At 51.8% G+C, this 70,200-nt stretch overlaps 7 protein-coding genes across 7 annotated transcripts; 2 read left to right on the top strand and 5 right to left on the bottom strand.

Annotated features, from left to right (window-relative positions):
* Positions 1–2,041: 2,041 nt before the first annotated feature.
* On the bottom strand, positions 2,042–3,369 carry MIND_00178300 (uncharacterized protein; the record flags this gene model as incomplete). Its single annotated transcript, XM_037358698.1, has 2 exons — positions 2,042–2,968; positions 3,049–3,369. 2 exons carry the CDS (start codon positions 3,367–3,369, stop codon positions 2,042–2,044), a joined length of 1,248 nt encoding a protein of 415 aa, XP_037226608.1.
* Positions 3,370–15,076: 11,707 nt separating this feature from the next.
* MIND_00178200 (DLH domain-containing protein) lies at positions 15,077–16,069 on the top strand (the record flags this gene model as incomplete). Its single annotated transcript, XM_037358697.1, has 7 exons — positions 15,077–15,121; positions 15,179–15,412; positions 15,459–15,511; positions 15,557–15,702; positions 15,753–15,857; positions 15,907–15,912; positions 15,960–16,069. The coding sequence occupies 7 exons, from the start codon at positions 15,077–15,079 to the stop codon at positions 16,067–16,069; spliced, it is 699 nt and encodes a 232-aa protein (XP_037226607.1).
* A 2,111-nt stretch (positions 16,070–18,180) lies between these two features.
* Positions 18,181–20,710, top strand: MIND_00178100 (MFS domain-containing protein; the record flags this gene model as incomplete). The annotated part of the gene is made up of 16 exons (XM_037358696.1): positions 18,181–18,299; positions 18,355–18,360; positions 18,436–18,442; positions 18,488–18,748; positions 18,802–18,874; positions 18,921–19,016; positions 19,064–19,294; positions 19,343–19,524; positions 19,568–19,730; positions 19,777–19,932; positions 19,983–20,003; positions 20,049–20,095; positions 20,144–20,202; positions 20,259–20,395; positions 20,441–20,486; positions 20,536–20,710. The coding sequence occupies 16 exons, from the start codon at positions 18,181–18,183 to the stop codon at positions 20,708–20,710; spliced, it is 1,779 nt and encodes a 592-aa protein (XP_037226606.1).
* Positions 20,711–21,038: 328 nt separating this feature from the next.
* On the bottom strand, positions 21,039–22,143 carry MIND_00178000 (uncharacterized protein). The gene is made up of 5 exons (XM_037358695.1): positions 21,917–22,143; positions 21,744–21,866; positions 21,611–21,680; positions 21,350–21,555; positions 21,039–21,303 (listed from the first exon to the last, which is right to left on the bottom strand). The coding sequence occupies exons 1-5, from the start codon at positions 21,966–21,968 to the stop codon at positions 21,164–21,166; spliced, it is 591 nt and encodes a 196-aa protein (XP_037226605.1). The 5' UTR covers positions 21,969–22,143; the 3' UTR covers positions 21,039–21,163.
* Positions 22,144–31,548: 9,405 nt separating this feature from the next.
* Positions 31,549–32,492, bottom strand: MIND_00177900 (uncharacterized protein; the record flags this gene model as incomplete). The annotated part of the gene is made up of 5 exons (XM_037358694.1): positions 31,549–31,573; positions 31,636–31,953; positions 32,007–32,068; positions 32,249–32,423; positions 32,482–32,492. The coding sequence occupies 5 exons, from the start codon at positions 32,490–32,492 to the stop codon at positions 31,549–31,551; spliced, it is 591 nt and encodes a 196-aa protein (XP_037226604.1).
* Positions 32,493–47,641: 15,149 nt separating this feature from the next.
* On the bottom strand, positions 47,642–51,501 carry MIND_00177800 (uncharacterized protein; the record flags this gene model as incomplete). Its single annotated transcript, XM_037358693.1, has 6 exons — positions 47,642–48,312; positions 48,370–48,766; positions 48,826–49,486; positions 49,535–49,652; positions 49,704–51,252; positions 51,301–51,501. 6 exons carry the CDS (start codon positions 51,499–51,501, stop codon positions 47,642–47,644), a joined length of 3,597 nt encoding a protein of 1,198 aa, XP_037226603.1.
* A 220-nt stretch (positions 51,502–51,721) lies between these two features.
* MIND_00177700 (uncharacterized protein) lies at positions 51,722–53,347 on the bottom strand (the record flags this gene model as incomplete). Its single annotated transcript, XM_037358692.1, has 1 exon — positions 51,722–53,347. One exon carries the CDS (start codon positions 53,345–53,347, stop codon positions 51,722–51,724), a length of 1,626 nt encoding a protein of 541 aa, XP_037226602.1.
* Between the last annotated feature and the right edge of the window lie 16,853 nt (positions 53,348–70,200).

Genomic DNA, 70,200 nt, shown 5'->3' with positions numbered 1-70,200 from the left:
CCAATCGTCCCGCCACCTGTTCCAAACTTCGCGACCACGCACACGACAAAGTCCATTTGCGAGCAAAAGCGCGTTATCCAAAGGCGTTCTCCCCGCCATGCCCAAGAGACACAACATATATCGCATCCGTAGACGGTCGTACAGCACGAGATATGGTCGATGGAGCCATAAGAGAGGAAGTAGCAGAGTTTTATCGTCGTCTTCAAAGGAGTGATGAGCACGTGACCGTCAGCGCGGGGGAAAAGACCGGAGAGGGAGTCGACGACGCGCCAGGCTTGTTCGCGCGAATGCATCGTAAATGGCCGCGGAACGTAAGTCCACACAGGGAAAGCGGAGTTGAGAAAGGCGAGCATTTGGTGGCGAAGAGCATGTGCTGCATGCGGACGCGAGCGAGAGAACGAAGCCCATTCATTGGCTGTCGGAGCGTGTCTGTGCACAGAGTTGTTGCGCGAGGTAAGTAGGCCGGGATGGGCAGTGCCGTTTGCAGTGAGCGGGAAGCTTCAATGGAGCTGGCGACGGAAGGAGGGGTGGGGAAGGTTGAGATGGAGATTTTGGAGTGAGTAAAAAAAAAAAAGCCGTTCCAGTTGGAATCCCTCTCGTTGGGTTTTGAGAACAGACTGTATGATGCCAACAACAAGTCTCTTGTTGCCGCAGTCAAGCTGGCTCCTTTGCGCTTTGTCCGCCTCGCCAGCCCTCGTCCTAGTAGCTTCCGCCGCCTCCAGAAGAACGTGGACTGGAGTCGTGTGCGCATCTTAGCATGCGACAACAGTCAGAATCTATTGCGCACCATCGCCACTTTCGACTTCAGCAGCCTCAATGCCATCGAGGTCTTTGCCTTTTCTGAACCGTTGGGATCAGTCCAGCTGGACGCAGGCACTGCAATCGCCAGTCTTCCGCGACTGCACGCACTTACTTACCTTACCGTTGACTGCAAGTCGCCAAATTCAAGTTGGGAAGTCCTTTTTAGGACTCGGCACCGACTCGTCGTGCCGCCCGTCCTCGAGCGTCTTTCTTTCCACGGCCCCCTTGCTCTCAATTTGGATCGCATTCCTACCGTGCAGCACGCCATTGGCCCATTGCCTCGGGGCACTTTGCTAGCGTCACCGTGCTTTGCTTGGATCACATCATCTCTGACGACTCCACGCTCCTCGGCATCATCCTGGGCGGCCTACCGGGCCTGCATGAGCTGCGGATCCGAGACGAACTCTCCACTGGTTTCCCGTTGGCCGCAGAGCTATGTCGCCGGGCCCGCCAATGGACGAAGGAACGACGTGCCTCGTTCGAAGACCAAGACCATGACCCGCCCTGTGTCCAGACCAACATTCCTCTTGCGCGGCTCCGGACCGTCGTCTTTGAAGCTGTTGAGCCAACCGGGAATATTCCTCCCGCAGGCGCTGCTGAAGAAAATGTGAATCTGAACCGCAGCCTGCAGCTCCGCCTTGCCTTGTCGACGATCAACGAATTCATTCATTCCTTGAACATGCTAGTGCTCCTTGTTTCGGCGACACCCAAGGAGACTCCGAGAAAATTCATAGTGCAGGGAATCAGTTCGCGCATTGCATTGCGCTCTTGGTTTGTGACATGCAATAACCGGAAGGGAGCAGAGGAGTATTTCGCACTGGTTTACACAGGCATGGAGGCATCAAGTGATAACGACTCCTCCTTCTTTCGCAACAACTTCAACTGGCTGCTGGCCCGTTGAAAGCCAGTGCCGATGCTAACTTGAACGTGGCGCGGAAATCAACGCAAGAATGCCGGCGGCAGCGGCAACGATTCACAGAGGGAGGGAAAGAGCGAGGAATCCAACAGGCAACAAATCTACCAACGTAGTAGGTATGAATCAGGATTGTATGCCAGTACAACTTGAAGGACTTGCTCAGATATCTGTTGCGTGTGTTGAATCAGAAAGTGTGGACAGATATGGGCTTGGGAAAGACTACGAATGAGGTAGCAGAACGATATGTTCAGACACGTCGGAAGAGACTTGAATAAACAATGAATTTTTGGAGTATTTTTCCAGTAAAGTTATCATGACCATCAACTACAAGTGGGGAATATAGACACTCCAATCTACATCTCTGAATGCCTCCAGTGGGAGCAGTCGCAGCGCGGACAACGGCAACACCAGGAGGATGCCCCGTGCAACCGAATACACACCGACAAAGCCCAGCATGCCCTCCGGAGAAATGGTATACAGTAGCGAGGCCGCGAGGAAGACCGGGGGTGCCACAGTTAGTACCAGCGCGGAGCTACGCCAGAGCCACATTTCGGCAGGGGAAGGGAACGCGGCGCGCCACGCGAGGCAGTGGATGCCGCCAAACAGCGTCCCGGACAAGAACGGGATCGCGTCCGTGAGCGTCCACGACAGCCAATGCGCCCGCGTGGAGCTGCGGATGTCGATGTAATTGGAAACGGTGGTGCACCAGAACGTGGGAACCGCCGTGTTGGACAGGGGATCGTAGTCGGCCTCGTGGTAGGCGTTTCCGAATACACTGAGGAAGCGGTCGAGCCACGAGGCGCTGGCGGGGTACGGAGGGCTGGCGGTGTGGTTTGGGGGGCTGGTGCGGACCGGAAGCTTGATTTGATTGCGCACATCGAGCGGCTTACCGAGCCAGAATAGCCAGGTCAGCGCGTTGAGCACCGCGAATGACAATGTGGCCACTTCGAGCGACGTTAGAGGGAGCCGCTGCAGCCTTCGTGCGATGCACTGAGCGATAAACCAAAGCCCTTGACAAAGGGCAATGCCTTTCGAGAACAGGTCCCCTTTGCTCTTGTCATCGATGTCGGACTCTTTGACGGCGTGGATTTCTTGCACCACATTTGGTGTCGACAGTTGCTCCTTCGTCACAATAGGATGTTCATCAACATCGACAAAGCCGCCCATAACGATGAAGAAGCCATGGGTCAGCGAGACCCCGTAGTCTAAAGGAGGGGTCAACACTTGAAGGAGAGCAAATTCGAGCCACACCTTGTGAGAAAGACCGCGCCATCAAGCATTGTCTGGCCGCAAAGCCAAGAATGAGCTCAGGCGCAATGAGTGCCACCGACATGAGCTTCAGCCGACGCAGCAGCGGCCCATTCTTGCCGACAACCTGCCATTTCAGCCAGCTTCAAAAACCCAGCTGCATTCTGTGGTCGCGCGAGACGGGGAGGCGGGACATTTGGGTGGACGGAGACCCATATACAGAGAAAGATCGTCACCAGACAGCCCCAGACGATGTCGAAGAGCCGCCTGCAGTCGTTTATGTCGGTGCATTCGAGATCATCTTGCAAAGCGGAGCGGCGAAAGGCCCCAAGCTGAGCGCGGGTCGACGAGAGGACGGCGAGAAGAAACAGCATGATGCTGCCACGACAGCATGAAGACAGCATTTGAGGCTTGTCAGCGCCGCCAACATTGTGCGCTTCAGTCGGATGTCAGAGCGGTAACTTGAAGTGGTCGTTCCGAATCAAGCAAGAGATGCTGTGACACTTTCTCTTCAGCACCACCACCGTCAAGACATCTCCTCCGTCGACCACGTTATCCGCCCCAATGCACGCGGCCGTGGAGAATCCGCAGCCTCGCGCGATCATCGTGCGTGGCCGTCTTTGCCCAGGCGGATCTGGGATTCTGGGGAGCCGTGCTGACGGAGTTACAGAGGCGAAAGCCTTGTGGTCGTTCTGTCGGCAGCCAGCACTGAAGTGAGCATTGGAGGAAACGTACTGGGCGCAGGGAAGGGCGCGAGGGCGCACGTCAAGTGCGTTGTTGAGCTCTGCATTCACATTCCATGCTGACATTTTGGAAAGACCACGACAAATGGGAAACTACCTACCCAGACATCCCTCGCCCGCCGGCCGAGCTCTATGTCGCCAACGGCGAGCCCCAGGTCTATACGCAGAACTGCAGCCCTTGTGGGCAACCTGTCCCCCACCAAATTGACGATGAAGATGGGTGACCGACCACGATGACAGTCACCGGCGTTTCGCCTGCACTTATGGCTGCCGCAGCTCACTCACCACTGCGAGCCCTCCTTGGCAGCGACGGCTGGATCCACTCAAAGGCGAGCTGCAATGGCCGCTCATCATTGCGACACCCCAACCATCGTTAACGCCGCTCACGACGACGAGCTCTATATCCACGACGTCGCCCGCTTTGCTGCCTTCGCCATAACACAGCGCAGCGACCATCATGGTAGCAGCTCGGGGCGACGCCGGGAAGGGTGAAATCGAAGAGCAAATTCTCCAGTCCAGCATTGAGCGGCGACACCACACCACATCCTTACCGCCCGCAAACGCCAATATCCCTATCCCAGACCTTGCCTCCTTCCTGTCCACTTCTCCTTCGCTTCTTCTGCAATCTCGGCTTGCTTGCGCCCAAGACCCGTGCTCCGCAAACGACGCCCAGCGTGGACTCCGAGGAACGATGCTATCCCTGCGGACACCGCTGGTCGCTTCTGGCGGCCACGGTGCGCACTGGGCACCGCGTTATCCTGTCAGCTCACGGAGGCGAAAAGTTGCAAAGTCTCCTGACATGCCATTTTGTATCTGACGATGACCTCGGCTACTCGCACTACTTCCTTTCGATACTCCTCTTCTCATCCATCCCCAAGTTTTTCTTCCTCATTAGTCGTTCCACTTGTTTTCATCGTTGTTTGCTATGCTACACATGCCTACATCATGATAGCTTGTAATAGAAAGCGCATTTAGAAGGGAGCGATGGTGTACTTGCACGAACCATGTCGAACACGACCGTAGAGGGATGACGCGGGGGATGGACGAGGGTATATGCAAAGGGCTATCGAGAGAAAAATTCTGGGGTAGTCGTTGCTTGCAAGATGGAAGCAAAGTCGATACTAGTGCAAACGTCATCGTTATCGAAAACGGCGTCAACGAGACCCTTCTCGCCGATTGCGGTACCTGAAAGTGATTGAGCAGCGCAAATGATGTCGAATGAGCCATGGGATGCAGTCGTTAGAGGCGTAGGCCATGCGACTTCAAAGTCGACAAAAAGGTGTCGTCAAAGCAGGGATAGGCTCTGCAAATGACCCGAAAAGCAGGAGTTGGGCTTGCGCAGATTTGGAGAAACGAGTGGGTGTTGTATATGGGCGAAGTATGGTATTGGACTGGGTTGTCGCGACGGTCATCATTTGGGGGCAATGGGCGAAAATAGTCCTCTTTTCAAGGAAAACAGCGCCTCTTCCAGACCGTATTGCAGGAAAGACGGACGCAAAGGTGTCGACAGGACAGAGGAGGGAATATGACGAGGCACCAGACACGGTAATGTTGCTCGTGCCTGGTGGATGTGCTACCAGGAGGCTATAGCGCTGGCGCTTTCCAGTCTGCCTAAAAGCATAGTAAGACTACTGGCAGTTGCGATAAGGATGCTAGACGCACCAACGCTGGCCGTTTCAGAGAGAGTTTCTCTCCTCTCTGCCATACCCAGTCGTAGCTGGAGCTTGTTTCCCGGTCGTTGTCGTGGGACCCGCGAGTATTTCCTGGCAGCGCAGGACTCGTAAGTTGGCGATATTGAATGTGCTGTCCCCGTTGTAGTCATCGGACGGGGATTTGAAGGGAATCTGTGCAGAAAGAGTGTCAGCAAAAAAAAAGGAAGACAAGATCGTGCTTTGACGCACCATTAACACCAGCAATCCACAATCCAGCCATGTCACACTAAGTTCTCGTCGCCCAACAGCTTGCGCCCGCCGCTGGTCGGGGCAGTAGTGCCGCTCAGCATAAGCGAGAAAGAGAGTCTGCTGAGGCGGAGCAAAGTCAGCTAAACCTCGCGTGGCGAACCGTGAAACGCACCTAGCTGCTCGCGTAGCTGGTGTACGATGAGTATATGAGTCAAGGAGAAGGGATGGACGGGTTCTCGGGGCCGGAAGGGCTGTGGTGGAGGTGCGGAAGAAGAATGTGTCACGGATCACACTTTTACCATTAACCGCCATGACAAACTGCTTTGTCTGTTCGTTCCGCCCGGGAGGCGCTCGGCCTGCCTTCTGCCTCCCAAATCGAAAACCTCCGTTCCATAACCCGCTTGAATCTGCCAACTCCTCCGGATATTCCTGCCAAACTCGAGGCTGTGGCTGCGACTATTGCCGGGTATGACGCTCACCTTGCTCTGCTCGAAGGACTCGTTCAGACGGCCAAAGAGGAACGCGCCCAAGCTGTGTTATACCAAACTCAGTGCAAAAACCTCCTGACGTCGCCTATCCGCTTCCTTCCAATCGAGATTCTAGCCTACATCTTTGAGCTATGTGTACTCGTGTCGCCTGCGGAGATGTGCGACACTATGGAGGCAATCATAGACCCTCGAGAGGCATTGAGGAAGGTGGTTAATCCAAACCTTCACTCTCTCGTGCAAGTGAGTTCAATCTTCATCTCATGAGTGACATCGGCAAGCGCTGATTCCCCCCAGGTTTCCTTGCGCTGGCGGGAAGTAGCACTAGCAACGCCAAGTCTTTGGAGCCAGCTTGTTGTCAATGGCCGTCTTTTGACCACGTCAATGGCTGTATTGCAAACATCGTTGAACTTGGTTGAAACGGCTTCGTCTCGAGGCGGTCAATATCCGCTGATTTTACAAGTCAAAGCAACGTGGGCCTCCATCTGGACGGATGGTGCTAGATACACACATCTTCGTCGCTTGCTAGAGTCACTCATAAAGCAATCACCCCGGTGGAAGGACATTACTCTGGATTTCAATGCCAAGACAGTGACGCTGCTCGCTCCTATCCAAAACCGTTTGGACTGCCTAGAATTTTTGGAGATTACCACCCCTGACTATTGGCCGTCGCCACCATCCCCTGCATTCGACTATTTCTCGAATGCCCCGCGGCTACAAACGGTGGTGTATACCGGACTGGCAAATTGCATCGTTGCACTCCCATGGAGCCAATTGCAACACTTCTCGTTCTACACGCATAAGACGGCCTTCGATCCGGCCCATCTCCGCTTTTTGCGCCTGGACAGCCTTCCATCTGGCAGCACATTACTGCTGGACTTATATCTTGGGCTGAATAACAACCCGCCGACGGCGCTGATACAGCCGCAAAGGGTGGCGAGTAAGCTGCTGACGCTGCGGGTTCGGACAGCGGACATCCCAGATACCACCCACAGTCTGGGACGCGTGCTCGCTTCGCTCTGCTTTCCCGAGCTGACGCGATTGATACTGAAGGAACATTCACCGGTGACAACGATCCACCCATGTTGGAACCAAGCGGAATTCTGCAGCTTCGTCCAGCGTTCGGAGCTCGGACAATCTCTATCATCCCTCAGTATCGACCTACCTTTAGCGACAAGCGACCTCTGCAATATTCTCGCACAACTTGAAGTTCTGGAGGACTTGTACCTTGTAGACTCGTACGAGACTCAGGCTGACCTTCCGCCACTCGTAACGGATGAGCTGTTGGCACGCCTCACACTGTACGCGTCCGGGCAATGACCGTGTCGCTCACGGTCCGGCACTGGTGCCCCGCCTTGGTTTATTTTCACTCGCTGGTCGTTTCGCCTTCACGGAGGGAGTCTTGAAGAAGTTTGCACAGTGTAGGAAGCTGCATCTAGATGCAATCCACTCAGCATATCTCTTCCATCTCAGTTTGAAACTCACAACAGGCGTCCAGTGTCCTCTGGGCGAAGACCTGCAAGCCGAATTCAGGGAGTGGGAGAAGAACAATCAGTTTGTGCTTCTAATAGAGACCCAATACTAGTAGTTATTATTCCAACATAGACGTCAACTTTTGGAGGAGATGCGGGAAACACAATGATGGTATTAGACATGTAGAGACATAGTGCTCTGCCTAGAAACGAAGTAAGTAGGGTATACGGCGGCGCCAGTCAATTGGCGTCGCATGAAATTTCTGCGGGAGAGGTAAACTTGAAGGTGACGAGCAAGTGTGAGGCCTCCATCTGTTTCGTCGTGGTCACGGTCTGGACTTCCGACTAGTACTGATCTGCAGCAAGCCCATGACGCAAAAGAGCTTCAAAACCACATCGACCTCATTCCTCTCTATCCACAACTCCAAATCTACTCCGCGGACCCCCCCTCGTCCACAATGAGTCTCGCCAACATGTTTGCCTGAAGTGGCGTAATCACGACATTGACGACACAGAGAGTCGAGAGCCGACTTGAAAATGGGCCTGGGTGGCGGCTGGTATGGCAGAGGCCAAACATATCTGGAGCAATGATTTGGGCCGGTTTTAGTCAATTTATAGAGAGCACTGATGTTTGCGGCAACTATCTGTCTTATTCATGTTCGAGGGTTGACCGTAGGGGCCTGAGCAGCTTAGCTGTATAGATGGTATGTTGCGGCGAGACTTGCACACAAGTGAAAAGGGCTCGACTTGAAGACGCTTGTTACTAGTAGCGGGACACAAGCTCGTAAAACCACACCCACTATCCACCCATCCGCGCGTCATTGGCTGTCTACAGCAGCAACAACCGCCAACGTGTCTGCCCATACGCGCCCGTTTGTCAGCAAGTTGACAAGAGTGCTTACTAGTAAAAGGACTTTTCAGTTACTTCGGAGAGCCTATATGGACAAAAACACGCACCTGTCCCGCAACAACCACAGGGTACACACCCACCAGCGACTTCAAATCGAAATCTCGTTAGCCAAACACATCCAATCGTCCCGCCACCTGTTCCAAACTTCGCGACCACGCACACGACAAAGTCCATTTGCGAGCAAAAGCGCGTTATCCAAAGGCGTTCTCCCCGCCATGCCCAAGAGACACAACATATATCGCATCCGTAGACGGTCGTACAGCACGAGATATGGTCGATGGAGCCATAAGAGAGGAAGTAGCAGAGTTTTATCGTCGTCTTCAAAGGAGTGATGAGCACGTGACCGTCAGCGCGGGGGAAAAGACCGGAGAGGGAGTCGACGACGCGCCAGGCTTGTTCGCGCGAATGCATCGTAAATGGCCGCGGAACGTAAGTCCACACAGGGAAAGCGGAGTTGAGAAAGGCGAGCATTTGGTGGCGAAGAGCATGTGCTGCATGCGGACGCGAGCGAGAGAACGAAGCCCATTCATTGGCTGTCGGAGCGTGTCTGTGCACAGAGTTGTTGCGCGAGGTAAGTAGGCCGGGATGGGCAGTGCCGTTTGCAGTGAGCGGGAAGCTTCAATGGAGCTGGCGACGGAAGGAGGGGTGGGGAAGGTTGAGATGGAGATTTTGGAGTGAGTAAAAAAAAAAAAGCCGTTGTCGGCTTTGAGAGAGAGGAATATGAGTTGTTTGGCACACGAGAGCGGATCTTTGACTCACCAGCATTCCTCCCTCTCAAGTTGCAGTGGGCTCGACTTCGGACAGTGGCGCGACTCTGCTTCAAAAGCCATGGGTACTGAATATGTGATTGAGGTCGGAAAACGAGTCGGGGGAAAGATAGAGATAGCAGACATACCATTCCTCTAGGGACAAGCTACACTCATACCCGTTGCCGACTGCAGACCTGCCTGCGCGGGTAAAGTCGCCACTTGGTCGCCACAGTAGTTGGGCTTGCAGATACAGTCGGGGTCGTTGTTGTGGTAGCGGGGAAGAAAATCGGCAAGAGCAAAGAGTTTCTGCGAGCTGGCCTCTGTGGCGGAAGCCTCAGCAACGTCAAGCGAAGAGAGGGCTGCTATTTATGCACCTGAATCGGGACCTCCCCGTTGACCGCAGGCTCCAAAGCCACTCCTCGTCAAGCTTCTCCCATTACAGTCCCGCCCCCACGATGGTCGCTGCAAACCTCCTTCGTCCTCTCGTGGTAGCCCATCCTGTGGCGAAATTGCCCCGTCGGTGGGTGTGCAGGTCCTTTTGATGACAGGGTAGCCCGAGCATAGAGCTGCGGGTACAGGATGCTACGCCAGAAGTCAGCCGCGAATACGAGCCAAAATGAGCGAAAGCGCACGTTGCTTCGTCTATCTCCCCGTCCAGCTACCGCGCCACGACCTTTGATTCCGAGTCGTGATACGACGTGCATGGCGCGGGCTGTGAGTGTGGCGCACCGCAAGCGGCGGAGGGAGGGAGGCGGATGACAATGGCGGTGATGGTGAAGGGAAGAGGGGAAAACGACCAATCTGATCCGCATCGTTACCAGGACCCGACGATACGACGCTCGCCCGGGCCGTTGTTGGCTCGTTGTTCCTCGAAAGGTTTCTTTCCACCAGCACTGATTGCGTGTGGGGAATATGGAAAGACAATTGAAGAGGTGGCGTTATGTCACAGGCGCGTCTTGTAACTGTTCTTCCACTCGCTCCTTGTAACTTCACAAAACGCGTGCTACTGGTACGGGCGGCTCAACAAGATACACGGACTACGACGAGATGCTAGCTCGCGTCCGCAGTCAATCTTCACATCTTCACAAACGCCGAAAACTTCTACGAGTTTCTAGTGTCTTTCTCAAGATCTCACGAGCGACGAGTCAAGCCGTCCATTCCTCATATTTGTCCACCACCCACAATCAAGATTCCACGCCGAAATGACTTGTACCTAGTCACCCTGCCCCCACTTGTGGGTCCAACGGAAGTGCCACACGCGGCCCGAAGGACTATAAAAGCAGACAGCATATTCCGTCTTTCCTCACCCACCGCTGAGTCGGAGTCATGTCGACGAGTTCTCCCCAGAGCAATACACGGAGTCAGAGGTCCTTAGCTGGGAGAAGGCCTGCTGCCGCGAGCCATGTTAGGCCTGTTCCGAGTCCCCAGGCAAGCATTGAGGAGGCTCCTGGTGGCGTTACTCGTGGAGCTCAGGCTGCTCAGCAGCTTTTATCACCCTTGGGTGCGACGGGTCCTCAACAATCTGGGACCCTGGCCGATCTCTCTCGGTTTACAAGCCCTCCGCTCAACGGTCAGCCGGCCACTGTGACCCCTAGCGGGCTCAATCAATACTACACATATCCACTCCCCAACGACTTCAACAACCCCGGACAATCGGGGGTGTTGTCGCCGTTATATTCACAGCTAGAGGGCGCTATCCGCAATTACACGTTTCCGATGGGGTCTGCTGCAACGCATGAGCCTGAGCACTCGGTTGACGCTGATGTCTCTACTACTGCAATTCATGATCAGACTACCAGCGACGGCGACAACATCCATCGATATCCTCCGTGGACAACGCCGCCATACCGATCCGAGTCGCCGCATTCGCTGTCTGCCGAGTCCCTACTAGAACTTGAACGCAACCAATCAAGTTTGGGTCTCGTCTTAGGCTCGCCGTCCGCTCACCGCCAACAGCAAATCGAACACGCGATGGCGACGTCGACCACCGATAGGACCACTACTACTAGTAGCCGTGACTCGCCAAGTTCCGACGCTGACTCGGACTCGGACTCGGATTCTCAGTCACTGGAAACTTGGCCACACCGCAGACGTCATCGTCGGCTCTCAACTTCAGCGGTACATGATACGTCGCAGCTTGAAATATGGGGAATAAACTCCAGGCATGTATCTTCATCTGTTGTGCATGGCATCTTTCGTCTGCTTACAGCATTCTCTGGACAGTACTAGCACGCTTGTGCAGGGAAGGCCTCCGCGGGACTTCAACCAGTGGCCCGGACCATATTTCCGTCCAATCGCCGACAGGATACAAACGTAGGCAGGCATCTTCAATTCATGTATCGTGTTAGCTGACTATTGCCCCTTGGGGTAGTCCTTATCCGGTCCAAGCTACCCTGACGCCGGCGCGTCGCTTGGTAGAGGCACCACCATCGGCATATACTACTGGTAGTAATTACTACCCAGTGCCATACAACGGAGTTTTTGGACCTGGAATTGCAACGGGTGCTACCAGCCATGTCAGACATATTCCGCCACATGATACATCGGCGTACTTGGCTACTGGTGGCGGGCAAGGATGGTCCATCCAAACGGTCCCGCGGTCGCTGCCCCTGGAGCCGGGCCATCTTGTGGACAACCGCATGCCTGCAGGTTCAACTGTTTATGACCCAACCGCAATGGGTGTCGCCAGCCATATTCCGCCACCGTATACATCGGCGTACTACGTATACGTTGCTGGTGATAGCGGGCAACGATGGCACATGGGAACGGTGCCGGGCTCGCTGCCCCCCGGGTCGAGCCACTGGCATCTTGTGCATCAATGGCACATTGGTGTGCCTTCAGGTTCAACTGCTTATGCCCCAAGGCAGGGTGCCATCCCGGGCCCAAACCCAGCGTATATGGGCTCAAATTTCCCATCGACTTATTCGACTCCATGGAGTCATAGCAATCCATACGGAAATCCACATTTACTCGGCACCATAAACTACGATGATTGGGTCCCGCAAAAGCAAGAAGGATGGTTGAGCCGGTCCCGGAGGAGGCTGGCACGTTGGTTCAAGTTCACGCGGAACCAAGAGCATCTCGAGCCGGGTGAACCTCTCTTCCGCTCGTACACAACTTGAAGGTCCGCATGATCCAATAGTCACTACCTGGTACTTGTATCTAGAGGAGAATATACAAAAGCTGTGCAACCGAATGCGTGTGTGTACCATGACTAGTATATTTGGCGGGTATCGAAACAGAGAGTGAGGAATCATAAGACCCTTGGTAAGTAACGACACTTGATAAGTAGCGGACGCCCTTCAAAATTCTCTCTTGACGACGTTGAAGCACCATAGCGCATCACGGCCGCACGGGTATCATCATGGGACTCGTGAGCAGTGAGCCGACAACACCTGCGCGTACTAGTAACTTGTGTCCAAACGACAGCAGCCGGAGAAGAATGGTGTATCTCCGCGTCACTCAAGACACTCGTCTTGGACGATTTGAATCCAACGTCTGAGCAACAAAGGCAACCAAGCGCCGGCGCCGAAGAAGGGCAAGCACAACCGTGCCCCAGACGGTCAGAGAATGTTGGATTACATATCTGAAAGTGATGATATGGCGATTATCGAGCACGTCTCGCTCGCATGAAGGAAGCAAGTCCGTTCCAGCTTTGAATGGGGTCGTTGTCGACATTAGCGCCAATGAGCGCTTCTCGCCCGTAATCGTGTCTGGAAAGAATTGGGTAGCTGGGGATACTCTTGCTGCGCCGCGGGATAGAGCCTATATAGGAGTAGGCGCTGCAAGGGCGACACCACAAACTCCACTCCTGCGGCTATGGTGGACGTGACGGTAGAGAAAGCACGAGACAAAAGAAGTGTTGTCGAGGGAGCAAACTTTGACTCTGAAAATACTAGAGTAGTCGCAGCTCGCGCTACTAGTAGCGCTCGTCCAATAAGCGACAAGTCCACATACGCTTCTCCTCTCTCAATCAGCTCAAAACTTTCCCTTGAGCTCATACACCACTTGTCCGTTGCCCCGAATCACCTCCCCCGACGCGTATGTCGCCTTTCGACAAAGAATCGCCACCCCTGCCTCCCATACGGCTGCCAGACAACACGCGCTCGACAATGACCTTGCCCCTCGAATGGCGACATAGAAAGAAATGAGTAGGAGGGGACAGGCATGGGGCACAACGAGATACACTCGATAGAGCTCCAGCTGCCGCGTTCTGCGAGATATGTTGTGGTCTTTGGGTCGGCGAGCGAGCACGTGACTTGCCGTTTTGGGGAGTCGGCGCCGATTGTGTGTGGAGGGTGCAAGCGGGGACGAGGAGGACGGGGGAGGGGAGCAGGGAATTATAGTCAAGGTGTGTGGGCGCATTTGAAGAAATTGGGATGGTCCACAAGCTTGACCCAGTGCTGTTCTCTGTCGAGGTCGGCCAACAGACAAGCTCGGAAATTCAGCCTATGAGCACAAGCGTAGTCGTTTGTACGCCGATGCGGGGATGATATCGCAGCAATAGATGAGGATTTGAGCAGCCGTATATGCTATTGGCTCCCCGACGATGAAACGCTTTCCGCGCAGAAACTTGAAAGCTGGTGCAGCGGCGGCCTTCCTCCTCGATTTGACAGAAGGAAAAGATGGTGTAGGAGCGTGGAGGTGTACCACGCAACTAGATAGGCTCGCTGGAGCGGTATCTGCTGCGTTGGGCGATATATGTGGTTTTCGAAGGGGTGACGCCGCCACAAGCAGAAGGAAAGCACGGAATCCGACCGCGGGCTGGTCAAGCAGAGGTGTTGGGAAGGTTGCCAGCCTTGACGGCGAGCATTACTTGCGTGTCGGGGAGGTTGTGCTGCCTGCAGGCAGGACAGCGCGAACGTCGAAAGTCGATGTAGTGTTTGTCAGGTCGTGCCTCTTTGCGGAGTTGTTGCGTGAGCCAGAATGGGAGCGTATGGCGGATCTGTTTGCGTTTAGACTGCGCGAGAAGCTTGGCGGTGGCGATAGATATGACGAGGAACAAGAAAATTGGCAGGTGAGAAGCGGGACTTTGGAGGAGAAGGTCAAAACCAGGGTGTCGACAAGAAAATAGATCCACGACTCACACAAGTTCTGCCCACACGAGACCGAGCCCGTAACCCGTCCGAAACTGTCCGCCCTGGCAGCAGCGGACTCGCCACGCCATCGTCTCCACGCCGATATGACTCCACACAGGCCACGCCGACATCGATTATGGCGCTACTTGGTAATGGGGATGCGGGCAGCCAGGCGCAGTCGAATACGCTCCCAAAAGCCAGTGTGGAGGTGCTGGGCATGTTTGTCAGCTTGGGGACCTCGTTGACGAGGAAAATAAAGACACACGCACTTTCACGCCCACCAGCGCTCCCAAACTCCCACCCACCCGCCTCCTCCAACGATGTAGTACGTTTGGCGCCGCCTGTTGCGGGTAGACCCCTAGCTGCGGCTACAGTCATCGCAGGCGATAGAGTCAGCCATGGTTGTCGTGGTGGAAGTGGAGAAGAAGACCGGTGTGGTCACATGTTCGGGCCGATCTCTGTCTTCTGCGACGATGACGGCTGAGAAATACTGCTTCCCTCCGGTTTCGCCAACCAATCTTTCTCAAGCGGGCCGGGGGCCCACGATGCACTAATGCTGTGGCCGCTACCTACTTGCACGCGCGCGCGTCACGAATGCTCTGGTTGGCTCACCCACTCTGGATCCTGTTGGCACCAAAACGCGCCGGAAGAAGTTTGCCTTTATAGCCTTCTCGAGAAGGTCCTTATCATGCTGCGCTGTCTCCATTTGTAACGCCAATCATTCTCCAAGCATCCAAGCCTGCTCCTTCGTTCGACCTCTAAGTAATTGGTCTATGGCAATCATCCTGCTGACGGACATATTTGGGCTGCCGCTGAACGTCCGTCTCCATTCTTGTTGCTGCTCTAACCATGACTGACAGCATGGCCTTTGGTAGAACGCGCGCATCATCGCGGACAACTTTGCCAAATCGCTCGAATGCGATGTCTACGTGCCCGACCTCTTTGCGGGCCGCTCGCCCGTGACGCCAGAGCAGATGTCCGCCATCCCGCAGAGGGCGGGGCTCAAAGCTGGCCTCTTGGGATACGTGAAGCTCTTCTTCAAGGTGTTGCCGAGCCTTTTCGCGCTCATCCGCAACCGACCACCCCAGGGCGCTGCACGGGCACTTACGGTGCGTCGCCTTCCGCCTTCTCACTACCAAGCTCATGCGTTTCTAGTTCATCAACAAGCTGCAGGAATCGAAGAAGTACGAGAAACTGGGGGCTATTGGGTGCGTTGCTACTTCTGGAGTCCGACACTCGTCTCATGGCCCAAGTTACTGCTTCGGTGGCGGCGTGTCCCTCATTCTCGGCTCGCAACACCCCGCGCTCTTCAGCAGCATCGTCATCGCCCACCCGTCCCCGCCCAAAGACGCGCAAATTCTCGGTATAAAGGCGCCGACTGCCTGGATCGCGGCGGAAGGTCAGACTGTTATGGAGCAGCGTTCTGACAAAACGCTAACATGTTTCTAGACGATTTCGCCATCTCGAAAGCGCGGCTGGACCAGATCGAGGCGCTGTACAAGGCGCGGGAGGGGAAGGACACGTATGTGGAGTACGAAATCAAGGTGTACCCTGGTGCGTGGCGTTTTTACGTCCTCGTTCTCTCTGTTGACTGTGTCGTTAGGGACTGGTAAGGCGAGACGATGCCGCATGCTGAATCGCACTGACGCTTTCCAGCGCATGGATTTGGCGCGCGGCCCGCGCTGCAGTACCCCGAGGTCAAGGAGGCGTTCGAGAAGGCGTTCCAGCAGGCGGTGGATTGGTTCAACAGGACTATTCCTGCGTAGAAGGGCTGTTGGGGATTATGTGTGTCGTCAGGATGGAATCAATGTGGTTTATCACACTGTTGCAGCTGCTGGCCGCGCGGGCAAGGATTTGAGCTAAATATGTAAAGGCAAGACCTATTTATTCTCCCTCGACATATTATTAGTTGTCAGCTGATTATCTTCCTATCTCCTTGCGAAGTTATTTAGGCTTGATATCGAGTTTTTCGTCGCATGGTAGCCCGCAGAGGCCGACGCACAAGAGGTGAGATACTACGGGTAAGTAGGCTGTAGGTACTCAGGACAACGAATATAAGTAGTTCCTCTGACTACTACTTAGTTTAATGGACAATGATTCAATGCACAACGGACGCTGTCTTCTCCTGCCGGTATGCGCTGGTCAGCGGCCCTTCTTTAGTTCTCGTCATGAACGTTGACGGCGGGCGAGAACGACGGCTTTGAAAAGGGAGCAATTGCGGTGAGACACTGGAGCGCCACGATCTTCTATCGTTTCGGCACTGTCTGCGACGACAGCGCTGTCCAGCACAGTCAGTGTTGTTCAGCTTGGCAGCGAGACACTTACCTTGTTGAGCAAGGACGGCAACAACAGCGTCATCTCGTCGAGCACGCTGGAAATCAAGGTCAGCGAAAGGACGGGAGCGAACAGGATAGTGCAGACTAATGAACTGCTATCGGCAGTAAAGGTGAGTATATTGGACTTGTTGAGGATTTAACACCACTAACCGTCTGTTAGAATGCTATTAAATGGTAAGCATGCGTGAAGCGAGACGAAAGACATTTACTTGTAGCTTGACGAACTTGAAAGAGTCGCGAGCGAGCTACTAATACACAAAGATAAGTGCGGCTCCTTGACTTGGACGGTACCTGCTTACCATTTGCTCGCTTGACAACAACAGTGTCTTGAAGACTACTTCGGGATTGTCTTCGGCGACAGATCCTGCAGCTCCTGCACGACCTTCAAGTAAAGAAGGTGAGTCAGTGTCCTCAAACAACATGACGCGACGAACTACCTTGACAACTTGGATATATCACGAGAACAGTGCGTTCTTCGCGCGCAACACGCCCCATTCAGGAGTGCCAACGGCCGCACAACGCTGACACAACCCGCCGGACGGAGACGGGACAACCAAACTTGACACGCGCGCGAGCGCAATGAGACAATACTCGTATTTGCGGGCGAGAATTTGCCGTCGTAGAGCGCTGTGATAGAGTGCTGTGGTGACTGCGGTGAGGGCGAGCAGCTTCAGATTAAGGAGTGCTGATTGTTGGGCTGGAGTCGGGGACTCTGTCGAGTGGGGAAGAGTAGTGCATGCTCTTCATCGTCGACAACAAGGAGCTTATGAAGGAGAAGGTGAGCGCGAGATACTGCAGGAGTGGATAGCACTCACCTAACGCGAGGCAGCCGTGGGCCGTCGACGGAGAACTGCGCAAATTTGTCGAAAAACAAACGAGAGCCTGCGGGAAAATCTGTACGACTTATGAGAACTCGCCAGTTACGATACGACCCAACTCACCGACTTCGTTACCCGGCTATGGCTTAGTAGGCCCACTAGCGAAACTCCATGGTGAGCGTGAAGAGGGAAGCTTTGCTCCCGAACTATCGTCATCGATAGTACCGTCTCGAAAAAATCAGCTGGCAGGCATGGGTTAGTCTGTGTATACGGTCAGCGACTGGAAAACATACCAAAGACCCGATACGGGTGGTGCTCTAACGCAGCAACCAGCAAGGTGGCGAAATGGTGGGAAGGGCCATCTCATCGTCAATGGTGTGTTGTGGGAAGAAGCTTCTTATGTCCGCTTTCTAGTCTGAGGCATATCTGAGAAAGCTTGCCGCTACAGAAAAGTTAGCAAATGAGTGCGGGAGAGACCAAAAAGTTACACACCTTTTGGCCAACCGAACCATATCCTGCACTGGTTATAGCCTCGTTCTAGCCCTTCCCGGTCTCGCAATACACGTCTTACGCCGAGCAACTTGAAGGACCGGCGCTTCAGCGCCAACCGACGCCAAATGGGCAAAGCAAGGCGAAAAGAGTCGGACGGGTAGCAGACATACGAGGCAAGAGCGGTGATTGTGAGTGAGATACGAGGGAGTTATGAGCATTTGGGCCATCTTCATGCCAGAAGAACATGCGTCGTGGCTGGAGGAAAGAACCCCTGATATTTTCGGGTCACAATTGGTCACACCGCCATACACTGTCTTCCTGCTGCTTTCACGACTCCTCTCTTCTCTATCGTGTGTCTCCCTCTCTCCCTTCATTCACAACGGACCCGCCTAACATTGTACTCAGCACTCTGTAATACCGCGGCCAGCAACCCGTTCCGTTTCCTCGACAGCCAGCTCAAGCAACGCTACGATCTTATAATCCCAGCTCTATGGTGAGCAACGGCTCATTTATATCAACCTACATTGACTCTTTCCAGCCAAGCAACTATGCACCCCTTCCCAATGACGACCCCGTTCTTCTCCCCCGCGAATCCGACGAGGAAATCACAGCACATAGCCGCCTGCTCCCTTCCCTTCAAACGAACGCGGATTCTGGATTGAAAGTCGCTGAAGACTCCTCGTACACTTACAGTTATGGCCCTCCCGGCCTGATTGGACTGTGGCACAACTACTACGCGTTCTTGTGTGCGGTCTTTGCGTCCATAGGCGGACTGAGCTTTGGGTATGACCAGGGTGTGGTGTGTCCTAACGTTCTGCTTCATACACATCTCTTAACTCTCCTTCTCTCTAGATTGCCAATGTACTTGTAATGGAGGACTTTGTGGGCCGATGGCCAATAACACCGCTGCAGAAAGGCGCGCTCAGTGTGTGCTCTACCTTTCGCTCATGACCAACCCTCACTGTTTTCAGCGGCTGTCCTGGAACTGGGCGCCCTTATTGGTGCTCTCACGTTCGGAGTTTTGGCCGATAGATACTCCCGCCGACATTCCATCTTCATTGCCTGTGGTATGTCCACGGTAACCTCCGTCCGTCTAACTTCATATCGTCGCTAGTCATATTCAACATTGGCGCGCTCTTCCAAACATTTGCGCGAACACTCGCAGACCTTTTCATTGGTCGCGCTATTGGCGGCATTGGTGTCGGCGCTCTAAGCATGCTTTCACCACTTTATATATCGGAAATCAGTCCACCCGAAGTACGCGGCTCGCTCATTGCGCTCGAACAATTCTCGATCGTCCTTGGAGTCGTTGTCGGATTCTGGATTGGGTTCTTCACGCGAAATAGTATGTGGTGGTCGTTTCATTTGACTCCATACTCAATTTCTCCGCCAGTCCCAGGTTCGGCGTCATGGAGGATTCCGCTTGGTGTCCAAATCGGCCCCGGAGTCCTTCTAGCTTTCGGGGCGTTGTTCCTTCTTCCCGCTTCGCCTAGATTGCTTGTGCTGAAAGGCAAATATGACGAAGCAGAAGCCAGTTTGGTCAAGCTGCGTGGTCGCGATGACGTGCTCACAAAGGTTTTATCTTGCTTCTTGAGGTCTGTCGCTGACCTGGCTCTAGATCGAGCTTCTCGAAATGCGTGTCGAAGCAGCCTTGATTTCCCAATCCAACTCGGATTCGCCCAAACCTGGTGCCCAGAACGAGTTTTCGGCGTGGCGGCAGTTGTTCTCCAAGAAATACCGCCCGCGCACGCTGGTGGGGGTTCTTATGATGTTCTTCCAACGCAAGCTACAGTTTCTTTTGCGTCTCTCCACTGATATGACTCTTAGAATGGAGCGGAATCAATGCATTACTCTATTATGGTCCCACTCTTGTGAAGAGTATTGGTCTCAAAGGCGAAACTATCTCGCTGATTGTTTCTGGGGGAATTGGAATTGTCCAGTTCATTGCTGTTGGACCCGCTGTCATATATATCGACCGAGTTGGTAATTGTCTCTTTTGCTCTGTTTATATATCCTGTTGACCCTGCAATCAGGACGCAAGCCTTTGTTAAGAGGTTACTTCTGCATCGTCCCCTATCCATGTAGTTAACGCGAAAAAGGTGGTAGCTCGTTTATGGCGGCCTCTCATCTTATCATTGCCGTCCTCGTCAGTGCTGAACTTCCTTTCTCTTATATAATGCTGACTGCCGACCAGGTAATGCAAGTCCAATCGGACTGGAGCTCGCATGCAATAGCCGCATGGGCCGCTGTTGCGTATGGGCCATGGCTTTCTTTCGTTTCCGCCTCAGCCCCTCTGAAAACTTTCCCAGTGCAATCTATACATTTACGTTTGCATATGGCGTCTCGTTTGGACCCATTGGATGGGTCCTCCCGAGCGAGGTCTTCCCGCTGTCGGTGCGCGGCCGTGGAGTGGCTCTATCAACTGCCTCCAACTGGAGCAACAACTGTCCGTCATTCTGTCTACCGTGTTGCGTCTCATGACCTGCTTCAGTCTTCATCGGGCTCGTAACACCAATCATGATGGAATACTCACCTGCGTCTGCCCTTTCTTCTGCCGACATCACCGTCTACTGACAACTTCTCCAGCGGGACGTTCCTCACATTCGCCACAGCGTGCTTCGTGGCCTATCTGTGGGCCACCTATACGGTGCCGGAAACAGCGGGCGTGACGCTCGAAGATATGGACCGCGTGTTTGGCGGGGACGCAGGAAGAGAGGACCGCGTCAGGCGGAGAGAGGCACGTTGTTGCTTTGCAGCTTGACCGATGCTGATATGGGTTCTTCGCAGCTTGAGGAGGAGATGGGGCTGCGTGCGATGGTGATGGAGCTTGCTGAAAATAATGGATTATGACCCACATAGAATCAAAGGGGTTGATATTTTTCAGGTTTGCACATATCTGGCGCGAAAGACGCAGGGTATGAACGCCCCCAATTCAAATGACAAAGACGAGGTTAGATGTGGTATTCTGGGAGCGTCAGGCGACAGCGCGCGCTCAGGGGTCTACTCGCAGCGTGTTTCCATGCTGACCGTCTTGTGCAGAATGCTTTTATGGCGCTGAAGCTAAAGATTCCGAGTCAGATTCAGACTACTTAGTCTTTGACACAAAACAACGCCAAACGTCGACGCGTATCGCACGGACCGTGGCCTAATCTTTCGCTACCCCCACGACCACACCTGTAATGCCTCACTGTCTTCCTACCTCTCCGTCTCCCTATCAATCGACCTGCTTTCCAAAGACCTTGGTCTTGTCCACTGCGTCGCCGTCCGTTTCCCTTCCCCCCGAGTAATATCGCCACGCAGGCAACAAATAATACTCCGTTCCCGGCTGGTAGCTGCCTATCGACGCGCATAGCACTGAGAGGGGCTCAGCAGCAGTTCGCGGTAGAAAAACAGGCCCCACAGGCAATCCAGATGGCTGCCGGAGCGAGGTTGCGCTGCAGCAGGACAAGACACCACGGCCACTGCTTGATGCACTGCTGCATGTCTTCTGACGGCGCGCGGAAGAGGGGCCACAGGCCGGGGACGACGCCGCAGCAGAGCCAGAGGCACACGTGGACGTTGATGGTGCCGAACTGCAGCGGGTCGGGGCGCTCGGCGGGGCGAATCCTGTGAGCGGGGTAGTAAAAGAAGGGCGATCATGATGCAGATGCGGTGGGCATACCACAGGGTTATTGCATAGACGAGGCATGATGCGTAGATGGGGGTGAGAATCGTGAATACCAATGGCACGGCTGGGAGACAGTGTCAGGGTTTGCCAGTGCGGGCGGGGGATTCGGGAATGTCGGAGGACGGACCGAGATGCGTGTTCACATATGTGTCGTCGACGGCTTTGCCATGGCGAGCAATTGTGAAAAGGATGGGCAGCTGCCCCGAGACGGTGCATAGGATATACCACACCGCCAGGGCGCGCGCGACATCTAGTAGAATGTGGTTAATCTACTCGTAGCCTTCAAGTTGTGGCGCTCACGACGGTAGAGTCGTGGGGACAGTGAAGGGCTGGAGGTCTTGGGGGAGAGCATGATATGGGTGTGAGAAGGGCGGTGGACGACGGGCGCTAAGACGGGTAAGTACTCATCGCGAGAATAACTCGATATATATCTACTTCAAGTTGTGAGTACCCGGGGCCCGGGACGGGCCATCGGAAGGTATCAGCGCGCACGCATTGCCCAAAGTAGCGGTCGTCTCAAAGACCATGCGCAGACGCTGATGCACGCGGGCAGCGCCGACGACAACGACAACTGGTGGTGGTGAAGTCAGAAGGGTAAGCGACGACCGGCCGGTCGGGCCCGTGACCCGATGACACGTGTCGCTTATCAACTCTCTCCGGTCCTCTCACTTCCCCGACTCGGACCCGCCCGCTGCCCCGGGCCACATGGCCGCCTCCCGCTTCAAAGAGCGCCGCCTGCATGGCCGCGAACGGCCCCGCGCTCGCTTGCCGGGCCACCGCTCAACGCCAAGCGGCCGAATCCGAGTCAGCTGTCTGCTCTACACAGCTAAGTCATGGACTCCCGCCTACCGTTTGCCGAACCGCTCCAATGCCTGCCGAACTGCGTCTGCCGCCCTCGCTGCCTTTAAACCCGCAAAATGAACACTAGAAAGACCGACGACGTCAGCGCCAATCTCGAGCCTGAGAACGAGGAGAACACGCACCATCTTTGGAATCGCCAGCGGGCACAAGGCCGCAACTTGGATGCTGGAGACGCGGGTCAGCATGCGGATGGCGGGGAGGAGAGGGTTGAGGACGGTGCGTTTGTCGTCCGCCCATAGCGCGTCTGTTGCTAACTGTCAGGTTCTTGTAGACGTTGTCGAACGGTCAGCAGGCGCGAATGGTGAGATTATATGCATCATCTGTGTCCTTTTGCTGGATAGTGGTCTCGTTTTGACGCCTAGCTCAACGCCGACTCGGAGGAGGGAAAAGGTATGCGGAGGGAACAGACATGAATGAGTGGGTCGTGGATTTGAGTCTGCGAGAAGGCGCGGACAAGCGAGCGCTGTTGGCCGGTGAGTACAAGTCAAGGGCTAAAACGCGTACTAACTTAGCTTGAAGGTCTGCGAACGATAGCGGAGGCGATCCAGGAAACGAGGCCTATGCCAAGTAAGTATACACATTCTCGAATGAACTGATGGGACCTAACTCCTCCTCCAGCTTGGATTTGGAGAAGGGACCACGGACAATGCCTATAACGGTCGTATGGGGAAGAAACAGCGCGAGAACGGGGCTGTGATAAGGTCAGCATTCAACAGCCAGATCTAGAATGTGGAGCTGATTTTGGGGCAAGAGCGCGGAAGGCGCGTGTCCAGCTCGAGCGCTGTCGGTCGGTAAGTACAAGCCAAAGGCCAAAAACGACTACGACATTACCTGGAAGGCTTACGAATGAAATCGGGTTTGAGTGGAGGACGAAGGCCCAAGGCCTATATATCGAAGGGCGGGCAGATGATCGTAGTAAAGGCGACATATTCTCTAAGGTCATTGCCCTCTGTCAAGGACTGAAGAGCCCGGTACTGCCCGGATTTCACCCTCTCGAAGGAGAAACGCCGTCGTGCCCCATATATAAAGCGGCACGGGAAAACGTGCTCGACGGCGGTCTTGGGCCTTGAGTTGCGGGGCATAAAGAATTGGGTAGAACGGGAGCGGTATGGGCACGAGAAGATGCGCTCTATAGAGCGACAGCTTTGGTGTCAGGGAAGATATGCTGCAGTCTTTTCGAATGGCGGAGGGCACGTGACTTGCCATATGCGGACAAAATTTCGAGTCGGTCTTGTGGGTGGTCCTTGGGTAGTGCAAGCCCTGACGGGGAGGCGGAGGAGCAAACGGATAACGGATAAGCATGAAAGTATGATATTGTGTTGTTGCCCTTGTAACTATTCTCGAAGACGCTTCAGACAGGAAAATTGAAGTAAAAAGAAGATCATACCTTTGAATGTACTTGTCGCGCGATGATGAGAAGGATTGCTATATATGGGTCGGCCATCCCGCTCTCCTTGCGCGGACGAGCGAAGCCAACGGGCAAGGAAGGAAGGGACCGGAGAAGAGGCAGCCTAACAAAGGATTTCTTCGTCCTGCTGAAGTGTAAGTAGAGTCGGACGGGGCAAGTAACTCCTCACACATATGCTAATCCTTCAGAACGCCTGAAACATACCATCTCCCAAGTGCCCCGTCAACCTGAATTACCTCGCCCGACGCGTACGTCGACATTAGATAGAGAACTATTGGCCATCCCGCCACACGACCGCCGCAAGCAAAACACCCTCAACGGCGGTCTTCCCCCTCGAATGGCGGAGCTGAAAGAATTATGTAGAAGTCGAATAGCATGGTATACAAGGATATACGCTCGCTAGAGCGATAGCTGCGGTGCTGGAGGAGATATGTCGCACTCTCTGCGGACGGCGAGGCGCACGTGACTTGCCAAATCCGGACAAAATTTTGAGTTGGTCGTGCGGGTGGTGCAGGCTCCGACGAGGAAAAAGGGGAGCTGGTGGTGAAGGAAGGGGTGACTATTATGTTGCTTTGGGGTGGATATTGTCGTCGTTGTAGCTAAACGACACTTCAGACATGAAAGCTGAGGTAAAAAGAAATCGTACCTTCAAACGCGGCGGCGTTGTCGAGCAACAATAAGAGTGATTGGCCATTGGGACTCCGTTGAACAGATAAATTGGAAGAAGACGCCTGTATCGTGTGGCCAGCGCAAGCAATGCGACGACACTTAGCCAAAGCGCGCAATTCCGCCGTCGGGCCAGCTTCAAAACTGCGGAGAATCGCGAGCTGGAAGAACTATCGAGGGGTATATATGCCATTGATAGCGGGGATAACTTGAGTATTTGGTGAATGGGTGGAAGATGGGTGGTTAAAAAGAGGCCCCGACAACGCCTGCTCTCTTCTCTCGACAGTAAGCGATATTCGGGGCATGTCCAGTAAGAACAACAGGTCCTAAGCATTCTCTATTTGCGACTGAAAAGTCAAGCCAAGGAGATGAGAGCCTGTTGAGGAAGACCGTCAGCAACGACGTTGGGGGGAGAGAAGCATGACTTTCGCGCACCGATATGCATACGCTAACGCTAGCACGACTGATATTCCGTTTTCCCCTGAGAACCATCCCAAGACTGCAGGCCAGTGTCGTGTCCCGACGGAGCTTCTCGGTTGTCGTTATGAGCTGCTTTCGAGTTACTACACGGTAGCGCGAGAGTAGAGCCCTTCATCGCTATGCCAAAAGTCAGGAGATAAACACAAGCCAATGCGCGCGAAGACGCACGTTGCTCCGTTCGCCAACATAGCGTGAGCAGTTTGAATACTTGGTGGAGAAGGGCAGGTACCCGGCATGTTCGTTGGAGGGCCTGACAAGTTTGAGGCCGGCGGGATCATCGAGGTCGGGAAACAAGAAGCGGGTGTGTGACATGCACGCGTTTCTCTCTTCCCGACTTCATGGTCCCGCCAGTTGCGGTCTCGATAACGGGCTCCGCTCTTCTGCGGTCATATACGACATCCTAGCGCGAGGCACTAGCCGTGGTCTTCGCGGTCAACGATGCAGACAAGAGCAAGATGTCGATGTTGAGTGTCGACGCGCAGTCTCGCAATCGGTGCGCGCTTTCTCTGACTGAAAAGACTTCAGCTCAAGCTACTCCTACCCATAGACAACAAATATCCTGAGGACCCCACTATAAGCACTTGCGTCGCTCTCAGTACAAGCTCAAGCGCTTCGAGCGGCGACACGTGTAGAGGACAAGGGAGGCGGAATCTGGAATTGGAGTCTACAGGTGTGTGTGTCCCTCTCAAGCCCGAACCTTGTCAAGTACTAACCAGAGTTTTCAGCTCTTTTCCGCCTCCGTTTGCGACAAGACCTCGCTAGACCTCTTGCGAATCGTTATACTGCCCACTATCCTCATCGTCAACCTCTGCCGCGTCAACACCCATCCTAGTTCCTCCTGCTTCCGTCTCGCGGGTGTAACCGGTGCACGTCGCGGAGACGATGTGGCAACCTCGCTGATCAACCAACCAACCGTCATCTTCTCGGGCAACTTCTCGCGCCGCTGCTGCGTTCCTTCATGGCCGGCAGCAACTCGCAGACGACATTTGGGCTAGGAGCCTAACGGGTGGAGGAGTGGGATTCGACAATGAATAAGATGAAGAGGGAAAAGGTCGATGCGGAAGTCAAGCGCTCCGGTGGCTGGGTTGCTGTTGTTCAGGGAGAGCAAAACGAAGGCAGGAGGAACAACGATGTGTTCTCCATCTTCACTCCTTCCTGCACCGCATCTGGCACCAACCCCGTCGCGCCTTTCTCCTTCAATAGCATCATTCCCGCCTTCTTTTATTCCACTTCTCCTGCATGTATCTCGAGCTCGTATTCGATTCGCAATGCTTTTTCACCACTGTAGCGAAACAAGAGATGTATGTATATCACCTATTCAAGAAAGAAGGACCCTTCTATTACAAGGGCTAACTCACCATCTTCGTCCCATTGTCGCAGTTGGGCTTGAAGCTCGTCACCCAGCGGACATTGAATTCCTTGATAGTGGAATAGAGCAAGATTGAAGAAATACGAGAAGGGCACTGCATTAACATGCAACATTCTGCTGTGGGTGAATTCCTTCAAAGCGTGGTCCGTAAACGCAAAGCGGCCGGAGATCTCGAATAAGCCTTGAAACCAAGCTTAGGAACCAGCATCCGGTCTGGATCTACATCGACGGTGAGCCGGTTCAGCAGCTCGTCGGTTACGAGGGGCGGCGGACTCTCCGTGGTGTAGGTGTACAGGTCCTCTAACGAGTCAAGCCGAGCAAGAATATCACAAAGCTCAGACGCCCTCAAAGGTAGGGTGATGATGAGACAAGTCAGGCGTTGTCCCATATTCGAGCGTCCGATGAGAGTGCAGAATTCGATTTGGTTCCAGCATAGATGGCTTGGATTTTCGGGATTATTAGATCCCAGTATCAACTGCACAACCTTGGGAAACACAAGGAAAGCTAGGACGCGCCCCAGACTATGAGTGGCTTGTGCATCGCCGACCATTGCCCGGAAATGAAGTTTGAGCGACCAGCTCAGCACTGGTTGGGGCGTCACTGCTGTCAGGTTGGCATCGTCATTTTGCTCGAGAAACAAGTTGAGGAACAATGCACAATGAGATGAAAGGCTCTGTAAGGGGAGAAAGCGCAAGTCGGAGGGAGGGAAGGGAAGGTTGGTGGCAAAAGAAAATTGTCGGAACTGGTTCCACGGCAGCCTGAACATTGACAAGTCCATCGCACGTCCACAGAATACCACACTCCCCAATCGAGGAGCATCGGAGAAACAGTCGATGGTATGGGAATGGGACAACGGCTGAAAGATACGGAAATCCAGAGATTCCAAACAGTCCAGATGGTGGTGAACTGGAGCAAGCAGCGAAACTGTCTCGTTGTCAAAGTCCAGTGTGACATCCTTCCATCGTCCCGCATGCTTCACAACAAGTTCTAGCGCACGAGGAGCTTCTTGATCTTCACTGTATGCTGCCCAACCGGCAGACATAGCCCTGAGCTGCAGTACCAGCGGATATTGACCACCCCTGGCTAAAGCTGTCTGGGTCAAATGGAAGGCTTTTTGCGAGGGTACTGGTGAGCTGGTCAAGATCGGCCCGTCGAGTATAAGCTGGCTCCAAAGACTTTGCGTCGATAATGCCACCTCCCGCCAGTGCGAGCAAACCTTGACAAGGAGATTAAAAACTTCGGCTGCTCGGCAAGTGCTGCTCGCGAACATGAGCTGACCTGCATAAGAGAACGGAGGTTGGGACTGATCAGGTTCCGCAATGCTACATCAGAGTCCTTGATTTCCTCCACAGTGTGGTACATATCGGCACGCGACATCAGTACAGTCAATTCGAAGATGGACGCAAGAATCTCTGTTGGGAGCCGGCGGATATGCGCTGTGAGGAGGCTCTTGCACCGGGAGGCATAGTGGACAACCCGCGCTCGTTCTTCGGTAGCTGCCCAGACCAGTTCCTCCAGTCGAGCAAGATGAGCGTCGTAGATGGCAATGGTCGCAGACGCAGCACTCAGTTTGCTGGGAATATCCACAGGAGTTGGATGGTTTGAGCGAGTGATAGAGTCGAGCTGTTCGATTTCAGACGTAGAAGGCAGGCCAAGAGCCTCCGGGTGGAACGAACAAAGAAAACAGGTTGTCATGATGGTTATGGAGCGAAAGGAAAGACGGGCCGGTCACGTTGCGTCACCCGTCAATCCTTCTTCGTCTTGACTTCCACCCGCCTTGCCACTGTCGTCTGCAATGCTCGGGGGAAAGCACTGCTGTTGGGACGGACCTTTGGCGCCTGCCGTCTTCGTGTTTGGCGTACTAGACGTCTGCGCGGGCGTCTCTTAGTGCGTTTTAACGGCCGACTGGGGCGAAGTCCGACTGACCTTCCTCCGCTAGGCGATGATGCGTACCGCCCCGACCTCTGGGAGCAAAGAGTAACAGCAGAGCGAGCGGGAAGAAGAAGGAAAGATTGGTCTTTGTGGTGCGCTATTATGCTCATTTGTCGTCCGGTTTCTGAGTGAGCGGCAGCGAACCTGATGCTGTATGGCACGACTGTGTCGACCACCAAATGCGCAAGCTATTCAAGGCCAACAACCTCGTTTGCCATGACGAGTCAGCCAGTCGCTGGTCTTTCTGGTGCGTTAAAGCATCCTCTTGTCGTCCTCTGCATTGTTAACGTTTTCTTATCTGCAGATGCCCTCCAATTTCCGTTAGACAACCACAACTCGGCAAGGACATTACTCCGCGAGCATTGGGCTGCTCGCAACACTCGCAAGTCCCACGACAACGACTCTGAAACGAGTTGCCGCTTGAGCTGGGGAGGGTGAAGATGAGCTCTGTATGAAACGGCTCAAATCGGTGTGTCTTCTCGTTCTTCGAGCAGCGAAGGGTACACTCATTTTATGCTCAGTCGGGCTGGAAAGCGTTATACCCGCATGTAACAGCGTTGGCCTAACATCGCCTGCACATTATCCCAACACCTCTTCTACCCTGTCTGCACTCTGGCGACTGTCTTTCTTGACACATATGTGCCGGAACACTATTTTCGCCCACTTTCGCCAAACCAATGCCATACTCCCTCCTTCCACGACAGCATCTCGCTCCTCCACATCTACGCGAGCGCCAGCTCCTGCTGCTCCCGCCATTTACGGAGTCGACCCCGCTTTCACGACTTTTTTGTCGTCTCCTCCGAAGGTCACATGCGTCACCGTCACGCTTCCCACATCCGACTTTGAATCCCTCCTCCTGCATTACCTACGCCTCTATCGAGTGGATCCCGTGGTGCCTTACACGCCATTTGTGCCACATAATCCTTTCTGGGCGCCGCGATGGTCCAGAAGGTCTTCGTCAATGCCGTTTTCGACAGCGACCGCACTTAGACCGGAATTGGGTTTCCATCCATACTGCAAGCTACGACCACTCGAAAATGCGTATCTACACATGCCTGTGCATGTACGCTCAGGATTGTCAAGGTTTTCGAACGCGCTTTGGCACCACGTTCGACCTCCGCGGTCGTTTCGTGCCCATTGTCGCGGTTCTCTGGGTCCAACCAAGCGGGCTAGCCTGCCCACACTGCTATGCGATGGAGGACGATGTTCTCTGGCGGCTCAACCAATCTACAGTCTATTCTCCGGACGATTATGGGTCGCTTTTGGGATACGTGCTACAAGCGCTTACATCTACTTGCGTAGCCCAGGAGCGACAGTTTGTAGCTTGTCGGACTATTCCCCATAATGTACTCTGCATTGTGAATCAACGATATTCCTCGTTCTGTATCGACGTGTAGTCTAAAGAAGGAAAGAACCCAAAAGGGGAGAGACTATCGTCAAGACTCGGATGGTTGCATATCTTAAAGGATGAAGAGTAAGCATTCTCGGCCCAACAGTAAGTACTCTACGATGGACCTAGTAGCGCCATTCATTTTCTTCCAGGCCCATCGCTGTTCCTTGGTGAATCGAAACTGAGTCCTGGAGCCTGAGAGAGTTTCAAGTTGACAGTGGTCACACACGCACCTTCCTTCTTCTCCCTCATGAGTCGACTCATCAACCTCTCGTTTCCTCCCCCTCAAACCACGAACCCCAGCGTCCGTCCGCTGCTTGTGGGACACATCGCGGTAGATACCTTGGGCCGATTCGGGTGCGCAAATACTCGTTCCTTCCCTGTCTGGCCTCATTCCCATCCGCCTTTGCAGATGGCCCGCCCACCGGGCTCCGCACTTAGCGCCTCGAAACACACATCCCGCCCTAATCTTCCGACCTTGAGCGCCACATTCACCATCGAAAACTGCCCCGGACTGCTCGAGGACCTCAGCCTCCCAAGATTGCGCTCCCAACTCCCCCGTGTCTGTCCGCGATGGGCGCTGGATGCTTATTCAACGCGCGGCAAGGTAACGAGTGCGTACCTCGCCATACCGCCCAGCTCTCTCCACTGACACTCGTTTTTAGCCCTGTCATTGCTCCTGGTCTCCGCGCCGCCATGTCGTTTCGAATGCGGGTTCTGCAGCTCTGGAAGACAAGAGCAAGGGCGATGTATTTTCGAAAGGAATCGCGCTGTTTAAGGGCTGTGGTTCATTCTGCAGTCATCGCCCGTCACATGCAGCGTCTCCCGCTCACCGAGCTGGAAGTTACGACACTTGCGTTTGCAGCTCTCAATGCGGTTACGTGCCTGCTCTGGATCGGCAAGCCGCTTGACGTGCGGGACCCCATCCCTATTCCGCTGCGCATTTCTTATGGCGGTCCTGATACTCATTCAGCGACCGATAAAGTGCAAGGCGAACACTGGTACCAACCGCTTTTACGCTATCTTGTACTCAACTACTACGACATCCCACCTCGCTTTGCTACCCACGTGCCGACTTTCTGGAGGGGGGATACACGGCCAACGACTTCCTCAGGCTCAACCTTTAGCAAAGAGCTGATATACACAACGTCGGCGCAGTATCTCTGCGGTTCCCTGTTCGGAGCATTCCATTTCAATTTTCCTCGCTTGGGTTGCTATCTTCCCATCGATAATTGAGCAGTGGCTGTGGCGCGTGTCGACCGTGCTCATCACCGCCCTTCCTGTTCACTTGATATGGTTCCTGTGGACGCGACCAATAGGATATATCGACCCGTTTGAACATAATGACCCGTGTGAAACGCCGTACTACGGGAGACAAAGTCTGCTGTTGCGTTGTGCACTGACATTGCGGCAGGTGCTGGTCCCAATCGATATCGCGCTTTACTGCGTGGCCCGGGTCATTTTGATTGGCTTACCCTTGTCTACGCTGCGCTCCCTTCCCCCACAGGCCTTTGTTGACGTCAACTGGAGCACATATATTCCACATCTGTAGAATAGTGTAGATGAACTGCACAGAACAGCTGTACAGAGCAAGGGAATCAGCTTTTTCACCAAATCACAGCTAGAAACAACGAGGCTGTCAACGCCGATCTGGAGAACGAGCAGAACACGCACCATGGAGGAATCGTGAGCGGGATATGGTGGAGCATGTGGATGGAGGACTCGGAGAGAATGGGGGAATGTACATAATGACATTTGTCGTCACCGAACGCTGTCGCGCATAACACAGCTACACACCTTGGCCTCGCGCGCGACCAAGCCCCCATCTAGCAGGTCCCGTCGTTGTAGCGGCTGAGGACAATACCAACACTGTCGGTCAGTATCCTTAACAACGCGAACGGATGACGGCGCACCTTGGACAAGAGAGGGAGAACCGCACCGCTATTCGCTCCCGCCAAACCCCAAGGAAGTTGGCATAAGCAAAGCGGGCACGCAGCCCGCCAGCGCGTTCGCGCGGTCTTGTCGTAGTGATCGAGCGCTGGTAAGTTCCTTTAGATTCAAAGACGGGGTTGGGAGCAGTGAGGACAGCCACGAACGCCAGAAGACTGCGATAATGACGGAGTGGTGAGACCGGGAGATAGTGCAGCAGACCTGTAGCACTCACCTCAAGCGGGCGAGCTTGGGGAGTCAGCAGTGGTCCGTTCACCCACGTCCACCACCGGGTGACCGGCCTGTAAAACGGTGAGTAAGAGACTGGCAAGTAGAGGGACGCGTCAGCGCGCACCCGTTGCCAACAACAGCGGTCTTCGACACGCGCGGGCAGCGCCAACGACGACGACTAACGCGCTGGGTGGTGGTGAAGGACTCGGATAAGCGACGACCGGCCAGTCGGGCCCGTGACCCGACGGCACGTGTCGCTTATCAACTCTCTCTGGTCCTCTCACTTCCCCGACTCGGACCCGCCCGCTGCCCCGGGCCACATGACGGCCTCCCGCTTCAAACAGCGCTGAATGCACGGCCGCGAACGGCCCCCGCAACAGGCCGCGCTCGATCGCTTGCCGGGCCACCGCTCAACGGGCAAGACGCGGAATCTGTATCCAGCATGCCACTAGGACTCCGTCCAGCCGTTTGCAGAGCGGCTCTGGCACTTCCTGAGCCACGCTTTCCGGCCCCACCGCCTTCAGAGCCCGCTAAATCAACGCTTGAAAGCAAAGATTTGTCAGCGCAATCTCGAAAACGAGCAGGCCTAGGACACCCACCATTTGGGCATCGCGAGCGGGATGGGGCGGCCAGGCTGTGAACGAGGGTGAGCATCTCGATGGCGGGGAGGGTGGAGGAAGGTGCGTTTGTCGTCCGCCCATAGCGCGTCTGTTGCTAACTGTCAAGTTCTTGTAGACGTTGTCGAGCGCGACTGTGTAGGGACGGTCAGCAGGCGTGAATGGTGATATTCTATACGTCACCCGCACCGTTGGCTGACTAGTGGCCCAGTTTTTACGCCTGGCTCAACGCCGAGCAGGACAATCACTCGACGACCATCCTGTCCTTGGTCAATAGTAACGATGAGGAGGGAAACGGTATGCGGAAGGAACAGACATGAATGAGTGGGGTCGTGGATATGAGTCTGCGAGAAGGCGCGGACAAGCGAGCGCGGCTGGCCGGTGAACACAAGTCAAGGGCTGCGAATACTAACTTGGCTTGCTTGAAGGTCTGCGAAAGATAGTGGAGGCGATCCGGGAAACGGAGGCCTATGCAAAGTGAGCAGACGTGTTTTCGAATGAACTGGTTAGACCTAACTCCTCCTCTAGCTTAAGTTTGGCGAAGGGACCACGGACGATGCCTATAACGGTCGTATGGGGAAGAAACAGCGCGAGAACGGGGCTGTGATAAGGTCAGCATTCAACAGCCAGATCTAGAATGTGGAGCTGATTTTGGGGCAAGAGCGCGGAAGGCGCGTATCCAGCTCGAGCGCTGTCGGTCGGTACATAAGTACAAGTCAAAGGCCAAAAACGACTACGACATTACCTGGAAGGCTTACGAATGGAGGACGATGGCCTATGCAAGGTAAGCAGACATCTTCTGGATGAACAAATTGGACTTACCTTCTCCTCTAGCTTGGGGTCGGCAAATGGCCAGGGACGAACCAAAGTTCCGGGGGACAGCGGTGATGACGGTTTTTTGGAGGAGGAGAACGGCGCCAGCGAGGCAAGCATCCAATACAATAGCAAGGATGTGAAGCTCACCTTTGAGCAACAGCTCGAGCTTGAAGGTTGCGTGTATGTGGTCAGTGCCAGGGGGTAGGAAAGGCAGTGGGAGAAGAACAACCGTGACGAGCGGTAAGCACAACGATGTTCAAAAGAAATAACAACGCACTGACCAATACCATATTAGGCAGTGCCACCAACCTCCTGCCTCAGCAGCAGGGGCAGCGCCAACAACGGCAGCTCAGGAGCGGGAGGAAGCGACCCACCGGCCGATCGGGTCCGTGACCCGAAGGCACGTGCCGCTTACGAACCACTCTGGCCTCCTCCATCTCCGCACGCTTCCAGACCCAGCGCGTCCGCCCAACGCAGCCCCGAGCCACAGAAGCACATCCCACTTCAAGACGCGCCAACTGCGCGGCCCCGAACGGCACAAGCCTCACCTGCAGTTGCCAGCCCAACGGCAAGGCGCCGAATCTATCTACACTGGCCTGTAATGCTCACTACTACATCTAGCCGTTTGCTGACCTGTTACAACGCCTGCCGAAGCATATTTCCCGCCCCCGCCGCCTTCCAAAATCTTCAAATCGCAGCTAGAAATAACGAGGTCAGCGCCGATCTCGACAACGAGCAAACCGTGTACCGGTGGGGATTCTGGGGAAACGCCAACGGGATATGGTGGCTGGACTGTGAAAGAGGGCTAGCATTTGGAGGGACAGAGAGAGGATCTCGAAATGGGTGCGCTCGTCCATCAGGCAGTAAAACGCTGGCTGACGTGGATTCCTTGCTGAGGACGAGTGTTGTTGCTTCAACAGCGCCTTTCAGCTGCTCGCAGCGAAACCCGCCATCGGGTAATCTGACCCTACGATACCGAGGACAACGCTAAGTGTACATGTGCTGTTAGTATCGTCAAAATTATGGACAAATTGCCACGAACCTTGCGTAAGACAGCAACAACGTTGCCAACGCCAGCTTCCCAATACCACACCCGACTCAAGTGGCTTGTCGAATGCGGACTAAAACAACTCAGCATCGTCCAAGTTAAACGCCGCAAGACGACACGAAACACACCTTGCCGACAACGACAAAATTTTGTTTGCGGCAACATCGCCTTCCAGCACTTGCAACGAAGCCCCGCCATCGAGCATGTCAGCATTCTGCAGGTCTATGGTAGTACTAACTCTGCTGTTTGGTTAGCATCGTCAAAACCACAGGCAAGTCAGCGATACAAAACAAAAACATATCGCGCGCACCTGTCGGCGACTTCGCGGCCTATCACCGCCAGACGTGCATGGTATAACGTGTCTTGCTTTCTTTGTTTACTTGTTGCTCATCTTGTCGTTGCAGATTACGACTTACATCTTTTGTGGCTGCACTGCGATTCCGGTGTTACTTCCCTAGCCTCGCCCAATTCCCAATTCCCACTAGTACTTCTCAGGCTCACATCGCACAACGTCCAAATAGTCAAAGCATTCAGATTTTATAAACTTTATTTGTTTGGCACTTCATACACGTAGTTTGTGGCCGATGAATAGATATTATAATATTACTTGGGTATAAGGCCAATAAATGGCAAACACGAGTACTTGTATTATTATAAACACAAACTTCAGTGAAAAACCGTAGCCCACTTAGCCTCATCTACGGATGCCCACCAAGCCCGGTCCATCTGCACCGAGTTGTAACGCAGCAATCCCCAGTAGAACTCTCCGAATTGGGTTGGAATTATGACAAAATCCAGCGCCACACCAGCTTTCCGAGCAACGAAACCCGAATCGTGAACAAACCCAGGCTGTAGCCCGAACAAGGGTTTAGAGTGGTCCGCTACCAACACTTCGATGCACGGCGCGACCTGCCGATAGTCGAACACCAATACAACATCTCCGCTCGAGTGTTGATCCAAAGCCATGGCAACTTGACGGCGGAGGCGATCCAACACAGCCGTTGCGTCCCCGTGAGCGACACAGCGCAAAAAAGCACGGACCGATGCAGTCAACCCAAAAGCTTTCGCTTCTACGAACAGTCAGCAGACAATCTCGTGACAGATTTCACACACTCTCTCGGTTGTTCCTACGCGCCGAGCACTCTCCCTTGTGCTGCGCCCACCCGTTCTTCTGACAACGCTTGTTGCAAAAAAAGGTGGATTTACAAGCAACACATCTCTTCAACAATTTGCCCTCCCCGGTACGTCCACACTAGACGCCAGTAGTCAGAACTTAAAGACGGCCAAAGATGTACAAAATACCAAGCTGCACATTCGCCTAACTGCCTTCGGGTCCGCGTCCAACAAAGACAGACAGCGGCCCGCCATCGCATCCCATAGAACCCCCCATTCCTCGAAAGCCTGAGGCTTTCCTTCTTGGAATACATTTAGCCTCGTCACCTCACGAATGGAGCGCAAACGCGAGGAAATACTCTGTACGAGGCGGGGGTGCCATAGGTAACGACCTATATGCCCGCAAAGCAACAAATCGACCAACGCATGCAAATTATGGTGGCCGCGACCCACACGTTGAAGCCATTGCGCGGTCAGCTCAATGACACCGCCTTGCACGGCTAGTGTCCACGACGTCGCACCGCCAACCAATCCCAAGCGAGTGAGGAAACCAATCAACTCCTCCCCGACGGCATGTGCACTATCCGACGGTGGGAGGTGGTTAAGCACGCGCATCGCCTGTACCAATTCCGACAGCAAACCCCACTTGATGAACCCACGCGATATTGCCGGTACAGACGCGGCGGATTCTATTGCAGCCCAGAAATGGGCAACGGACCACATGCGGAAATAAGCGCCAGTGTCGAGTCCAGCAAATGTAACCGTCTGCATTGTGCAAGCAGCGAATTCGGCAACAGCTCTTATCGACGATCCGCAATATTGCAACAGCATATTGGAATGGAGTTCGGCAGCAGCGGACAACGGCCGAAGCATTTGGTAAACGCTGTGCATAGCGTATTGAGACACGACTCGCGAGCGCGTTGTTGGCTGGGAGCAAGTCCTCCATCCGGTTAACAACACCAAAACGCAGGCTTCGGAGAGCATCATCGTGGAGTGAAAGTCGGGCAAGATTGTGAAGTGCCGCAAGGCAGCGAGGCAGACGGTGGGACTATCTTCTATGTGCCCGTTTATCGAAACGGTAAGGTTCTGGTCCACGAAGAACTCGAGCCATTTATGCAATTGGGTCCAGACAGGGGCAATCCAAGCACCAGCGACAGTAGAAACCTCGAGCAGGCAAAGAGAGGTTACGATGGCCCAAGAAGCTGCCTTGCAGGCGATGGCTTCCTCTGCGTCTTCATGTGCACGCAAGAACCGATCGTCGCTGAGGAAGAATATGGTGAGAGGGATCAATCGGAGCCACATATCTCTTTGTGGTAGGATGCCGTATAAGTTTTGCATCTCATCAAACGTAGCTGTTCGATTTAGTCCCCGTTGAGCCAGATACTGTAAGTTATCAAACCTCATCTCGGCAACATTGTGGCACTCACTCGATTGCGGACAGATAGTTTCGACAGCACCTTCAAGTGGGTCATGGCCAAGTATGGTTACCCCTGATTAACGTGACACAGGTCGGGTCGGATGAGTTCAAAAGCTGCACAACAGGCCGGAACGCATCCGGCCAGGTGAACACCCTGACGCCCAGATTAGAATGTTTTCGCACCAACTCAAGATATTGGGAACAGACAGTGCGAGGTAAGCGATACATTATAAGATCCAATCATTACTAGATAAGGACAGACGATGGGTATGAACTCAGACACTCACTGCGCTACGCGACTCCCTCCCCCCCCCCTGTCAATGCGGACCCACGTAGCTATCAAACGCCGCCCATTCCGGACCGTCGCCAGAGCAATCCAGATAGCTCAGAGCTTTGACGAAGAACACATGTGTCCCGAAAGCTGTATATCGTCCCGCAGGTTCGTACAGCTTCCAAACCACCTCGGGTAGCGATTCGTGATCTTCTTTTCCCCACACAGGGTCAAGGTACTCGAATACCATAGTCGATGGACTGGAGGTGGATTGTAGCGCAAAAGTTGAAGGGCGAGTCCGGCGTTCCTCCGAGAGACGGATAACTGCCACGCCATCTGAGGTGGCCTCCGCGATCAACTCCGTGATCAGTGAATGCGAGAGGGCGCAGCACGCAGTGTTTATGAGCGCCAAGCGGGCCTCCATCAAATAGCGATAGGGAATCGTCAACGTCCGACCATCATAATGCACAAAGTGGCTAGTCAGCGATGATCTGAAAATCGTTGCCCGAGGTGTTTCCATTTTACAGACATGGATGTGAAGTCTCAACCAGTTCGAAGGTCTTTGACGTTGCCACAGGACTCGCGTTTCGTAAACGGCGCTGTTGGTGCGTTTGTTCTGAGTGATCAACTGGGGCACATGCGGTCAGCGGACAGACGGAATATCGCAGTGTACGATGTAGTACACACCAGATGATATCCAAAAGCCATCGCACAATAGCGCACGAAATCATCAGCCATTTCGAGCCTCACAAACACGTCGAGATGAACCAGCCCTTCAAACAACTCGCTTCCCTCCATGGGATGGACCAGACGAGATGCGCCACGGCCCGCCATTATACCTCCGGTCATAACCAAGGCGAAGCGGAACGCTGCCAAGGAGATGCCGTACCGCTCGAAGGCTGCGGAGGTCAAGCGGTCTATGGAATCTTTGGCTATCTGGCCCAGCCTGACGTCTGCCGATGTTAAGACGAAGAGCATATGAATCACTAAGACCACTCACTTGCAGTCAATAACGTCTGAAGTGAAAGCATATCAAGGTGTTGAAAGATATTCAGCCAAGTTTCCATGGACATGCGCCAAGCAGCAGAATCTTTCGAAGCTAAGGCATGGTCAGCATCGAGGTCCCTGGCGGTAAACCTTCGACGTACGGTCAGAGTGTCCGTAAAGGGCTGCACTAGGCTCGGGTGCGATCCAAGACAAGTATCGGCCGACAGCAAGGTTGACGCGTCGAGAATAAAGACCCAGGTAAAACAGTTTAGTATCGCTGCATGTTCTGAAATAACCGCGGAAGAGATCAGCAGGTACGCTTGTTAGGAACAAGTCGAGATAAGAAGCTTCTTGAGCGTATACGGATGCATTCGCCGATAGGGAAGACATGGGAGTCGCTGCAAATGGAACGCAATGCGAGAGAGGAAGCTGTTATAGTAATATTCAAACAGCATAATTGGATTACAGGGTGCTAAGCAACGATGATTATAGTAGTAGCGAAATCGATTCCTCCCCCTATTAGTTGCAGTTTCATCCTTCACACTGGGCCCAAACGTGCGGCATCCCAATCGGCCCAACTACACGCGACTGCAAATCGAATATGAGTGGAGGTACCCGACGAAGCAACAGGCAACTCACCGTCACGGTCGTCTAGATCAACGGCCTTGACAAAGAAATCCCCACACCCGTTACGGCGCTTGGTTTCAGAGCGTGGCAAGTCCAGTCGCCAGATGACTTCTTGAGGACGAGGAGAAGTCGAGGGCGAGAGGACCGAGTAAGGGAAGAACGGTGTCCCGCGTGACGACCTAGGGTAGAAAGTCTCTGGGAATGATACAGTCTCGTCTTCCATCTTGCGGATGCGAAAGCCTCTCTTAACGACCTCTTCCTCCCACTTGTATACGCTCGCAGCCTCCGCGCGCTGTTGACCAACGTACGCATGGTTGACAACTGCAAGACGTTCTCGAGTGAGTCTTGGATAAGGCATGTACAGTCTCTCGCCGTCAAACCACGAATGCTCTGTCGTCGTGCCAGTGCGAAGAAGCGTGCAGAGAGGGCCTTCACGTCGACAAACGTGGATTAACATCTTCGGTTGGTGATCTCTCGGATATTTGCTTGCCAAGTAATGAGTTTCCATCGCAGGGTGGGATGCGTCATGTTTGGACGACATTGTACTGGTAGTGGGTGAACAACCAGCAGAGACTAGAACGAAGACCTACCTCGAGCCAACACAGGCCCATCGCCATATAGCGCAAGAATTCAAGCGCTGTACGATGGGGGACATATATCTCGAAAAACTCGAGCTTGTCGAACATAGCAACCCCACGCCCAACGTCCAACATGTCGGTAGTTGCCCAACCGGCCAAGAGAGCGTCGCATTGTGTAAGAGCGATACACAGAAGGTGCAACGAGATGCCTTGGGCAGCAAAACCAGCCGCAGTTAGGTTGACTACTTCCTGCTGAAGCACCCACGTTATGCCCTTATCTGCAACACTTTAACGCAAATGAGATGTCGCAAGCTCCATGTACTTACTGACTTGTACCATCTTCGCCAGTGCATCGATTGTGCAGAATTTGACGATTTCGCGCCATAAGTCGGGGGGTAGTATTTTGTAGCATGTGGCGACTGTTGGTGGAGCTAAAGACAATAAGCAGACGCACGTGAATGGGTCTAGAGCTTACCAGTTGAGCATAGACTTGTTTTGTCAACGATGAATCGAGTGACGCGAGCGGCAACCCTGGCGCTATATAAAGACATGTCCAAAAACTGTCGAGGGTCGCATGTCGATAGGAACGCGTCAACCATCGAAGGCTCTTCGCCCGGTAGTTCGAAAGAAACAAACAGGTCGAGAGCAGAAGCTGCAGAAGGCATGACGGCGGGTACAGACATGCAATAAACGGAAGACGCCGAGAAAGTTCACTTATATTTAGTGCGGATACGCGTACCTGATCGGGAAGAGGAGCTGGTGAGAGGAGGGTGGAACATGGAGACCTGAGCCTGCATACATGGCGAACTTAGGAAGTACATCGTTACGAAGGAGGGTCACAGGGGGGCGTACCGATATAGCAGAAATTGGGTGAGAGGGGGTCGAAGTATGCTCTGCGTGGACGGTAGTTCAAAAGTCACGAATAGCGATCAGGACCCTACAGTCGCCGCTAAGCCGTTCAAACCCAAATGGCGGCTGGCTTGGTAAGAGTGTAAGCAGTGTGTTTGCAATCAGGAAAAGACCACGGACTGAAATAACCTACATTTCATCGCAAGCAGCATCGATGGAGGATGGCACAGACGAGGACGGCCACACTCACGGGCGCACTCATGTGATTGACTGGCCATCATCCCGCCTGTAGAGGAACCCGATCACGCGCGCCCGGTCCGTCACTATATCGGTGGGTGGTGAGTGAAGGCATTGACATTGTGGCAATATCTCCCTCATATATTGATTGGCCAAGTGTAGATTGACCGTCATAGAACCACACAGTGCCACTGCGCCGGATAAGACGCGCGGTAAAGTGAGCATTGGCTAAGTAGAATATGGAGCGCAATCGGAAAGGGACAAAGATTCCGTTGCATTCAACATTAAATTGAAGCACTGGGACTAATTTAGCAGAATAATCAGCAAAGTACATGATTGAAGGAACAGATACAATCTGTAAATAGTTTGTAACAGGAATCTTACAGGTACTGCATACAGTATCACCCTGCGAGCGTTTGAGATACTGCATAAAGTCCTTAACGGACACACTTAGTCCCATACCAATATTATGAACCATTGTGGGTATCACATGAAACATACTTGTAGTTTGTTCTATTCTTGATACTAGATTGCAATGGGAGCACACATGAACAACTGAACCACATACATCCCCTTCTATGAATCTCCAGATCAGATCATTTAAAGATACCAGAACATTCCCTTGTGGAAATTCTGTGGGGAAACGAGTAAACAGTGAGGTTCGGACTGAATTCCTCGCTCTACTGCCTGACTGACCCATATTTTTAACCTTTAAACATTCAAGGTATAATTGTATCATGTAAGGATTTGTACCTATCCGGTCTGTCGCTAGATTGTCTGTCAGCCACATATCCATTATTGAAATAAAAAAACAGTCATATGCACAACTCCAATCAGATGCATCCCAAGGCAAAGGTATCGGAGGAACTTCCAAAAGCGTGTTTCCCTTTGATACATGGACTGGTAAATCAACAGAATTAACTTTCCTTTTGAGAGTTGTGCAGTTTGTACTTTTTTCTTTAGGCTTATCCTTATCTAGTAATTTCCAACCAACGAAATTTGAATTGCCCTGCGCATATAAAGTACTGGACGGTGCGTTTAAAGCAGGATGTAAGCCGGCAGGCTGATAATCTTTGCCCTTCCAAGCATAGAAGCTAGAGAGTAAAGTCCTGCGGTTGGTTCCGTTTACAGATTTGGGTAACAGGCACATATAGTCCAATCTAGTAATCTCATTTAAAATTTCAAGCTCACGGAATTCCTGACGTAAGAAACCAGAAATTCCACGAGTGATTCTCTCTGCATTTATGGGTTGAAGTACCAGTGTCCCTTCAGCTGAAGTCCCACGTGAAAAAGCAACATAGTAGGCAAAATGTGTCCTTAGGTTATGTGCATCCACTATGTTAACACTTCTAGTCTTCCCTTGAAAAGAGTAGTCTGTTCCTGAAAAATTTAGTAAGACAGGTACTTGGTCTCTGTCCACTTGTACTACAGAATCATTTGGCAGTTCACAGTTGATCTTTTGCGATCTAGCATATAGCGCGACAATATTCTTATCCAAACCAGGCAAGTGTATTTCCTTAGGAGGTGCACAGAGCTCCACAAATAAAACGTCTAAAATCCGCTGTCCCATATTTCCCAAAGACTCCTGCCAGCCCACGACAATTCCATCCTGTCCTTTAGTAATACAAAACTCAGTAGCTTCATTATACCGTATAGTAACTGGTAGACCGACACATATCTGTAAAATGCCTGGAATATTGTCAGATGCAGCGGGTGGCACATGCCATAAGCAGTTTTGAAGAGCAGAAGAAAACTGACTAGTTATCTTTTCGCGCACTGTTCGTCTTCCGCTGTCAAGTGGAAAAATTGTTTTCCTACGTAGATATCCGGAAGCGACTTTGTTCGGGAATATCCACGTATGTTCGTGGGATCCTGGTGACAAGGTTTCTCCTGAAAAGGAAGTAGGAAGGGGGTGTGGGGGAAGGGGGTTGAGCAACCTCACGCGCGCGGTGGCGGAGCGTAACTCGGGAACGTGTCGTGGGGGGGGGAGAAAGTGCTCAGGGTCTACTGTCGTTACAGTAGACAACAAACACTTCAATCGTAAAGGGGTGTCTAGACAAGGAACGTTTTCCAAGTGTAGACCGTTAACGTAACAGTATTAGGTTCAAGCCAATTGAACCTAGAGAGTGCAACTAAGTGAGAACACTCAATTACACCAAGGGGGGGGTTTGGGGGTAAAGTCAGATAGCAAGTTTGTAGATACAGAATGGGGGTGCTACTGGCTACTTTATATACACATTCAGATGTGGCTGTGCAAACCTGTGTATGTACATAGCACAGATTAGAATGCTTCTTGGGTCTAAAATAGTAAGGGGTGAGTAGGGTTTCAGGCTATTATAGCTAAAAGCTGTAGCCTAGTGTCAATCATGTCAAAATTGCAGTGCAGAGACAGCACAGAGTTTCAAACTAATTTTTAGTTTGGACTTGTGAGGCAGTGCATAATGAGAAGACACAAGTCCGGAAAGTTGTGCATGTTTCATATGCCAGGTCATATGTCAGAGTTGGCAGACAGCTGACAGAGTGTCATATTGCTGTATTCCAAGTGTGATGACTAAGCTCTGCAGTGTGATGACTAAGCTCTGCAGCTGAAATCAGGCACATCTTCATGTCCATAGTGCATAGTCTCAGCTGGTGTGAATTTTCCCTGGAAAGTGAATCTCATGTGTGTTTCTGTATTCTTGCCTAACAATTTTCAGGCATGACATCCGCGGGCGAACAGAATATCCAACTGTCCCCAGTTGGGAATACAGAAACCACCTGAGACTTCTCGTTCCAAGAACAATTCACATCCAAATAGGCCAAGAAATAATGTTCAGGGGGAGGGAATGGATATTTACATCAAGAAACCCATTGTCCTGCTTGCCGCGCTCATTACGGTAGCCGACGCATCTCCTCTTCTATTGACCCTGCATAGCAATGTGCACTGAATGTGCTCAGCGAGGGTTCAGGCGAGGCGGCACGGTGGGTAGTCGTTGTAGAGACGTGAATGGAAATGGGTGGGGGCAAGGGAGGAATGATGAAGTCGAATGTCGGAAGGGGAATAGTATTTCGGCGCCGGAAGCGATGTAATGGGTTAATGTGCGATGGCCACTTGCGGCACTAGTTCGCAAATTAGTGCCCCGTCATCTTGAAATCGTTTTTGCTACGCACTGCTTTGGCCATCCTCCCACTCATTCACAAAGGGCTCCAGCAGAGGGTACATCTTGTGTTCTGAAAGACGACCGGACTTTGGGGAAGGGCTGGACATTGAATGGGGGTGGTGGTGGTAGGGAGTGAGAGCGGTGTGAAGGTCGTTCTGAACGCATGGTACTTGAGTGCTTCGGATGTGGTGCCGCAAGACTTCAAAAGGAACAATTACGAAACTAGAAGAACCAATGGCTTCCAATTACGCAGACTCGTCAGAGCTTGATCCGCCTGTCAAGTCTTCCTCGAGGGAACTACTGCTGTCAGTGTCAGCACCGTATTTCATAAAGCTGTGGCGCCGGGTTATGTAAGGTAGTAGTCGGAAGGCTGCCACAGGGTTCATGGCAAAAACAGCTCCATCAAGTTCGCTGAGGATGTAAGCTCCCCCTGCATTCTTCCTGATAACCTCATATGGTCCCAAGTACCGGTCCTCAGTTTTTCGCTTCAGGCCAACTTGATTCTCAATCCCGATGTTGCGGATTAAGACTAGTTCACCAGGGACATAGTTGTCCTTCTGAAGACGATGCTTGAACTTTCGCTCGAATTGTGCCTTAGAATGGAAACGAGCGGCTTTGAGAGCTGATGCAGCACGTTGCACATCACTGTTAAGCTTGCTGAGTTGACGTATTCGAAGCGCAAGAAGTTCAGTAGTGTCCATGTTGGTGCGGAAGCCCGTGACCAGGAACGTAGCCTCTGTCAAATCAAATGGGAGGATCGGGTCGCTTCCGTGAAGCAGCTGATAAGGGGAGAAACCTGTGCCATGCTTTACGGTAATGCGGTCTGCAAGGAGTGCCAAAGGTAACTTCTCTGGCCATGTGTCAATTCTGCTTCCACATGCCTTTACCAGTGCCTCGCGAAGCGTGAAGTGTCCCCGTTCCACTACACCATTGGCATGCTTATTGTATCCAGATATGCGGACATGAGGAACTCGGAGCCGCTGCATCAGTTCGGCAAATCCAGCCTTGACTTCTGATCCGTTGTCCGTAATCACTCTGCGGGGGCAGCCATAGCGACAGTAGATATGGGTCCAAAAGAACTTGGCCAGTGTAGCAGCTGTGGCGTCCTCAATCGCTATTGCTTCCACCATACCGGTGAGATCATCGCGAGCGGCAACAATCTTGGTGAATTTTCCGGCCTGAGGCATTAGCATGATGTCGATGTGTAGCTTTTGAAAAATGGCCACTGGAGTGGATACGGTGATTGGCTTTTCTAGCTTTCGAGTGCTGCGGACTTGACAGGTGTGACATGAGGCGACGTGATGCGAAATATCATTGCTCATTTTTGGCCAAAAGAAACGATTTCGCAGCATTTCCCATAAGGCACGAACTCCTTTATGTCCCAACTCTTCATGAGCTTGTGTTAGTATTTGGAGTCGAGCATTAGGGTCGGTAATGACCCTGAGAGGTGGTCCATGTGGATTTCGTTTGAAGAGCTTCCCATCCTGCATAAAATATTGAGAGGCTTGCCTTAAGAAACGCTGATGCTTCTGGGGAGTGGGAAACTGAGGGGATTCTAGAGTCTTCAGGAAGTGTTCAATGTGACGCAAGTCTGCCTCTTGTGCTGATCTGGCGAGATGAGATGATGGTAGGGATAATGCTGGATCAGGAAATGATGGAGGGTTCACCACTTGGACTAATAATGCAATCTCATCCAACCAGGAGTCATCATCATCTGCTGCCTCTTCTCCTGGAGCTAGTCCACGTCTTGACAGGGCATCAGGTCCTTGGAACTTGGTTGCTGGAACGTGCACTAGAGTGAAGTCAAACATCAGAATGCCTTGAATCCATCTGTTAACTGCGGCATCGGGCTGCAAGTCTGGGCTGTTAAGTAGGCCTTGAATGTACTTGGCGTCCACTTCCAACCGAAAATTTCGTAGACCAATGATGTGTAAGCGCCAATGCCGAAGCGCGCGATATACTCCAAATAACTCTAACTTTGGCTGTGAGTACCGGGATTCACGTTCACTCATAGGCAATGATCCATAACGTGCAGGTCGCCTACGTCCTTTTTCATCAAGTTGAGATAAGATCATGCCAGTTCCCTCTTTGCTGGAGTCTACTGATAGGATCACAAGATGATCGCTTTGGTAATCAATAGGCGTTAGCGCAGGTGCTGACATAATCAACTCTTTGATGTGGCGGAAAGCACTATCTCGGCGTTCGGTCCATTCGAAATCAACATTTTGCCGGTATAGTTCCGTTAATGGGCGAATGATGGTGGAATAATTTGGAATCCAAATTCGCACAGTTCCGCAAAGGCCAAGGAATCGCCGTACCTCTTTAGGGGAGGTGAGAATAGGCCAGTCCATAATCGATGATATTTTCTTGGTATCAGGAACTCGTCCTTCGGGAGTGCAACGTTGCCCTACAATAAGTGCTTCCCGTCGACAGACTTGAACTTTGGTACCAGAAAATGTGCCACCTGCACATTTGACCTTATGCATAATACGATGGACATCAGTGGCATGTTCCCAGATAAATTGTCTGATTCCGGGGTTTTCCGGAAGTGTACGGGGGTGTCCATGATCATCTAAGTAGGCCGATCGAGGTCCTTTGATGGGTAGATCATCAATGAAGACATTTGCTATATGTGGAATTTCGTCTTGAAGTATGAATACCATGCATTTCTGGAATTCTGCAGGTGAATTAGTGTATCCTGTAGGCATTGAAGTTATTCGGAGAAGTCCTAAAGGGGTCATAAATGCGGTCATGTCACGGCTCTCTGGTTCCATCTTGCGGGCATCGAAACCCCAGTAGAGATCAAAAACAGTGTAGCATTGCCTGCCAGCAAAGCCTTCTACAAAATCGTCCACAATAGGCAACATTCCTGCATCACGAATTGTGACTTTGTTCAATGGTTGCAAATCATGCACAATGCGTAGTTTTCCCGTTTTCTTCAATACACAGAACCATCTGGACCTGTAGGATGACTGACACCCTTCATATACTCCTGCTTCCATCTTTAGCTTGAGTACTTCAATAACTTTATCCAAAATCCCAGGGGGTATGGGAATGTTCTTGTACTCCCAAGGGGTATGAGGGATAGTTGACATCTTGTAGGGGGTGAAATATTCATCTTTGAAGGTGCCTCTTTCCTTGTCTTCAAAGGCCAATGCTGTTTCATTTAGCACAAGAATGTGTTTGATCAGCTTCTCTTCTTCAGATGTTAAGAACCCATCTGCATTAACTTCTAGTTGTGCCATTCGCTCATGTGAGATTCGTGGAGTGGGCGTAAAGTCCGGGGGAGTTTGGGTTAAATGTGGCAGGGATTTCAAAGGATCTTCAGGAATGGTGCGCTTCACCTCATATTCTGGTGAAAATGTTGTAGAGACTGGTCTGATCTTCTTGTCAACCCTCTTGTACATAGTGAAGGCTTGGAAGCCTTTGCCATGCTCATCAGTCATTTCCACTGGGTAGAATATGTATTCATCATCATCTTCCCAAATGTCTGCATCACCCTCTGGTGTGAAGCCCAAACAGTGTTTTTGCATTGTGGCAGAAGTCCAGTCATCAGTTCTAAAAGCAAAGCAGCTAAGTCCATCTTTGCAAACTGGAGCTGGTGTGCTTTGAGCTGAAGGCAGCAGAACACTCTTCCTCAAGATCCACTCTACCACAGATAGCTGCACATGTTTGAATTGCAAACATAGCTGTACAGAGAAGTGCAAAATACTACAAACTAGTTTGTAGCAGAAGCACAACAGCCAGGGTGTAGCATCAGAGATAGAGTGTAAAGGAGAGAAGGCAGGAAGAGGGGAGCTATGTGGTAGTGAGGGAAGCCAAGAAGGGGGAGCTGCAAGGGTGGCCATAAGTAGCAGGCCCAAGAAAATTAGTAAGCTGATGGCAGATGTCGTAGGGTAGTTGATGGTAACTGTGGGGAATGGTGGCAAGAAGGTGGCAGTGGTGGTACAAGGGAACAAGAAAAACACAAGAACTTTCAAGAAGTATGTACCATTGTCCATTCTGTAAGCAGCAGATGTTAGGACATCCGCGGCGAACAGAAGAGAGTAGTACCCACCTCTACGAAGCCTGTTGCATTTGGGCGTGAGCATCGTCGATGACCCGGGCAATCGCAGGGTCGATAAAGGCGGCGTGGGAGCTGTCGGAGACGCGGACTGTAGGGCGGATTCTTCGGAGGTATTCGGCGGCATCACTGATACCCTCAAGGGGGTCGGAAGCGCTGCTGGAGGACGAGCTGTAAAGGTACTGAAGCCCCGCGAACTCCCCGCTGCTATCGGAGGGGGTCTGTACGCTAAAGCTATCTGAGCTGGGGGTTCCATCACCATTCTCCGCACTCGCGATGAGATCACGAAGGAAGATGCCATCTGCATCGGAAGGGAGGGCGATGTCGAAGAAGTCGTTGTCCCGCAGGTGTCGCAAGACTCGCTCGGCAGCCGGGATGTAGCGCACCCCAATGCATTCTTCCAACATACCCACCTCGAAGTGGCGGCCGGCCTCGTGACACGCGTCCAACAAAACCTCCAACATGGCCACCACCTTCGCGTCCAGAACGGGGTGGTCGATAAAATGGAACCGTAAAGTTTCCGCGCCGCGCTTCTCTGCCCATCGCTCCGCAAGGCGGGGAGCCAATTCGGCATCTGGGCAGACAATTGGTAGCAACTGCTCAATAAGCTCCTCGCTGGCACGTCGCGCCATGCTTGCGGGGCCGTGAAGCTCGACTTGTGGCGGCGCTGCCCGAAAAAAATGATTAGATTGATTCGGGGCTGGCGCGGAAAAAATATGCGTACTCGGGGTAGGTTCATGTCGGGCTGTGTTGAGGTCTACCCTGTAGGCGGGGTGCTCCGGGCGGGGTCGATAGAGAACAACGGGTCCGGTTGCGTGGGTGTCAACTAGATTAGCAAGGTCGTGCCGCAGCGCGCTTCGAAGTGCGAACAGCGGCATGACAGAGACCGCAAATTCACTCCGCAGCTTCGCCCCAAGACCATGCATCACGTTTCGAACGTCGCGCGCAAGGTGCTGGTTCTCTGTCCGCGGGCGACTAGACACGCGGCCGGGCGCGCGTGAGTCGGATGGAGACGGAGTTGCAGCCAGGAGTGTCTCCAAGTCGACCATGCTCCATCGATATTGCCGCCACTGAGCGTTCGTGAGTGGTGGTGCCGTGAAGTTATAGTCGTATTGGAGTGACTGGAGGCGCTCTTGCGCGCATGGGACTCCGCCGGCGACATAGAACGTGGCGTGTCCACCAGATGGGTGGTGTACAGAAGATGTGGCGATTCGGGTTGCGAGACACTCCGCGGAACGTCAGGCAGAGACTGTGGACGCGGGCGCGGAGCCTCAAGACCAGGCGGGGACATCTGGAAGTTGTCACCCATCTCCTCGTCGCTTGTGTCGAAGTGGATGGAAGACAGGGCACGCGGAGGAGCAGCAGTCGCTGGCTGTAAGCGAGTATCCACCAACGGAAGGTCTGGGCTTGCGAGCGCTCGAAAGATGGGAGCTGGAGGACGCGCAGGAACGCGATTCTGGTCGTGTCGCAGGGGGCTAGCGGCCGTAAACGTCTCCACAACGGTGCGCAAATGCTCCAGATTTGTCTGCGAGGGCGGTGGGTCTACATGTGTGTCTGGGGAAAGCGCAGCCGCATAACGAGCAGCAGTCGCGTTGGCAGCGGGCGGCAGCGGCTCGGATGCGCTTCCGGTCGATGCAGGCGATGTTGCATCGCGCGACAACAATGGGCTGGCAATGGACAGTATGTCTGCAACCAAACGCGGCTGCTCTCGAGTCATTTGCGAGGGCAGTGAGTCCATGTGAGCATCAGGAGAGAGGGCGGCTGCCAGATCATTCGCCGACGCGTTGGCAGCGAGTGGCGACTGCTCGTACGCGTTTCTCGCTGTGGACGACTGTGCATCGCTGCGGGACGCGTCAGCGACGACAGCTGCATGCTGCTCGGCGACGTACCGCAACAGTTTGCGCTTAATGGCGTGGGCTCGCACGCAGATGACACAACCGTTGGGGTTGTGCGCGGGCAAGGTGCACTCGTGGTAGGTGGGAGGCAAGAGACGTGGCCGCGCCACTGCTTGACAGATCGGATCAGCGGTGCGTGGCCGTGCTGACACGTGTGACTTACGTCTCGCGTCTCTCTCGCTCTCCTCTGTCTCTTCTTTCGAAAACGCCTCAGCGCGTCCAGCAAACGAACGCTTAACGCCCGCCGCGGCTGGAACTCCGATATGGAACACAAACGGCCCGTTCGGGACGGGCTGGGACGGCGGCTCTTGTGCGGGAAGCGCGTCGACGTGGCTGCGGGATGACAAGGTCGGAGAGCCGGGGTAAGACGAGTATGGGCTAGTGGAAACGGACTCGAGCGACGGCATACTGGATGGCGTTGCGGGGCGGCTTTCAGAGGCCGAATCAGCAGGTGCGTGCTCCGCAAGCCATTCGTCGTTATTGAACAATGCCGCATGGGCTTCTCCCCATGACTGCACCCATCCGCGGTCGTCTTCATCGCCTCCAGGCTCCGTGATGGACTCGCGGTCGAGCTCCTCTGCACTATGGTTCATGCTGGACTCGTCGGGTTGTTCGGCACCTGACTGGGCGTCTGTTGGCTGCTCCGGACCAGGCTCCTGGGCGTCTGCCATCTCAACGTCGCCATCTGACTTGTCGGAGTTGGTGTCGTCATCGTCAGTGTCTGACTGCAGGTGAGTGATGTCCCAAGGCTGAAGATTTTGCTGACCACTAGGCCCCCAGCGCTCTTGGCAGTACTGGTAAACCTCCCACATGCGCTGGGTGTTCTTCTCAACACGCGCCAAGTCGTTCAATGCTGCCCGGAGGTGGGTTTGAGCGCCGACTTGCGCCCCGCGATGAGCGTTAATCAACGCCAGCTCCACAGTACGCCACGCATCGCATTGCTCCGTAGTCAGCGCCGGCTCCATTACCCGCTCATGGACAACCTCCAGCAACGAATGCAGAACAGAAACTTGCACGAATGACGATTCTGTGGCGGTGGCGGTAAAGCGAAAATCCCGCTCACTTTCAAGAACTCTGTCGACCCGGTATGCTTCGTCCTCCATTACCATTCGCAGTTGGCGTTCGTTGTGTGCGGATAAGGTGGCGGTCGGCGCGAAGAACTCAAGCCGGACTGGGGTCAACTGATCGAGCGGCGACGGCTCTGCGTCGAGCACCTCTCGCGCGGCCGCCACGAATTGGTCCGCTCTGTCGCTCAGCTGCGGAATGCGCGGCCCGATAAGTGCCTCCACCTCGGCCGCGTACTGCTCCGAACGCGGGAGTCCAAGGCTGGGGAGCGGGGTCAACGGAACTGGCGGGGGAGATGGCGCCACACGACGGGCACTGTCGTGTGCTGGCGTGACTGCTCCCTCCGCTCGAGTGGGAGCGGCTGGAGGAAGATGTGCTAGTGGCGGAAGGGAAACGGTATGTGCTGAAGTTCGTAGGCTGGACACGGCCTCTAACGGCGCGCTGTGGGGGGCCGCGTGTGGCAGTGGCAACGGGTCTAGCGAGGTATGGTTCCTGGGAGACGTGGGACTCAGCTCGAGCTGAGCCGTAAGTGGCGGAGGCGTGTGCGGTGAGTCGGGGAGTGGGCCGGCCTCCGCGTGGTGGTCCACGCCATCTTCGCTGGTTCGGTTGGCCTCGGCGGGGGCCTGTGGGAACTCGCCCCGCCGACTCTGCAAGTAGGTGAGTGGTGAATCCGCCATTCCAAACGGCAGACTGACCGCTTTCAGCTCCCGCTGGAGGGATTCCCACATTCTCCGGGCTCCGCGGTACAATGGGACAGCGGGCAACGGTGTAGTAGGGAGGTGGCGGGATGGTGCGGAGGGGAGAAGGAACTGCGGAGGAGGCGGAACGTGGAATGCGGGGTCGGATAGGGATGATGGGGGAGGCGAGGTCGATGGTAATGGTTGGGGTGGATCCATGTCGAGATGATTCGAGGTTGTGTGAAGAAGCCAGGGAAGTAATTTGGGTAACCGGTGTAATATCGTAGCAAAATTCTGAGTTGTTGTTAGTGGGGATTCCAGAGCGACATCCAGTGGCTTATATACTGCCTGCTCTTCGGGTCCCTCTGTCCCGTTTGGGTTTGGCTGGCCGGGACGGCAAGTGTCACGGATCCTGCTTGTCACAAGTGACACAGTTGGACTATCCGCGTGACTTGCTGTTGACAGCGGGGCCAGCGACAAGTGTGACAGGTGTGGCAGTGACAAGTGTAACAGTTTGTCCACTACGAAGTTGAGACACTTGTTTCAACTCTGACTCACTCTTGTCAGCTCCCAGAATCCTGAACAAAGTCTTCAGAACTGTATAGCAAGCAGCAATCCAGAAAATAGCAGTGAGTGTGATTATTTCAACCACAATATGTTCACCATTTTGCCATTCCTGTTTGGCGCCTTCAGCCCAATTTGGCACCCATGTCATGTCGAATACTGTCCATTTTGGCGCATCTTCCTGCACTGCATCAGAACCAACCTTGCCATTTTCGGGCAAGTCCGGAGCCAAACCTAAACAAGCCAGTGATTGGAAATGAGAATTTCCATGTTCGAAATCATTGTCCTCAGGTGTTGCTGCCAGTAGTTCCAAACGGGGTTGGTCTGTTCTGGCATCCTTGAAGACTAGGTAAGTTCCTTCTCGACGTTCATCAATACTAACTTTGTTGGCTCTTTGCCAAGGGCGTCCTAGGAGTAGTTCAAAGGGAGCTTTTTCGGACACCCACAGGTCTGCAGTTGTATGCAAGCCTCCGCAGATTAGTTCAGCTCCACGAATTATTCCGCATAGTTGTCCTGATCCTCCATTTGCATCATTCATGTTGATTGCACGTGTGGTGTCCACAACTCGCTTGATTCGCTGCCGAGCTAAGTCTCCTCGGACTACATTCAGCTGTGATCCAGTATCAATGATGGCCGTAATTATGGAGCCATTAGTCACCATATCTACCTTGATGAGCACTCCATCCATTCTAGGCCAAGCATAATTGCCAACTATGGCCTTTGGGATTTTCTTTGCACTCATGAGGACAGCTTTAGGATTTTTGACCTTGACCATGTCTGTGAATTCAGTACGCACATCCTTGGATACTTCCATGAGCTCTCTGAGGCTCACTTCCACTTTTGTGTCCAGGATGCGATTTGTGACATCACTTCGATTCACTGTACTGGATATGGCAGATTGGCGAATTGGAGTCAGCCGGTTCTCCTTGTCTTTCCCCTTCTCTCCTTTCTTGGGTCCATGGTTTGGGTCCCGAGGCAAGGGAGCAGTATGTGAACGAATAGGCTTCGCATCAGGCATTTCTATGTCGATCTCTGATGCTTGAGTACGAGGCCTTCGGGGAATTTCTACCACTGGTTTCAGAATAGGCTTTACTGGTGGGGTAGGAGGTCGCGGTGGCGGTTTCGGAGGTGATTGCCGAGATACAGGTGCTGGGTCCTGGAAAGGTTTCGTCTTGGGTTGAAAACCTATATCTTCATTTCGAACTGCTGCACGTGTTCGGTGGGGAGAATAATTTCCTTCAGATACTTCATTCCGAGCTGTTCGGGTGCTGGGTATTTGTCTATCAGCCCCATACACCTCAGAGTTGGTGGCGTTATCTCTGCTCTTAGGAATAGACAAGTAAATGGTTCCATCAGTATCATCATAGGTAGTATACCCTGAGTCAACATCAGAGATCTCTGAGTCAGACTCATATGATGATAGCTCATTGGCCATAGCTAGCTGATAGAAATTCTTTACTGCCTCTTCAGTCCCAAGCAGAGGTTTCACAAAAGTAAGCATCACTGCAGAGCTTTGCTGACCTTGTGTAAGCCTCTCTACTGCTTGAACAATAGATTCACCAGGCATCCTGCGTAAAGGCACTCCGGACTTGAGCTGCAACCTTCCTGTTTCTGCATGATGAGTCAGAGTCCCATTCTGAAGTAACATGTTGATCTTGTCACAGTTACTTATTCTGTGACCTTTCTCATGACATCCATAGCAGGGCTGTTCTCCCAAGGGTACATTGTTAGGGAAGGTGGCCGGGTAACCATTGGAGGAATAAGGGCGTTGGGGTGGTGTGGTAGGCTCAGTTGATGGTTTACTATTGTTAGATGGTGGTGGATAACTGGGGCGTCTATATTGGTATCCAGGTGGTTTAATGCACTTGACAGCATTTCCTGTAGTATCCAGTGCTAAGCACTTGTAATACAAAGGTGCATATTCTGGATCATCCATCTTCATAGAGTTGAGGTCTTTGATCATGCTGGCTATTTCTTCCTCATTTCCAGAAAATTTGACTTTGTTCTTGAGGGGAAGTTTCACCTTCTTGTCATGATCCTTTTTAGAAGTTGAAGTTGCTCTCTTTTTCTTCTTCTTCTTTCTATGATACTGAGCATAGTCAGAGTCACTATCAGAGTCTGAACCTGAACCTGAGTCTAAATCAGAGTCTGGTGCATAGTCATCATAGCCGAACTCTGAGGCATTCAGTAACATAGCCTCTGCCCGATTTCGTCTAAAGTACCAATCAGCGGCTGCATTGATTTCCTGCATAGAGTAAGAAGAACTGTCCTCTGTTGACCGTCCATGCAGGATGCGAGCCTCTAAAGCACTTCTCAAGTCTTTATTGACGCCAAGCCAGAAGTAACCATGATAGTGGTCATCTGAGATGCGTTTTTGGGAATAGAGTCCACCAGCAATAGTGTTGTACTGGATATTGTACTGTCTCCATTGACTCATATTGCCGACCCGAGACTTAGTTGCTTCCCGTGCAAAATTCACTACATCTGTGAAACTGTACTTGTGAAGTGCACGTTCAGCATCAAAGGTCTTTAAGATCTGCTTCTTTAGACCTCTCCAGTCTCGGGCGTGCAAATGATGTCAATGTGCGAATCACATTCTGCACATTAGGGGAACAGTAGTCCAAAACGAGTGTACATTGTTCTTTGGCATCAGTCACCTGGTTTTTCTTCAACAAGTGTTCGTAGTGCCGAATAAAACGTGTGACTTCGGAATATTTGCCCTTGAAAGTATGTGGTGCTTCCTTGGTCCCGGGTACAGGCATGTCTAGGAAGGAACGAGGAGGTGGACCAAAAGTGAAGGGCGCATTCATGCGTTTTGGAGCTGGTTCAGAGGAAGCCGAAGATTCTGAGCGTACCCAAGGCTTTATGTAGTCGGGTTCGTCATCAGTTTCATCAAGATCCACTAATGCACGTCCCTTGCCTTTTCGATCATGTAGGCGGCTCTTACTAGTGGATCCCTGAGATTGATTATGTCGGGAGAATTCAGCACGTTGCTGTTGGGCAGCAAGTGCTTCATCATAGGTGGTGTCCGGTGCGTGTGTGCCAGTAGGTTGTGTGTGACCGTGTTTAATTTCGTCAGTCCAAGCAGTCATATTATCTATGGTAGCGTGGATGGGGTAACCGTGGTTATTCGTAATTGTTGTCGTTAGGGAAGTTGTCGTAAGTGTATTCGTAAGTGTTGGCGGAAGTAAGGGTGTTGTGGTTAGGAGAGTTGTTATGATCACCAAAAAGATCCCTCGCGGTGGGCTCCAATGATGTCAAGTGGAAAAATTGTTTTCCTACGTAGATATCCGGAAGCGACTTTGTTCGGGAATATCCACGTATGTTCGTGGGATCCTGGTGACAAGGTTTCTCCTGAAAAGGAAGTAGGAAGGGGGTGTGGGGGAAGGGGGTTGAGCAACCTCACGCGCGCGGTGGCGGAGCGTAACTCGGGAACGTGTCGTGGGGGGGGGAAAGTGCTCAGGGTCTACTGTCGTTACAGTAGACAACAAACACTTCAATCGTAAAGGGGTGTCTAGACAAGGAACGTTTTCCAAGTGTAGACCGTTAACGTAACAGTATTAGGTTCAAGCCAATTGAACCTAGAGAGTGCAACTAAGTGAGAACACTCAATTACACCAAGGGGGGGTTTGGGGGTAAAGTCAGATAGCAAGTTTGTAGATACAGAATGGGGGTGCTACTGGCTACTTTATATACACATTCAGATGTGGCTGTGCAAACCTGTGTATGTACATAGCACAGATTAGAATGCTTCTTGGGTCTAAAATAGTAAGGGGTGAGTAGGGTTTCAGGCTATTATAGCTAAAAGCTGTAGCCTAGTGTCAATCATGTCAAAATTGCAGTGCAGAGACAGCACAGAGTTTCAAACTAATTTTTAGTTTGGACTTGTGAGGCAGTGCATAATGAGAAGACACAAGTCCGGAAAGTTGTGCATGTTTCATATGCCAGGTCATATGTCAGAGTTGGCAGACAGCTGACAGAGTGTCATATTGCTGTATTCCAAGTGTGATGACTAAGCTCTGCAGTGTGATGACTAAGCTCTGCAGCTGAAATCAGGCACATCTTCATGTCCATAGTGCATAGTCTCAGCTGGTGTGAATTTTCCCTGGAAAGTGAATCTCATGTGTGTTTCTGTATTCTTGCCTAACAATTTTCAGGCATGACACCGCGCCGACCGGTCAGCTGTCTACCTGCTGATTTGGGATTGGAATCATTGGAATAAAAAGTACACAGAGTCTGGCCGGTCTGTTTTGCAAACTTTTCTGCACCTGTCATATTAATTTGGTCTCTGGTAGCATTTAATGCTGTTATGACAGAGACATTATTGAAAATTGTATTATCAAAGTTACGCTCACCTCGATTTCGTTTGACCACTAAATTCTGCAAGAAGGATATATCCGAAGGAGTACACGCGCCAAATCGCATATTGGATAATACTTCCCGAAATTGTTGATTAGCTGTATTATCACTGTTCTGCCTCATATTCTCAGTCAGAATGACTACGGTATTCACCTGCTGCCACAAACATTTACCAATTACATTCATTTGATCAGTTAGAGTGGATTTTCTGTTTGAGGATGCACCAAGGTTCAAGTCTCCAGAATATAATGTCTTAGCCTTGACGGGAGGTAGCTGACCAAAGTCCCCAGCAAAAATCATATTCATTCCTCCAAAAGCTTTCAGCTGTTCATCTAATGCTACAGCTAACTTTGCACTAATGTGATACAATGCACTGCATGATATCATTGATACCTCATCAATAAATATATATTCTACCCCTATAAGGCGATCTCGTAGCTGTAACAATGACATTGCCCCTGTCGGAGAGTCATTGTTACCATCTCGGATGCCAAAAAAAGAGTGGTACGTGCTACCATTAATTAATGCAGCAGCCGTTCCTGTAGGAGCCAGTACAACAAATCGAAAAGACTCTTCCCGGCGTTCGAAAAATCGACTCAAAGCCTTTATAACCTGAGACTTACCCGTACCTCCTACTCCACCTAAATACATCTTGAGTTGTTCCGAAGAACAGGACATAGCATGATTAGTTATTATTCGATAGGCACGCAATTGGTCTGTATTTAATTGGAATTCTCTGGCTATAGCATCAGCCAGATGCTGTTCATTAGCATTTGCAGCTGTAAACGTATGATGCTTGTAATTAGCGTCAATAATTACAACTCCATCAGGAGGAGGAGGGACCCGACCTTTTGGATTTTTTCTTGCTGAGGCTTTTTTAGTCAGCAGATATTTTTCTTTTGCTGCAGCAAGCTGAGTTTTCCATGCAGACCCATTCATATAGGTAGACGGCTGATATCTTGAGCGAAGTTGAATATCTGGACTTAATCCTGTAGTCCAGCCTGTGCGAGACATAACTGATGTTGCATCAGCCATTATGTTGTCCCGGTTTATTTGCTTAGGTCCTTTCATATCCTCTGACATAGATTCAGTTGGAATATATGTGTCCAAGTCACCCTCTGTAATCACATCAGAATCATGTAGCCATGGTGCCTCCCCCATCAATGGCATTGCTCGTCTTCGCTGCCTATCTTGATGTGCATAATCATCCCTTGCATCATTACACTCATATTTCACATTAAAGTTATTCATAATGGAATTTGCTGCAGAGTCAAATTCAAATGACTCAAATGCTTCATGCCAAGTCTGCTCATTAGATTTCAGATCTAGACCAGATCGCCAAGGCTTGAATAAAGTTAGCATTGCAGTACAATAGAACTCCCGGTCTCCCTGATCACGTCGAGGTAAATAACCATATGTGAAATTTAAAACCATTTTGTCTAATAGACGATCATCACATTCAATATAATGCGAGCGAGCCAGCGGATGATCCGGTCGCAAAGCAAAAGGCCGGATGCGCTTGTTTAAATCCTCTTCAGATATACCAGACTCATCAAATGAAGGCCAATATGTCATTGAAGGGCAATCCGTGTCTGAAATTAAAGACGGAGGATTATTCATCGGAATTCGCTTACGTGAACACATCTGCATCCATCGATAAAGCGTAACATTAGAAAACCGGATTGGTCGGTGTATATAATCATCTACTCCAGTAACACCTACTATTTTTTCATCATTGTCTCGCATCAAAACTGCCTTATTGGTTGAATCTGAATCAATGACGGAATTATCTACTGCCATAGGGTTAGATGGTTGGGGGATATTAGAAGACTGAGTATCAGTGGGCCAACTTCTCAGTACTTCATTGACGTATGATCGCCAGGGGAAAACTTTAAATTGCATGTTGGTATAATGATCAGGTAATTGGAGTAAGGAGGCAGAAGCCATAGGTGCACCAATCTGCTGCATTGAAGTCAAACCATTTACCATCTGCATGATAATTGTCCTGTTATTCTCTTGCGCCGTAGGTGAACTTCCTATCGCAACAGTACGTTTCATTAGTACATCCCGGGCACTATTGAAGACGTGATACATCTTTAAAGAATTTTTTGATATATAATCGGTTACGTAAGCCACTACGGCCTTTATCGATGTACCAGACAGTAGACTAGTCCAATCCGTGTTACAGCGCATCAAATAGATACCATCTGGTGATACCGTGTTAAGCATCGGCTCTAATTTTTTCATATCAATGTGACCATCCTCTATATCCACTACTGTTCTTGGAAAGACATCTCGGGGGAATCTAGCAGAACACGAACCATCATTTCGTATGCATCCCTTTACTGTTTTCTTGAATATACGACCTGAGGCGGTGCCTGCAGAACCCTCGGTTCCTTGTACAGAAGCTCGGCATGTGTGTACATTTGAGCGTATTAAGATGTCATCTATGGTCTTGCGTTCAGATTCTAACCAAAGTTGAACTGCTCTACACTTGTTACAGTTAGACCGGTTGATTGAGGCACCATGAGTGTCACATAATGGAGGTGGCTTATCAGGCAACACTTGAATGGGATCTGTATAGCCAGGAGTCTTTGCCTCGCTCTCCACACGGGCCTGAACTTCTGCTAATGAGCCCGTTAAGCATTCACCTATATGAGAAGATTCTAAATAGGTGATTAGTTTTGTTTGAAAAGCACTATCTGCACTTAATAGACGCGCACGGATATCTTGTGGCGAAAGTGCCCCTGTTATCCAAATAAGCATGTGCATGTGAAGTGTCAATCTCCCTTGCTGTTCTATAGTGCCATAGTAAGCATCTGTATGACCCAATAGACCAGGGTGAGCTGAATCCACTCCCAGGATATGTTCTATAAATAATTTGCACATATAATGAAAAAAGCGGGCCGCTGCCACAGGATTACGAGCTACCAAGCGCAAGCGCTCCTCTGAGGTATATAGAGTTGGCTCAAACTTTGTATTAGTATCTGCATAATATATACAAAGAGGATGTTTGATATCCACAGGAGAGAAGGTGACAAACCAAGAAGGGGCCCCTTTATATCCTATTAGAGCCCATAGCTCATTTCGCATATATTTTTTAGAAGTAACTGAACCTTGAACTTTACCCCCAACATATTCTAGATCATCTAACAAAGCAAAGCAAGCACGTTCTGCATCAGTAGTTGGTACTACATGTTCCCCTAGTTCCATACGCCGAGCCAAATCTGACAAAACATCAGCCTGCACATTAGATAATCTCTCAGAGATTGCATCAACGTCTCTTTTTTGAACAAGTAAGAAACTACCAGAGGAGGCTCTTTTTATTTGAGAATCATTGAATGCTACTAAAGGAAAATGTAAATCAGTTTGGAATCTTTTGTCGTAGAACATTAGCAATTTTTTCTTACGCATATCTTCACTTATCCTATTCTTATGTACTGGCTGAGCAATAGACCCAAGTCCATACGGGAACAACCAGGGAAACATTTGAGGATACAAGTGAGGATTATGATAAAGTGACTCAGGATGTGCCTTTCTTCCTACCCCAAGCATTTTCCCTCCCCTATTTAAATGATCAGCGGCTTTTGACTTTAACGTTTGCATATCGGCAGCTGCATACTCATCTGATGTCAGTCCTGATACAGTAAATGGGCAAGCTCCAGTTGATGTACCAGCTTCATCGCCAGGATCGTCAACACTCATAGCCTCTGGGACATTGTTGCCATCAGTACCGTCAGTTTGGCAAAACTCATAACCACAAATAGGACCAATAATTGGAAGCGCCTCCAAATTTGAAGAAGATATAATGACATCACTATAGTCGCGGTGGTTCAATTGAAGCCACTGCAGAGCATCATGTACCCGAGATCTGCGCACTAACATTGGTGAACGCTTAAAATCATCCTCTGTTGGGGCAGAGCTACCAAGGAAAATGAAGGCAAGAACCTCACTAATCTGGTCAGATGACGGAGGTAATTCATTGTATACTTGTGTGACCGGCGAAGAGAACATGATAGCATTTGCAATCAGTTTACCATGATTGGAAGATGAGACACGAACAACGCATCTGTTATGTCTGACACGAGCTATCAAGAGCTGTTCCGCATAACTTAAGTCCTGTAGCACGGCAGGTACTGGACCCAACCAATTATGGTTAGCCAATGCGTGAAGTGGTACAACGCCCTTAATCAAATTTTTTTCACATGACGTACACACACTATCACATCCTTCAGCAAGCAAAGGTCCAGTAATTTCCTGCACATCTTGTGATTCATCCTGGCGTTCTTGATGAGAAGCGCCCAAAGGTGAAGAGAGCAGGTCCCAATCAACATCTATATCAACAATCGGTGTTAAGTCATTACATAAAGTTAGAGCGCCACAAACTGCACAGCCTGCCTCTTCCACCCGTTCAGGCTTCAATGCCTCACAAAAATCAGTTATTATTTGATGACGAAGTTCAAGACCAGCAGGAGCAGGAGGGAAAGGCAGAAGGTTATTGGAACTTTCAGTTGATTTAGAAGTAACGACTTTCTTGGGTTTTGTACCTAGCTTATATGGTTTGATCAATTGGGATGTTGCATTGTGTGGACTCTTTGATGCAGCCTTGCGTTTAGACCGGCTATCCTTAGCATATTGACGATTCTTGAAGCGTATTATGTCAGATGAAAGCGGGTCGGTACATGTCCTCAACACAGTGTAACATCGGGGGCATAATGGACTACAGACATGAGATGAAATAGATGAACGCACACGGGCAATACTATATCGAGACCCAATTTTAAGCGCATGTAATTGACAAATCGTGCTAAGTTCTTTCATAGGAAGTTTATAAATAATATCTGATAAAGGCAGAGTAGTGATCAGGCTGTCAGTAGCATGGGTCGGCAATTGGTCGGCAGATACATATGCAACATATTGAAACTTACAATTAGGAGGGATTACAACATCACCTATAATCCATGGTCTGATTTGATCAGATTCAAAAGCCATATCATATCGTCCTCCGCCCAGAAGCTCTGGACAGTCAGGTCCATCCAAAAGCGTTTGACAGTCAGATAAACTGTCCTGAGAGTATTTCAAGTTAGACAAGACAGGAATTATATAATCGAGTGAGGACAAAGGAAGATTGGGTATAATAGACATATATGGGATAATCCACTTACTGAGCAGCAACACAAACGGGTTAGAGACACTATGATATCTATCGTATGATGTCCACAAAGGTTTCCAAATATGCCAGTCATGATGAAGAATAAAAGAGCGGAACAATTTCCACTTACACAGAGACACAAGGTATCTTGCAGATACGCGGGGACCAGATAGAATGTATACAGATATTGTCAGTATACCTCGAAAGGTAATGTCTTGCGATGTTGGGCGTTTGTAGTAGCGAGAGTATATCAAGAAGTGTTCCTCTGTCGCTGTTTCACAGTCATAATTACCATACTGGAGCAAGTCGCAACACAGAAGCTGGATCAACGGATGATCCACTTCAATCGCAGAATACAGAGTACAGGTAGGCATCTTGGTAGATACGAAGCACTGTACGGCGAACACGGCACGATGGCTGGTAACCATCGTCCCACGCATCCCATTTGCATGGGAAGGCTCAAAAGAGCCTACACGCGATTGTATGCCAATCGGGCGGGTGTACCCCAAAGGATAGCACAAGCACGTAAACATATGCAGCCAACCAAGCATGAGAGTTAAGCTCCCAATGAGAGCAAAGGTGAATACGGGAGGTCTCATGGTTGTCAGGAACATAGGTCCGGTATCGGTCACATGGGATAGCGCCAAAAACAAATAACTTGGATATTTGAAACAAAAAACGCTAATGATGTACGAAGACGCTAATCCATAGAGGACGAGCCTGCTGGTCCACCCAAAACCACAACCCAACGGATATTGAGACCTATTCCATCGGTCTGATCGCGCTTGAGGAAAGATACTACATTATATCCAACGAGGACCAACGATTCGGGTTGCAGCTCAGAGCTGGGGTACTGCGGCAGACTGTCCAAACTGGCCATACATTCTTGGTATGACCCGTCGAATGCTCTGCCATCGTAGACGGGAACTGAAACGTAACGAGATTATAAAACAAGCAGCAGCCGAGTGAAACTTACTGGTGTCCACAAAGTCCAGCTGGTCCCGACCCAGTATACCGACAGAGGAGGTTGTACGAGGCGACGCCGCTGAAGCACTAGGGCTTGACCCTTGAGCAAGTCGTAAGGTCCCCGGTTGAGGATGACGCTTGTTTGCCTCCTCTGGAAAGGTGGATCAAAAGACGTATATGCGACTCAAAAGAGAGACGGACTATCTAACTCGCGAACCGTCGCAAATGTCAGTATACCTGCTCTGATTTGAACAGACAGCTTGGGTTTATGCAAGACCATGCACGTGAAACTGGAGAGACGCTCGAATTCACCCTGTAAAATGATACCAGTCATTCCCTTTTCCTTAGCCGCCTGGCCTGCACTCAATCCTTCGGACAGAAAGGAAGAAACCACGCGAACAACGGATGTCATCGTGGCAACCTTGTCAACGCCGGGAACACAAACGGTATAACTAAACTGAATCAATAGACGTTACCGACAGCATGAAGGCTTACCGAGATTTATTACCTGTAGCCGCTCGCACCGCAATAACGCTTTGAGGTGACGCGCGAGAGCCATTCACAAAATGCTCGTAATTGGATGCCGCCAGAGAAGAGACAAGGAGACTTTCAATGCATAAGCTTATCAAGCAAGTACGATCAAGCAAAGGTACTTACCGTGCATTGGTATTGGCAGCAGTGGTTTCCTCGCCCATGACCGCATACGTGTAGATGTACGGATCTTCATCGCTCCAAGACTTCCAAGGTCCGAATCTGAAAGTAGGGTTGGTAAGCTATCGTCGACCAACAGGTTGCGTATGTGAGAGGAGGTAATCCTTGGAATGTCGAGTGTTGGACGACAGGTATGACATGACGAATCCGTTCGTAGACTTGACATGTGGCAGGTAGTTGCCTACGACGTATAAGCAAGCGCATGCCGGCAAGGGAAAGCTTACACAAACGAAAGCGTTAAAAAAGATACATTGTTGACATATTTCGAACCCTCGAATATTTCGCGAAGCGTGCGAGTCGATCCACTAGCGGATTGGTTGCGAACGGCTTGATCAACCACGGAAGTCCTGAGTACATCATCATGTAAGAAATGTTTGGAAGAGTAGAATGAGATGCCATACCGTTTACGCTTACTAGCAACACGTTGACCAGTTGGTGTCGGCGTATCCGGGCTTTCGGGTAATAAACTGGGGACACGAGAAGTAGATGCAAATGGAGTAGACTGGGTATTAGAACGGGATGTGTCGGTGAAAGGGTCCAAAAGGGAATTGGAAGTGGACGGTAAAGCAGTTGTCGGAGCAGGGTATTCAGAGGATGACGGTACACTTGTTGTCGTACCAGCGATTGTGCCAAAGGGGACGGAATCGACGAAGGAATTCCCTGCAAACGCGAACGAACCCGGCGAAGATCTGAGTTTGGGATAGTAATAAAGCGGTAAACAAATAGATATGACATACGCATTAGGGCTGGGTTGAGTAGAGGATACCTTTTTATATTCGAGAAATTTACTGGCCGTAATCAGTGAAATGATAACGAAAGGAGAGAGCGCGCACAGAAACTCGGGAATGTATTCTCGGACTAATTGGACATCCAATGTGGTTTGAGTATCGGGGGTTATAGTACCAAGCTGCATGCCGGGTGAAGGGGAGCCGCGATTAAGTGCGATGGTAGAATGGCTGCACGAGGAAGGTGCGTTAGCGAACATATACCGAAGCTTGAGGCCTACCCAGAAACACCCATTGTGTTGAGGACCTTGGGTTCGGATATGCTGTCGAAACTGGATTAGATTCAGCGGACGATTATGATCACAAGTAAACTGGATACAGTGAATGTAACTGAGCAGTTTGGTCAAATTGAGGGAGAACTTCTGAGGATTTAACGGCGGCACTGATATCGTTGAGTACACAGGATAGAATAGATTTCTTAGACTCACGTATCGATATCTGACCTACGCGTTGAGGACCGGAGAACGCGTGAAGAGGCCACCGCTTTGCTGTGAGAAAGTTGTGAATGAATGACTGTGTCGAAGCGGACGTTACTTACCCTTTTCCCTTTGAAGATGCCGCGGGTGTGTTGACAGATGCTACTTCTTCTCCAGTAGATCCCTCCGGCAATGGCTTGTTCGAAGAAGGGGGTGTCGGAGGGGGTTCGGACAAGTCCGACGCATACTGGTCCTCTCGCCTACACAAAGACATTCAGAATACGCAGTCAGCAGAAATTAGACACCGACCCTGCCGAGGCATCCGGCGCAGACGCCATCGTATCACTGGACGATGTAGTAGAAGGGTTGTTGGACGAGAATAACGACGCTAGAAGGAGTTCGTCGGCGGAGGGCGCAGTCATTCTGACACTGATTCAAACGAGCGTGAACGCATTAAATAGGGTGGGCTAGGGGAACAAAACGGGCAGTGTGTTGACAGGGACTGTGCCTAGGTATTGGCAATAAGCAAATTACCAACGAACCGTTGCTAGAGGGAAGATAGGGTACCTATCTTCAGCTTTTACCCGATTCGATGACGACGAACGAACCAACTATCGCACAGACTAGTGAGCATTCGAGCCAATGAAACCAGTACTGAAAACGGACCATAGAGGAAGCCATCCAACAATGGCAGACAACCATGTCTTCCTTGCAATCGGACATACAAATCGGAAAACCAGCCGCTCATAGCGAGGCAAATCTGGGTCCATTGGAACGAGGCGGCTCTGACGTTGTAAACAGTTGAAGAATGTGTTCATCAGAAATGTCGCAGATGGTGCTTTATTCAAAGCCATGTATCGCAAACCGACGGGAGGCATTGAAGAAGCAATTTTCACTGTTGTCGGCATCATTACGGACAAGACTTTACCACCTCTCACTTGGGAAAGGTGAAACTTTGTCTCGTAAATGACGCTAACACTCACCATATGGTCTCATAGCTCCAGACACGCAGTGAACGGTACGCTGAGCCAAAAAGTGACGATCGCAGGATACGATCTAGAGGCTTTTGTGAAGACTATGGAATTCATGAGCAAACTGGAAGACATGTTCGCAGAAGAAATCATCCACGCACCCATTGTGTCGTATTCGGGGTTAAGTTCCGATGCAGACAATGGTTTCTTGATCACCGCCGACACCAGATATTTCACCAAGTCCATGAAACCAATCCCCCAAGAAGCGCGCGAGAAACCTGCACATATGGTGGACCCTCGGGGGGTAATGGCAAATCGCCAGACTGACCTGTTAGCGGTATGCGCAGACAATGTGGTGGCCTATCTGAAAATCGATAAGGATAAGTGAGTAATCTTCTAGAAAACATGGAGGAACTGACGCGAAGTTCCTTAGTCTTGTACCGAAGGATCCGGCTGCGATCCAAGTCAAAGACATAGTAGAGCTCGGCTTCACAATGCACACCTATCGGACATATTCCACGGAAACTGGTCCGCAATACAAGTGCAAAGTTGTGTTGCGCAGCGTCGTACACCTAGACGCGACATTCTCTAAGGTCAGTAATGCTATATTATTACGGCGATAAACTTACGCACAACAGCAAATCGCTGCAGCGAAGAGGATGGAATTGAAGAGAAGACTCGCTTCAGCGCCAACAGTTCAGGACAATGAGAAGAAAAAAATGGAAGAAGATGAAACGCACCGCAAATCCGATTGCGGCACGATTTGCGACTGGAGTAAAGGAGAAAGGAAAGGACAGTGATTCAGAGAGCGAGGAAGAGACGCGGATGGAGTTGGAACAACTGGGCCTAGAGCAACGGGCTACGCGCAGCTAGACTCGTCATTCGAGGGAGAGAGAGTAGCTAGGATAGCATGATAAATGTCACTCTTATGTCACAAAGTCACATTTACGACAAGGGTACCGATAAATCGATGAAGTTCAAAAGACATTAGATTGGATAAGAGGAAACCCTAACCCGACAGGTAAATGCAATACAAAAAGCCATCAAAACCATTAGAAAATGCCATCAAAAAGTTACAATTATGCATACTGACGCATCAAAATTTTTCAGGGTGAAACCCGGTATCCAAAATGTCATAGACGATTACTAAAGTACTCGTAATTAAGAACTGTTTGAATTGGTGTGATTCGGGGAGGGCCTCACATACATGCTAGCACTGCTGACGAGACCTCCAATACGTACGGCGAATGGCTAATTGTCCGCTCGAGAGCTGGAGATGTCTGAGTCGTAGACAGCATAAAGCAGTGTTGCTGGGGAGAGGTTGAAGTCAGATCGAGTGGTCTTGTTGGGAAACAGCCTCAGGTGAACGCACAGCTAATGACACCCAGTGAGAACACGGGGGCGCGGAATGAGATGAAATGGGACAGAATGTGTTATTCACATTCCGTCCCCATCAATAGTCAATCCGTACGAATTCTGTCCTAAAATCCGGTGATATACGGTGATGAAATGGGATGGATAGAGTACTTTGACATTCCATCCCATTTGGTCACTTCGAAGGACACTGACATGACTGGCAGACGACATGAGGGCAGATTGAGATCAATTGAGACGAATTATTTGATATGCATGCAACGATTCGGGATGGATTGAGATGTAAAAAAACCATATACAGGGCAATAGAAAGCTACGAAATGCGACGCTATACCACCAGCTTCAAGAATCCTGATCGTCACCCTCTGAAACCTCTTTCATCTGTGCACTAACCCACTTGCGGATTGTGTCGACGTCGGGTATGGCCTCTGGCCTAGGCTTCTGACTCTTCTACGATGGGTCAGACGGTGCTCAATGTCACTAGCACAGCAACTTACCAGTTCTTTCTCATAAGCTTGATAGGCCTCACTTGCGGCTTGGGGTAACGCAGACCAATGGGCAGTAAACTCCGCGTTGGAGCCGTCGAAGTCTTCGGCATACACAGCCAGACAGAGGTTGCTGGGAAAGTGAGGTCAGTAGAAGGTATGATGAAGGTAGCTTAAGGACGTACCGAGCGGTTAACCTATTCACATAGGGCCGAGCCTTCTTGCCAACGGCAGCGGGCGCAGGTGGTGGTGCAGCGGAGTCAGCTGGTGGCGCCTCTGCCCTGGCAGGTGGCTCATCGGAAGGAGGTGGTGGTGGTGGGACACGAACAGTAGCGCTAAAAAGAGGTGAGTAAAGGAGTGAATAGAGCTAACGACATACAAGAGATTGGTTTGTGGCCGGGTTGGTGGGACAGCAACGGGTGGGACAGCGATGGGCGGGACAGCGACAGGCGGGACAGCGACAGGCGGGACAGCAACGGGCGGGACAACGACGGGTGGAGGGACAACAGGAGGGGGGGGGTAAAGATGGGTGGTGGCGGAGGAGGAGGTATCTGGGCAGGTGGCGGTTCCTCGAGCGGGTTTTCATGCTCGTTGTCTTCGTCCACATTATCTTTAAAGCTATTAGTTGGGTAGAAGATGAAATAGATGCTCACTTTTATCCTGTCGAGCCCGCTTGCTCGTGCTATCCTTTCCACTGGGCCGGGTTCTCTTCTGCCCTCGCAACTCCTTTGCCTCTGCGCCAACTTCCCGCTTGTCCGCCCAGTATCGATATCGGTCTTTGATAATTCGGATGGCCTTCCAGTGGTCGGTACAGTAGGGTGCTGTGAGTAATGCAAAAAACATTACTCACACCGGTTTCGAAACCGGTTTCGAAACACCCCCCGTTTCGAAACAGTTTCGAAACCGGCCGGCCGGGGGAGGAGTGACGAGAGTAGTGGGACTGGGACTCGCACAATGGGATCCAGTCCCACTTTGATGGCCCCAGTCCCACTCTCGCGGCGCCGAGAACACTTAGCCGAGCGCTAAGAAGACAATGTGAATCAAATATCAATCAGAAAAAGATGGATTACGCACCGCGCAGCGGGCCTACGCGGCGAGCGGCAGCCCGCGGCAGCGTGGGGTCCGGGGCAAAGCCCTGGTCGGGGTCCGGGGTGGAAAACCCCGGCCGTCGCGGCCGGCGCCGCAACCCAGTTGATGCGACATGCGTCGATCCATCAACTCGGGTGATGTGTCGTAACCGAGTCCCACTCCGGGACCTCGGAAATGGGACTGGGACCAGGAAAAGTGGGACTCGAGTCCCATTGTACCAGTCCCAGTCCCATTACTCTCGTATATACTCCGGCCGGGGGGGTCCACTGACAGTCGGCGGCTCGGGACAGCGCCGGGTATCACAATCCCGAGGCACACTATGCGCCAAGCCCAACTGGAGCAGCAGTGGAGCCCCACTGCCGTGAACACCCATCTGCCCGGCCTTCCGCCAGTAAGTGCAGGTGATATTGGGAGGGCAAGCCCTGACAGCCGGGCCCGGGCTTGCCGGAGAATCACGTGTCGGTTTCGAAACCGGGTCGGCCGGCCACGGCATTCAAAACTAACACGTGTTTCGAAACCGGTTTCAAAACCGTTTCGAAACCACAGTTACTCACAGCACCCTACGGTACAGTGAGCCAGGTACGGAAAGCGCCGCTCGAGCATGTAGACGAGCGCTCCCCGTACCTGCTGACCGACCTCGTTGAAGCTGGCGGTAGCTCGTCCCGCTGCCTTCAAGTCCGCGAGGAGGGTCCGCATCTCCTCCGTAATGTGGGCGTTGATAAGAGATAGATCGCGCTCACTTGCGTCATTTCGGAAAATGTCCCGATCCGTCGCGAGAAGTGACAGCTGCATGTCAGGCGGTCTCGATTGATCCCATTCGGGCGCCGCCGTGTTCTCACTGGGAATGACACCACATCAGGCAGCGGAGGTTGGGCATCTGGCTTCGACTTGAATACCATATATGTGGCCTTCTCCTCCTAGCCAAGCACCAGCTGTCGAGGAGAAGGGGAAGCCCCACCTCCATGTCTCGAGAAGCATCTTCGACTTGCTTGAGGGGCCCGTCCGACAGGCAGCTCCCCACATCCCCACAGTCCGCACAAAAGCTTTCCTCCCCCCTCAATCCGCTCAAAACTCTTCCCTGAGTTCATCCATCCATTAAAAATCGCTCAATGTCAACTCCTCCAACGCGTATGTCGGCCTTCGACGAAGATATATTGGCCATGCCTCTCATATGGGTACAGGGGAAAACGCGCTCAATAGCGGACCTTCGCCCTCGAATCGCCGGGCAAAAAGAATTGAATAGGAGGGGGAGAATATGGGGGCACAGTTGGATACACTCTATAGAGCTCCAGCTGCCGCGTTGTGTGAGATATGTGGCCGTCTGTCGGTGGGCCAAGCGCGCACGTGACTTGCTATTTATGGAAGTCGATTATTCGCGTCGATTGCATTTGGAGGGTGTAGGCATGGGCAGGGAGGACGGGAGAGGAATTAGAATAGACCGGGGAGGTATAGTGAGGCCTAGTGATGGCCAAGTCCGGTTCGGTCCGGTTCTTGGCCCTTTTCGGCCGAACGCCGGACCGCCGGTTCGGTTCAAAACGTGATTTTGCCGAACGTGAACGCCGAACGTCGGTTCGAACCGGCCCCGAACCGGCGTTTTTGGACCGAAAACGGCTGAACCTGGCCGAACCGAGGGCCAGGTTCGGTTCGGAAACGGCCTTGGCCGAACCTGAACGCCAAACGCGCGTTCAGTCCGGTCCGGTTCGGGTTCGAACCGAAATCCCGAACCGGACCTGGCCATCACTAGTGAGGCCGCAGTTGAGTCGCTACCATGGTCCGCAAGCTTCACCCAAATTGCCCTTCGTTGTTTGTAGTCAGCCGGCATTGGTCGGGTATTCATCCCACAAGCAGATGCGTATACCTTTGTGAGCTGCACGGATGGTTCCGCAAGGATAGATTAGGGTTTGGGCAGAATATGCCATTTTTCTCGCCGACGAAGCGGATGAAATGTCTTGTGTGGCGTGTGGAGGAAAACTGGTACCACAGCAGCCTTCTTCTTCGAGTCGCCGAAACATGTAAATGTCTTTCGGTTGCCTAAGATGCAGTTGA

Source organism: Mycena indigotica (genome assembly GCF_014461135.1).
Source record: "Mycena indigotica strain 171206Taipei chromosome Unknown Mind.scaff0001, whole genome shotgun sequence".
NCBI classification, from domain to species: Eukaryota; Fungi; Basidiomycota; class Agaricomycetes; order Agaricales; family Mycenaceae; genus Mycena; species Mycena indigotica.
The sequence above is the reverse complement of the archived record's forward strand: the minus strand, read 5'-3'. Positions and strand labels throughout refer to the sequence as shown.

Coding starts and splice junctions, on each gene's coding strand:
- MIND_00178000 (XM_037358695.1), bottom strand. CDS start 21,968: ATGCTCTCCCCCAAGACCTCCAGCCCTTCACTGTCCCCACGACTCTAC. Junction 21,867..21,916: donor GTCCCCACGACTCTACCGTC/GTGAGCGCCACA, acceptor ACATTCTACTAG/ATGTCGCGCGCGCCCTGGCG. Junction 21,681..21,743: donor ATATGTGAACACGCATCTCG/GTCCGTCCTCCG, acceptor ACTGTCTCCCAG/CCGTGCCATTGGTATTCACG.